Consider the following 72,089-nt stretch of genomic DNA (forward strand, 5'->3'; position numbering starts at 1 on the left):
CTCGGCGCGGCCCACGCTTGGATTGCGTCCTACCTGACAGGTCGCTCCTACCAGGTGGCGTGGCGAGAATCTGTCTCCTCGCCACGCGCTCTCACCACTGGCGTCCCCCAGGGCTCTGTTCTAGGCCCTCTCCTATTCTCGCTATACACCAAGTCACTTGGCTCTGTCATAACCTCACATGGTCTCTCCTATCATTGCTATGCAGACGACACACACAATTAATCTTCTCCTTTCCCCCTTCTGATGACCAGGTGGCGAATCGCATCTCTGCATGTCTGGCAGACATATCAGTGTGGATGACGGATCACCACCTCAAGCTGAACCTCGGCAAGACGGAGCTGCTCTTCCTCCCGGGAAGGACTGCCCGTTCCATGATCTCGCCATCACGGTTGACAACTCCATTGTGTCCTCCTCCCAGAGCGCTAAGAACCTTGGCGTGATCCTGGACAACACCCTGTCGTTCTCAACCAACATCATGGCGGTGGCCCGAAGGTTCATGTAGGTTCATGCTCTACAACATCCGCAGAGTACGACCCTGCCTCACACAGGAAGCGGCGCAGGTCCTAATCCAGGCACTTGTCATCTCCCGTCTGGATTACTGCAACTCGCTGTTGGCTGGGCTCCCTGCCTGTGCCATTAAACCCCTACAACTCATCCAGAACGCCGCAGCCCGTCTGGTGTTCAACCTTCCCAAGTTCTCTCACGTCACCCCGCTCCTCCGCTCTCTCCACTGGCTTCCAGTTGAAGCTCGCATCCGCTACAAGACCATGGTGCTTGCCTACGGAGCTGTGAGGGGAACGGCACCGCAGTACCTCCAGGCTCTGATCAGGCCCTACACCCAAGCAAGGGCACTGCGTTCATCCACCTCTGGCCTGCTCGCCTCCCTACCATTGAGGAAGTACAGTTCCCGCTCAGCCCAGTCAAAACTGTTCGCTGCTCTGGCCCCCCAATGGTGGAACAAACTCCCTCACGACACCAGGACAGTGGAGTCAATCACCACCTTCCGGAGACACCTGAAACCCCACCTCTTCAAGGAATACCTAGGATAGGATAAAGTAATCCTTCTCACCCCCCTTAAATGATTTAGATGCACTATTGTAAAGTGGCTGTTCCACTGGATGTCAGAAGGTGAATTCACCAATTTGTAAGTCGCTCTGGATAAGATGACTTAAATGTGTAATGTGTAAATGAACACAGGATGGCCTAAATGACTTAAATGTAAATGTAAATGTAAACATATTCCAAATGGACTAGAGTCACCAGCAAATCACCGTCCATCAGTCAATTAGATATCATTCTGATACATTCAAACACCAAACTGATACAAACTGACACCAAACCCACTTTTCCCAACTCGTTTAGTAGCCAACTATCACATACTTCAGAGCTGGCCCAAAATTCACAACGCCTTCGGTTCAAACCGTAAAAAAAACATAAAACTCGTAGTTACGTTCTAGCTGCGGGTCCATTTCTTATGTTATGTGTAGGCCTAGCTGAGGCGACCCCGAATCCCAAGTTTCGGCTCGATAGGTCATTTGGTGTCCGAGCAAAACCCTAATTGGTGCTGAAAATCCACTTTTTTCCATGACTTGCTACGGGGTCCTTGAATGAGCTATCGGACAGAAACGTTGGGTTCTGTCTCTATGGGCCGAGACGGTCACAATGCACCTAGTCTTGTGACTCTGGGACATTTCTAAATGTCGACATTTTCGTGATGCAAAAATGAATTGAAGTCATTGCAAATGTACGAGGCTGTTTCTCGGTCCGAGAACCTTCTAGAGCGACGTAACCACGCACTATCGACCTGAGGTCTAGAACAGGATTCTAAAGTTTCGGAACTCTAGGTCTGACGGTTCTTTAAAAGTTCCAACAAGGTTAACTAATGCAGGGAGTGTATGTCTCTACGCACCCCAATGGGTCCCTCCATTAATTAAACCATAATAAAAGCATATAACACGTAGTTACTATCTAGCTGCGGGTCCAGTTCTGACATTATGTGTAGGCGACCTTGTATCCCAAGTTTCGGCTCAATAGGTCATTTGGAGCCCGAGCAGCGACCTTAACTTCTTGAAACTCCCCATACCGGATCCGGGATCGTGACTAAAGCCTCAGGCTCATTAGCATAACGCAACATTAACGATTTCTGAAAATCGCAAATAAAATGAAAATAATGCGTCTGCTCTCAAGCTTAGCCTTTTCTTAACAACACTGTCATCTCAGATTTTCAAAATATGCTTTTGAACCATAGAAATTGACTAATTTGTGTAAGAGTATGCAAAGCTAGCATAGCATTTTGAGTAGCATGTAGCACGCAACATTTTCACAAAAACCAGATAACCAAATAAATAAAATCATTTACCTTTGAAGAGCTTCTGATGTTTTCAATGAGGAGACTCTCAGTTACATACCAAATGCGCAGTGTTTCCTGAAAGCGTCTGTGTGTAGGAGAAATCGTTCCGTTTTCTACATTGCGTCTGGCTACCGAAACGAACCGAAATGCAGTCACCTACAACGTAAAACTTTTTTTCCGGATTAACTACATAATATCGACCGAAACATGGCAAACGTTGTTTGGAATCAGTCCTCAAGGTGTTTTTTCACATATCTCTTCATTGACATGCAGTTCGTGGAAGCTTGCTTTACTCTCTGTATCGCATGGAAAAATACTGGCAGGTGACTTTTGCGCACCAATTTCGGCGCAGGACACCGGCGGACACGTGGTAAATGTGGTCTCTTATGGTCAATCTTCCAATGATCTGCCCACAAATACGTCACAATGCTGCAGACACCTTGGGGAAACGACAGAAAGGGTTGACTCACTCCTCTTGCGTTCACAGCCATATAAGGAGACCATGGAAAACAGAGCCTCAAAAATCCTTGTCATTTCCTGGATGCCATCTCATCTTGGTTTTGCCTGAAGCTCACGTTATAGGGCACGCACAGAGAAGATCTTTGTATTTCTGGACACGTCAGAGTGTTTTCTTTTGAACGGTAGCAATTATATGCATAGTCGAGCATCTTTTTGTGACAAAATATCTTGTTTAAAACGGGAACGTTTTTCATCCAAAAATGAAATAGCGCCCCAGAGCATCAACAGGTTAATTGGTGCTGATAATCCACATTTTCTGGGAGTTGCTATGGGGTCCCTGAATGAGCTATCGGACGCAAACGTTGGGCTCCGTCTTTATGGGCCGAGGCGGTTTTAATGCACCTCGCCTTGTGACTCTGGGACTTTTCTAAATGTCGTCATTTTTTGTAATGGTCAAAATGAATTGAAGTTATTGCAAATGTACGAGGCTGTTTCTCAATCTGAGAACGTTCTAGAGCCACATAACTCATCATGCACTATCGACTTGAGCTCTATAACTGGTTTCTAAATTTTCAGAGCTCTAGGTGTGACTGTTCTTTGATAGTTTAAACAAAGGCAACTACTGCAGGCTTTGTGTGTATCAGAGCCCCACACTGTGTCACTCCATCCTTGCTGTGTGTGTGTGTGTGTGTGTGTGTGTGTGTGTGTGTGTGTGTGTGTGTGTGTGTGTGTGTGTGTGTGTGTGTGTGTGTGTGTGTGTGTGTGTGTGTGTGTGTGTGTGTGTGTGTGTGTGTGTGTGTGTGTGTGTGTGTGAGAGAGAGTTTTTCTTCGAAATCTGATGGGATGAATGACTGATTTACAGTTCATGATGGTTGCATAATCAGGATAAGACAGGTTCATAAGGCCACTTCCGGTTGCTTCAGGAAGCTTAGAATCAACACATAGTGGCCTGATGGATTTTCATTGAAGAAAGGTTCATAAAGCATTCATAACCCACATAGGCTTCAGGTTGAATTTAGAAGAAAAGGCAATGTATTCCTATGGGGATAGATGTCAATGTAAACTGGGAGATGAAAAAAAAAATGTTTTCACTGTTAAGGGTTAATGCCACATGGTCAAGGTTAGGCTTGCACATCTCGGCAATTGTGCTTCTAACACTAACGGTTCTCTCTCTACTTTTTTTTCACGGTTGCTGCGCTCAGACCGAGCGAGCTACGTTCTAGCGGGGCATCTCGTTGAACTCGGCACAGCCTAGAGATTATGGTAATGCCATTGCCGGCTCTGTGTGTCTTTATAGCACCGCACTGTGTCACTCCATCCTTGCTGTGTGTGTGTGTGTGTTTGGTAACCTGTATGAGAGCTTTTCTTTGACATCTGTTTGGAGAATGCGACCTCCCCGAATGCTACGGTACAAGTTCTAATATAACATTTACTCATGTAAAGATGAAGAGCATGTACTTTATTTTAAAGGATGATATAATGCATGAAGCAAACAAGGGAATGATTTAGTGAAATGTGATGATGTAGACTCAGTAAAGGGGTCTTTCGTCCCTCTGTGGTCTGGAACAATTCTTCATACTCAGAGTAGCATGGTTCTGATTCTGGACTCTGAACTCCTGTATATATTGGAATTACATTTTGATGTTTTTGGAGGACCACAGCTGCCATAATTAGAATTAAATTAGAAAAGATGAAGAGATGTCATGACAGAGGGACACAGGAAGAAGAGAGATCATGACACTGAAATCATTGGAGATTCTTGTAAAGAAAGCATAAAGAGTCCCATTTTAGGAAGCAAGAATAGTGATGTGTTGGAGTTTAAAGTGGTGATAGTGTTGGATGAGACCACAGGGCCTTATTTCCACTCTGGGTGGAACATATGACTGGACCAGTGCCTGGTGGAGTCTCAGTACCCGGGATCTTCTGTCCAGAACTATTCACACACCAACAGTAACCTACCAGAAAGACATGTTTAACCTGTTAAAATATAATATTTCACAGCTTTTTGTAACATATTGAATTGTCACGTCCTGCTACTCATGCCAATATAGTATATGCATATGATTAGTATGTGTGGATAAAAAACACTCTGAAGTTTCTAAAACTGGTTAAATCATGTCTGTGACTATAACAGAACGTCTGTTGCAGGCAAAACCCCAAGGTAACAAATAAAAAATATCACTCTGCCAGTCTCTGTATTTTTCAGAGCAGATAGGGTCCAGTTTACAGTTCCAATCTCACGATGTCGCCAGTGTTGGGAATTGAGCTGAAGTTAATCCTTGGTGGAAAGAAATAGGCACTTCCTGTTGTACACAATGAAAGTTACATAGTATCGTCCATGATTTGTTGACTTGCTGCTATTGAATACAGATCGCTGTGAATTTGATCGATTATTAACCTTTACATACCTAAAGTTGGATTACAAAATCTTGAAGTGTTTTGTCAAAGTTTATAGGCCTTTTGTTAATTTAAAAAAATGACCCTGTTCCGTTTTGAAACAGAGTTTTCCCTGTTCCTTCATAAATGGACATTTTGGGTATACCCGATTTAATCGGGGCCCAAATGTGATGTTTATGGGACATATAGGAGTGCCAACTTTGGGCTTGTCAGGTAATGAATGTTTTATATTTTATTTCTGCGTTTTGGACCCTGCTCCGCAAATTATTTTGACCCTGGTCAAGAGACTGCATGGCTATCGAGTGTAGCTTTAATTGGTCAGGACACTGCATCCTATATGGGACCCTGTTCCCCGAAGGGCCCTGGTCAGGAGAAGTGCCCTATACGGAATAGGAAGCCATTTCAGATGTACATTTCTGAAATATTCAGTTGTTGCTTCACTACTTCAGAGATCTTCACTGGGTCTCTCCCTCTGTCCTGCCTGAGAGTTAAATTCTCCCTCTCCTTTTTAAGGACCCGTCCAGTCAGAACCCTCCCTCTGGAACCCCGCACGGAGAGTTGGAGGTTCGAAATGGCGACGAGTAGTAAAGAAAAAAAATGCAGGAAATTCAGAAATAGTTGGTGAAGCAACATCTGTGCTGGAATGACAGCAATATGGCTGTCAATTCTGATGGTATGTAGTGGGTGGATGAGGGTTAATGACCTGTAAGGTCGGAAGTGAAAAAACACAGGAAGAAGAGAGATAATGACACAGGAAGAAGGGAGATAATAATACCGTAAGAAAAGAGAAAATGACACAGGAAGAAGAGAGATAATGACACTGGAAGAAGAGAGATCATGATACAGAAAGACAGGAAGAAGAGAGATCATGATACAGAAATCAGTTTAGCATCTTGTCAAGAAAGCATAAAGAGGTCCCATTTTAGGAAGCAAGAATAGTGATGTGTTGGAGTTTAAAGTGGTGATAGTGTTGGATGAGACCACAGGGCCTCACTTACTCTGGGTGGAACATATGACTGGACCAGTGCCTGGTGGAGTCTCAGTACCCGGGATCTTCTGTCCAGAACTGGTCACACACCAACAGTAACCTACCAGAAAGACATGTTTAGTTCAGGAGCGTGTGAATTTTCTCAGCTTTTTGTTAAAAATCTCGCAAAATTTCAACGTCCTGCTACTCATGCCAGGAATATAGTATATGCATATGATTAGTATGTGTGGATAAAAAACACTCTGAAGTTTCTAAAACTGGTTAAATCATGTCTGTGACTATAACAGAACGTCTGTTGCAGGCAAAACCCCAAGGTAACAAATAAAAAATATCACTCTGCCAGTCTCTGTATTGTCTATGGCAAGAGAAATTAGATAGGGTCCAGTTTACAGTTCCTACAGCTTCCGCACGATGTCGCCAGTGTTGGGAATTGAGCTGAAGTTAATCCTTGGTGGAATGAGAAATAGGCACTTCCTGTCATCGAGTACACAACAGAAAGTTATGGAAGAGAGAAAATCGTCCATGATTTGTTGACTTGCTGCTATTGAATACAGATCGCTCCGTGATCAATTTGATCGATTATTAACCTTTACTAATACCTAAAGTTGGATTACAAAAGTAGTTTGAAGTGTTTTGTCAAAGTTTATAGGCAACTTTTTTAATTTAAAAAAATGACGTTGCGTTTTGAAACAGAGTTTTTTCCTTGATCTGACGGTCTTCATAAATGGACATTTTGGGTATACATGGACCGATTTAATCGAAAAAAAAGACCCAAATGTGATGTTTATGGGACATATAGGAGTGCCAACAAAAAAGCTTGTCAAAGGTAATGAATGTTTTATATTTTATTTCTGCGTTTTGTGTAGCGCCGGCTACGCAAATTATTTTGTTTACGTCCCCTTCGTGTATTTCGAGGGTTTGCATGCTATCAGATAATAGCTTCTCATGCTTTCGCCGAAAAGCATTTTGAAAATCTGACATGTTGGCTAGATTCACAACGAGTGTAGCTTTAATTGAGTACCCTGCATGTGTGTTTTAATGAAAGTTTGAGTTTTATCGAGTACTATTACTTGTCACTCTGAAATTTACCCTGAGGTTGATCCCTGTACAAGGACTGCAGCCGTATTAATAACCTGTTAAATATATGATATTTACACATTTACTGTGACATATTGAACTGTCACGTTCAACAGAATTGGAGCATTTATTGTGTGTGTGTGTGTGTGTGTGTGTGTTTTTTTTAACCTGTAGAGCCCCAACATTGCTCAGGGGTGTATTGTCCAGCGGCGTCACACGTGGGGATGTAGGCTCCAATTATTCCATGTGGCACGGCATCTCTAGCATCCTCACATGGGGTCTTGGGTCGTATCGCACCATCTGGACACACATGCAACATACATTGTAATGTGGACATAACATAACAATGATGGATATAAAAATGACTTAAATGTAAATATGTAAATGGATATACATTCTGGAATCATGGACTGTGTTCTGTGTCCCATTTGGGCCCTGGTCAGGACACTGCATCCTATATGGGACCCTGTTCCCCGTTGGGCCCTGGTCATAAGACTGCATCCTATATAGGACCCTGATTCCTATATTGGCCCTGGTAAAGAGCCTGCATCCTATATGGGACCCTGTTCCCTTTGGGCCCTGGTCAGGAGACTGCATCCTATATGGGACCCTGTTCCCTTATTGGCCCTGGTCAGGAGACAACATCCTATATGGGACCCTGTTCCCGAAGGGCCCTGGTCAAATTCTGCTACTTGTTTAAAACGCCTGTGGAGTCAAATTCCAGTTTCGTAGAAGAGCTGATGAAACTAAGACTGGAAATTTAATCTGTGTTATTTCCAATCATACATCCAGTTGAATGATCAAACCATTCATATCAGAATACCTTAGTACAGCATCTAGACACCACTATACATCTCTCGTACTAGAGGAGTGGCAGGTAGCCTGCAGTTAGAGAGTTGGGCCAGTAGTTCAAATCAATGAGCTGACAAGTTGATATATCCATCTATGTGCCCTTAAGCAAGGCACAACCTTCATTTCTCCAGTGTCAAGGTTGATAATGGCAGACCTCTCAGAGGGTGTCCCATAGAGAACTGGTAATGAATAGAAACACATTTCCAAATCACACCTGCGTATTAACACCTACGAGTGTGTGTGAAGTAGGTGTGTTATGTTTAATTGAGATGTTTGTGAGTAGGTGTGAGGTATGTCCCGCTTACCTCCCATAGCAAAAGCTGTGCTGACAAGCATAATGATAGTCAATATCGCCATGGTGATAGTCTCCTGAGAGAGAGAGAAAGAGAGATTAGTTGAGCATTTTAAAGGGTCTGGAATGGCTGTGGGTACTAGAGGAGAGGTTAAGGAAACCCACTATTAGGTACAGAACTGAAATAACAGCCAAAGCAGCATTTTCTAAACCCAGTCCTGAGGACCCCAAGAAGAAGTATGGGCAACACGGTGCTACTCGTCTTCTGATGGAACTCAGGTATCACTTCTTCAACCACATACAATAGATTAGCCTGGCACAGAGGAATATGTATCCTTCCCAAATGGCTCCTCACTCCTTGTGTAGTGAACTACCTTTGACAAGGGCCTACAATGCACTACATAGGGAATGGGAAGCATTATAGATAGTCAGAGACTACCCATTTACTGCAAAGGTAACTATTAGTCTACGCTCTTAACCTCTTACATCTATGGGGGCGCTATTTCATTTTTGGATGAAAAACGTTCCCGTTTTAAACAAGATATTTTGTCACAAAAAGATGCTCGACTATGCATATAATTGCTACCAGTCGAAAGAAAACACTCTGACGTGTCCAGAAATACAAAGATATTTTCTGTGCGTGCCCTAGAATGTGAGCTTCAGGCAAAACCAAGATGCGACGGCATCCAGGAAATGAACAGGATTTTTGAGGCTCTGTTTTCCATTATCTCCTTATATGGCTGTGAATGCGAGAGGAGTGAGTCAACCCTTTCTGTCATTTCCCCAAGGTGTCTGCAGCATTGTGACGTATTTGTGGGCAGATCATTGGAAGATTGACCGTAAGAGACCACATTTACCAGGTGTCCGCCCGGTGTCCTGCGCCGAAATTGGTGCGCAAAAGTCACCTGCCAGTATTTTTCCATGCGATACAGAGAGGACAGCAAGCTTCCACGAACTGCATGTCAATGAAGAGATATGTGAAAAAACACCTTGAGGATTGATTCCAAACAACGTTTGCCATGTTTCGGTCGATATTATGTAGTTAATCCGGAAAAAGTTTTACGTTGTAGGTGACTGAATTTTCGGTTCGTTTCGGTAGCCAGACGCAATGTAGAAAACGGAACGATTTCTCCTACACACAGACGCTTTCAGGAAACACTGCGCATTTGGTATGTAACTGAGAGTCTCCTCATTGAAAACATCAGAAGCTCTTCAAAGGTAAATGATTTTATTTATTTGGTTTTATCTGGTTTTTGTGAAAATGTTGCGTGCTACATGCTACTCAAAATGCTATGCTAGCTTTGCATACTCTTACACAAATTAGTCAATTTCTATGGTTCAAAAGCATATTTTGAAAATCTGAGATGACAGTGTTGTTAAGAAAAGGCTAAGCTTGAGAGCAGACGTATTATTTTCATTTTATTTGCGATTTTCAGAAATCGTTAACGTTGCGTTATGCTAATGAGCCTGAGGCTTTAGTCATAAACCTGGATCCGGTATGGGGAGTTTCAAGAAGTTAAAATCAGGGGGCCACTTCACAAAAATGGTACTGGGAGACAGTTCCAGATATCTATATTTGTGTCTAGATGCTGGACTGAGATATTCTGATATGAATGGTTTGATCATTCAACTGGATGTATGATTGGATTGTCTAGCAACTATTAGGAAATAACAATGATACAATTTCCAGTCTTAGTTTCATCAGCTCTTCTACAAAACACAGAACCAGAATTGACTGCAGAAGGCTTTTAAACAACTTCAATATTTAGCTAGGAAGCTCTAATTTGAACAACTAGCCCAACTCTCAAACAACGTCCTGAAATGTTATGTCCACAATACAATGCATGTTACCTGTGTCCAGATACTATGATACGACCGAAGACCCCATGTGAGGATGCTAGAGATGCCACTTTAAATGACTCAATTGGAGCCTACATCCCCCACGTGTGACGACAATGGACAATACACCCCTGAGCAATGTTCGGGCTCTACAGGTTAACACGGACGCACATGCAGACACTAAATCCTCCAATTCAGTTGAATGTGACAATTCAATGTGTATATGCAAAATGTCTATTTCTGGTAGGTTACTGTTGGTGTGTGACCACTACTGGACAGAAGATCCAGGGTACTGAGACTCCACCAGGCACTGCTATCACCTGCTAGCTACTGTTCCACCAAGGTGTGTGTGTACATACTCATTCACTAAATGTTATTTCTTTGCAGCTGATTCTTGATGTGTATTTTTCTTGTTTTCTAATTGTAGATGAAAGGTGTTGGAAGTAAGATGTAGAAGACTGACAGTTGTCTTTACTGTACTACACGAACTGACTCACATTACATACAAATAAATACGTGAAGGAATCCAGAGATTAAACCGTTGATTTACTTACTTTATTGTTGGTGTGATTTTTCTGAACCAGTCCAATTCTGGGAAATGGAGGAAGGACGAGGACCTTTATGGTGACTGTATTACCACACCCACCGGAAGTTACAGAACATGAAGGCAGTCAAATGCCACGTGACCATGTAGTAGTTCGGCTTCTCCAAGCTCTGATGCTGGTGATGGTCATTAGTAGCCTACCACACCTGCTAACTGCCTGGTATTCAGCACTCTATTGTCCCTCTAATTACTCTGACATTAACTCTGACGTCATCTTAAATAAACATAACACACCTACTTCACACACACGTATATTTCTATTAAATTTCCAATGGCAAAGACAATATAGGGAAGAGAGATGGGAAAAAAAAAATTCTGAACAGTTAGTCCTTAGGGTTTTGCCTGCTACATAAGTTCTGTTATACTCACAGACATAATTCAAACAGTTCTAGAAACTTCAGAGGGTTTTCTATCCAAATCTATGAATAATATGCATATCTTATATTCTTGGCATGAGTAGCAGGAAGTTGAAATTGGGCACGCTATTTATCCAAAAGTGAAAATGCTGCCCCCTAGCTTTAAGAGGTTGTTAATATGCAGGTGTGATTTGGAAATGTGTTTTTATTCATAACCTGTTCTCCATGGGACACCCTCTGAGAGGTCAGCCATTATCAACATTGACACTGGAGAAATTAAGGTTGTGCCTTGCTTAAGGGCAAATAGATGGATATATCAACTTGTCATCTCACTGATTTGAACTACTGGCCCAACTCTCTAACCGCAGGCTACCTGCCACTCCTCTAGTTCCAGAGATGTAAATCTAGATGCTGGACTGAGGTATTCTGATATGAATGGTTTGATCATTCAACTGGATGTATGATTGGATTGTCTAGCAACTATCAGGAAATAACACTGATTAAATTTACCCTCACTTTCAGTCTTAGTTTCATCAGCTTTTATAAAAAAGACAACTGTATTTTGACTACACAGGGCTTTTAATCAAGCAGCGGCATTTCAATATTTATCCATGATGTACCTAGGTTACATCTGAAATGGAACCCTATTCCGTATAAACTACTTATGAATAGGGCCCATATGGGACGCACCCAAAGATTCCAGAATGTATGTCCAGAAATGTATATTGTCCTGCAATATTATGTCCACATTACAGTAAATGTTACCTGTTTCCAGATACTATGATACGACCCAAGACCCCATGTGAGGATGCTAGAGACACCACTATAAATGGCTCAATTAGAGCCTACATCCCCCACGGTGATGACAATGGACAATACACCCCCGAGCAATGTTGGGGCTCTACAGATTAACACTGACACACAAAATTCTCAATTCAGTTGAATTTGATAGTTCAATGTGTATTGATTGTACATGCAACATGTCTATTTCTCGAAGGTTACTTTTGGTGTGTGAACAGTTCTGGACAGAAGATCCAGGGTACTGAGACTCCACCAGGCACTGCTAGCAACTGTTCCATCAAGGTGTGTGTATATACATACTCATTCACTAAATGTTACTACTTTTCAGCTGATTCTTGATGTGTATATTTTGCTGTTGTCTGTAATTGTATATGAAAGGCGTTGGAAGTAAGATGTAGTAGACTGACAGTTGTCTTTACTGTACTACAGTAAGGGAATACCCCCCTGAAATGGACAAAAATGAATGGGAAGTCATTGGCATTGGACAAACTATATACACGGTGTCCAATTCGTGTAAAGTTGATTGCATATGGCAAATGCCAGGTGTAACACTTTGAAAATCCAACAGCGAGCGTGCTCCACCGTTTGATTTCATATTGTAAATGCAACCCAAGTCAATATCCAAAAGCAAAATCCTAAGGCATATGTTTTGGCATATGTTTTGTCCATTTGCAATATGATTTCATAGGAAGTCAAAAGTCAAAGTCAAAAGTCACTCTTTTTGGGGCCAAATGCCATAAGAAATTTGATATGCTCAAAAATACCTGCCTGGCCTGATGAACACAGGATGGCCATGCAGTGATAGTTGTTCCTTTCCATCACTCGTTGTGTTGATTTCATCATGTCCATTTGGTGATGTTTTTTCACTATAGATTCATATTGCAAATGCATGTGCATTTGCAATATGTTTCAATGGGAATTTACCATCACGAATTTGGCATGCTCAAAAATCATGCAGAATTGCAAAATTGACTTACCTGATGAACACAGGATGGCCGGGCAGTGATAGTTGCTCCTTTCCATCTCTCGGTGTGTTGATTTCATCATGTCCATTTGGTGATGTTTTTTTCACTATAGAATAATATAGCAAATGCACGTGCATTTGCAATATATTTCAATGGGATTTTACAATCACGAATTTGGCATGCTCAAAAATCATGCAGAATTGCAAAATTGACATACCTGATGAACACAGGATGGCCGGGCAGTGATAGTTGCTCCTTTCCATCTCTCGGTGTGTTGATTTCATCATGTCCATTTGGTGATGTTTTTTTCACTATAGAATAATATTGCAAATGCACATGCATTTGCAATATGTATCAATGGGATTTTACCATCCCGAATTTGGCATGCTCAAAAGTCAAACTATACTTTGCTCAAACTATACTTTTGTCAACTTTTATTATATATTTTTTTTGTACTTGTGCATAAGGCATATGTTTTGTCCATTTGCAATATGATTTCATAGGAAGTCAAAGCCAAAAGTCACTTTTTTGGGTGCCAAATGCCATAAGAAATTTGACATGCTCAAAAATACTGCAGAAATGCAACATTGACTGGCCTGATGAACACAGGATGGCCGGGCATTGATAGTGGGTCTTCTCCATCGCTCGTTGTGTTGATTTCATTATGTCCATTTGTTAATGTTTTCTCACTTTTGCAAAGTCACTGTTCATTTGCAATATGGTTCAATGGGCATTTACCATCACAAATTTGTCATGCGATAAAAATTGTGCAGGAATGCGAAATTGACTGGCCCGATGAACTTGGGATGGCTGGGCAGTGATTCTGGTACCTCTCCATCGCTCATTAGGGTTGATTTCAGAATGTCACTTTGGTGATGGTACCTCACTGTTTAAACATATTGCAAATGGACAAGAGTCACCAGCAAGTCACCATCCATCAGTTAATTAGATATCATTCTGACACCAAACTGATACAAACTGACACCAAAACCACTTTTTCCAACTCGTTTAGTAGCCAACTATCACATACTACAGAGATGGCCCAAAATTTACATCAAACCATAATAAAACGTAAAACACGTAGTTACGTTCCAGCTGCGGGTCCAGTTCAGATGTCATGTGTAGGGCTTGCTCGATAGGTCATTTGGTGTCCGAGCAAAACCCTTGACAATGCAGGCAATGTATTCCTACGGGGAGAGATGTCATTGTAATCTGTGAGATCAAAAAAAACTGTGTTACTGTTAAGGGTTAGTGCTACACGGTCAAGGTCAGGCTTGCACAGATCGGGAGGACCTTAGGAACGTACATGAGGTCGAATTGTGCTTCTCATCCTAACGGTTCTCTCACTGTCACCCAAAAGCAAATGACATTGTGGGGTAGGCTTCATTTTGGGCCTACTTTTCTAATGGTCGCTGCGCTTAGACCGAGCGAGCTACGGTCAAGCGCGATATCTTGTTGAACTCGGCACGGCCTAGGGATTATGGAAAATGCCATTCCCTGCTCTCTGTGTCTTTAAGCACTGCACTTTGTCACTCCATCCTTGCTGTGTGTGTGTGTGTGCGTGTGAGTGAGAGAGAGCTTTTCTTTGACATCTGTTGGGAGAAATGACTGACTTACAGTTTATGGGGGTTGCCTAATCACACACAAAGTTTTGAAAAGATCTGACCTTTTTAACCCTTGGAAACAGCCACTATGACACCATTTAAGTCACTTCTGGTTGGCGCAGGAAGCTATAAATAACCTCATATCCTGATTGGGGTATGCCTTTACATACTCCTGAGTTTTAAGTCTTTACGTTAAGAACTGAGTTATTTACGGCGGGTTTAGTGAGTGTGTGTTATTTCAGAAAATCTTAGAAAATCACAGAAATCTCGCAGAGCTCCGCAGCACACTTTAAAAAGATTCGTATGAACACCCTGAAACTGGATCTGTAACTGTTTTAAAAAAAACTATTTTTGAACATCACCAATTTGACATTGTACGATTTCTCTTAAATGACGATAGATAAATGGCTGGTTCTTTTTTTATTGACACCAGAGGCTCCTTGACTTTGACGTCAAGTGGATAAATTATTTCTCTATTTTCATTTTGGACCTTTTAATCCCAGAGAAATGGCCATAACTCAAAAACCGTTGAGGCCTAGACGCCATCTTGTTCGGGGCCAACTGCCCATCATGCCAAACCTATGCTCACCAAGTTTTGGCTTCGAAATATTTTCCATTTTGGAGATAAGGTCCCGTCGTGATTCGGGATGTTTTGTACAATTGCAATATGATTGCTTATGTCCTCTTGTGGGATTTTCCGGGATAGCGGAAAAATGACCAAAATTTGATTATTTTATAAAACGGAAACCGAATGTCCGAGAAAGTTTGTTTGATGACTCCCCGGTAGGTCCGGCCCTGCCGCACGGCCCGACGCCGTCCCCGAATTTAACAAATGTTTTATGACTTCTAGTAAGGGACGGTACATTTGCAATATGGACTTTATCACTAACCATACAGCAAATGTCAAAATGTTCCCTTAAGGTATGTAGTGTCAACAACGCAGCCACTGCCAGCTAGCCTACTCCAGCAGTACTGTATCATTTCAATCATTTTAGTCAATAGTCATTTTAGTCATTTTAGTCAATAAGATTCTTGCTACGTAAGCTTAACTTTCTGAACATTCGAGACGTGTAGTCCACTTGTCATTCCAATCTTGTCATTCCAGCCACTGCCAGCTAGCCTACTCCAGCAGTACTGTATCATTTCAATCATTTTAGTCAATAAGATTCTTGCTACGTAAGCTTAACTTTCTGAACATTCGAGACGTGTAGTCCACTTGTCATTCCAATCTCCTTTGCATTAGCGTAGCCTCTTCTGCGTAGCCTCTTCTGTAGCCTGTCAACTATGTGTCTATCTATCCCTGTTCTCTCCTCTCTGCACAGACCATACAAACGCTCCACACCGCGTGGCCGCGGCCACCCTAATCTGGTGGTCCCAGCGCGCACGACCCACGTGGAGTTCCAGGTCTCCGGTAGCCTCTGGAACTGCCGATCTGCGGCCAACAAGGCAGAGTTCATCTCAGCCTATGCCTCCCTCCAGTCCCTCGACTTCCTGGCACTGACGGAAACATGGATCACCACAGACAACACTGCTACTCCTACTGCTCTCTCTTCGTCCGCCCACGTGTTCTCGCACACCCGAGAGCTTCTGGTCAGCGGGGTGGTGGCACCGGGATCCTCATCTCTCCCAAGTGGTCATTCTCTCTTTCTCCCCTTACCCATCTGTCTATCGCCTCCTTTGAATTCCATGTTGTCACAGTTACCAGCCCTTTCAAGCTTAACATCCTTATCATTTATCGCCCTCCAGGTTCCCTCGGAGAGTTCATCAATGAGCTTGATGCCTTGATAAGCTCCTTTCCTGAGGACGGCTCACCTCTCACAGTCCTGGGCGACTTTAACCTCCCCACGTCTACCTTTGACTCATTCCTCTCTGCCTCCTTCTTTCCACTCCTCTCCTCTTTCGACCTCACCCTCTCACCTTCCCCCCCCTACTCACAAGGCAGGCAATACGCTCGACCTCATCTTTACTAGATGCTTTTCTTCCACTAACCTCATTGCAACTCCCCTCCAAGTCTCCGACCACTACCTTGTATCCTTTTCCCTCTCGCTCTCATACAACACTTCCCACACTGCCCCTACTCGGATGGTATCGCGCCGTCCCAACCTTCGCTCTCTCTTCCCCGCTACTCTCTCCTCTTCCATCCTATCATCTCTTCCCTCTGCTCATACCTTCTCCAACCTATCTCCTGATTCTGCCTCCTCAACCCTCCTCTTTTCCCTTTCTGCATCCTTTGACTCTCTATGTCCCCTATCCTCCAGGTCGGCTCGGTCCTCCCCTCCCGCTCCGTGGCTCGACGACTCATTGCGAGCTCACAGAACAGGGCTCCGGGCAGCCGAGTGGAAATGGAGGAAAACTCGCCTCCCTGCGGACCTGGCATCCTTTCACTCCCTCCTCTCTACATTTTCCTCCTCTGTCTCTGCTGCTAAAGCCACTTTCTACCACTCTAAATTCCAAGCATCTGCCTCTAACCCTAGGAAGCTCTTTGCCACCTTCTCCTCCCTCCTGAATCCTCCTCCCCCTCCCCCCCTCCTCCCTCTCTGCAGATGACTTCGTCAACCATTTTGAAAAGAAGGTCGACGACATCCGATCCTCGTTTGCTAAGTCAAACAACACCGCTGGTTCTGCTCACACTGCCCTACCCTGTGCTCTGACCTCTTTCTCCCCTCTCTCTCCAGATGAAATTTCGCTTCTTGTGACGGCCGGCCGCCCAACAACCTGCCCGCTTGACCCTATCCCCCCCTCTCTTCTCCAGACCATTTCCGGAGACCTTCTCCCTTACCTCACCTCGCTCATCAACTCATCCCTGACTGCTGGCTACGTCCCTTCCGTCTTCAAGAGAGCGAGAGTTGCACCCCTTCTGAAAAAACCTACACTCGATCCCTCCGATGTCAACAACTACAGACCAGTATCCCTTCTTTCTTTTCTCTCCAAAACTCTTGAACGTGCCGTCTTTGGCCAGCTCTCCCGCTATCTCTCTCAGAATGACCTTCTTGATCCAAATCAGTCAGGTTTCAAGACTAGTCATTCAACTGAGACTGCTCTTCTCTGTATCACGGAGGCGCTCCGCACTGCTAAAGCTAACTCTCTCTCCTCTGCTCTCATCCTTCTAGACCTATCGGCTGCCTTTGATACTGTGAACCATCAGATCCTCCTCTCCACCCTCTCCGAGTTGGGCATCTCCGGCGCGGCCCACGCTTGGATTGCGTCCTACCTGACAGGTCGCTCCTACCAGGTGGCGTGGCGAGAATCTGTCTCCTCGCCACGCGCTCTCACCACTGGTGTCCCCCAGGGCTCTGTTCTAGGCCCTCTCCTATTCTCGCTATACACCAAGTCACTTGGCTCTGTCATAACCTCACATGGTCTCTCCTATCATTGCTATGCAGACGACACACAATTAATCTTCTCCTTTCCCCCTTCTGATGACCAGGTGGCGAATCGCATCTCTGCATGTCTGGCAGACATATCAGTGTGGATGACGGATCACCACCTCAAGCTGAACCTCGGCAAGACGGAGCTGCTCTTCCTCCCGGGAAGGACTGCCCGTTCCATGATCTCGCCATCACGGTTGACAACTCCATTGTGTCCTCCTCCCAGAGCGCTAAGAACCTTGGCGTGATCCTGGACAACACCCTGTCGTTCTCAACTAACATCATGGCGGTGGCCCGTTCCTGTAGGTTCATGCTCTACAACATCCGCAGAGTACGACCCTGCCTCACACAGGAAGCGGCGCAGGTCCTAATCCAGGCACTTGTCATCTCCCGTCTGGATTACTGCAACTCGCTGTTGGCTGGGCTCCCTGCCTGTGCCATTAAACCCCTACAACTCATCCAGAACGCCGCAGCCCGTCTGGTGTTCAACCTTCCCAAGTTCTCTCACGTCACCCCGCTCCTCCGCTCTCTCCACTGGCTTCCAGTTGAAGCTCGCATCCGCTACAAGACCATGGTGCTTGCCTATGGAGCTGTGAGGGGAACGGCACCGCAGTACCTCCAGGCTCTGATCAGGCCCTACACCCAAACAAGGGCACTGCGTTCATCCACCTCTGGCCTGCTCGCCTCCCTACCACTGAGGAAGTACAGTTCCCGCTCAGCCCAGTCAAAACTGTTTGCTGCTCTGGCCCCCAATGGTGGAACAAACTCCCTCACGACGCCAGGACAGCGGAGTCAATCACCACCTTCCGGAGACACCTGAAACCCCACCTCTTCAAGGAATACCTAGGATAGGATAAGTAATCCTTCTCACCCCCCTTAAATGATTTAGATGCACTATTGTAAAGTGGCTGTTCCACTGGATGTCAGAAGGTGAATTCACCAATTTGTAAGTCGCTCTGGATAAGAGCGTCTGCTAAATGACTTAAATGTAAATGTATATGACCCCACCATCAATACACACTGATATGACCCCACCATCAATACACACTGATATGACCCCACCATCAATACACACTGATATGACCCCACCATCAATACACACTGATATGACCCCACCATCAATACACACTGATATGACCCCACCATCAATACACACTGATATGACCCCACCATCAATACACACTGATATGACCCCACCATCAATACACACTGATATGACCCCACCATCAATACACACTGATATGACCCCACCATCAATACACACTGATATGACCCCACCATCAATACACACTGATATGACCCCACCATCAATACACACTGATATGACCCCACCATCAATACACACTGATATGACCCCACCATCAATACACACTGATATAACCCCACCATCAATACACACTGATATAACCCCACTATCAATACACACTGATATGACCCCACCATCAATACACACTAATATGACCCCACCATCAATACACACTGATATGACCCCACCATCAATACACACTGATGTGACCCCACCATCAATACACACTGATGTGACCCCACTATCAATACACACTGATATGACCCCACCATCAATATACACTGATATGACCCCACTATCAATACACACTGACATGACCCCACCATCAATAGACTGTACGGCTATATTGCTTTTCACACAAGACTCGTCTGATGTTAGACCAGTTTGAAAAATGAATAGATGTATACAGTTGATTAGATACACCCATCTAGTTCTGTGTTGGACCCTCCCATTGCCTCCAGAAAAGCCTGACTTCTTCAGGGCTTGGAAACATTGCTCAATTGGTATCAAGGGACTTAACGTGTTCCTGGGAAGCATCATTACACCTCCTCCACCAGCCTGTACCGTTGACACCAGGCAGGATGTGGACTGATGCAGCTTCCACCAAATCCTGACTCTGCCATCAGCATGATGCAACAGGAACCGGGATTCATGGGACCAGGCAATGTTTTCCATTCAATTGTCCAGCTTGCATGATACCTGCCATTCTCTTTCATCAACGAGCTGTTTTCGCCCTAAAGACCTGCCACTGACTGGAAGATTTTTGCTTGTCGCACCATTCCCCTTGCTGACAGGTGTATAAAATCGAGCACACAGCCATGCAATCTCCATAGAAAAACATTGGCCGTAGAATTGCCTTACACAAGAGCTCAGTGACCTTCAATGTGGCACAGTCATAGGAAACCACCTTTTCAACAAGTCAGTTTGTAAAAAGTCTTCCAGGAGAACGTTAACTGCCCGAATGCATCGTGCCAACTAAAGTTTGGTGGAGGAATAATGGTCTGGGACTGTTCATAGTTCGGGCCCTTAGTTTCAGTGAAGGAAAATCTTAATGCTACTGCGTACAATGACATTGTAGACAATTCTGTGCTTCCAACTTTGTGGAATCAGTTTGGGGAGGGCCCTTTCCAGTTTCAGCATGACAATTCCCCCGTGCAGGTTTATACAGAAATGGTTTGAGATTGGTGTTGAAGAACTTTTCTGGCCTGCACAGAGCCTTGACCTCAACTCCATCGAATACTTTGGATTAATTGAAACACCAACTACGAACCAGGCCTAATCGCCTTAAATCAGTGCCAGACGTCACTAATGCTGTTGTGGCTGAATTGAAGCACGTCCCCTGCAGCAATGTTCCAACATCTAGTGTAAAGCCTTCCCAGAAGAGTAGAGGCTGTTATAGCAAAGGGGGGGGGACCAACGCCATGATTTTGGAATGAGATGTTTGACAAGCAGGTGTTCACATACTTTGTCATGTGGTGTGTGTTTTAGTTATAAAATTAATTGGTTAGCAAATTTTGGGCTGAACATTTACTTACCCTCTTAAAGTTATTAATTTCACTTCTTTGATGTCCTGTTCACAGAGGGCAATGATGTGAATCACCCACACATTCTAGCTCGCTAATACTGTACTGACCATGTTCATTTTCTGGCAAGCTTCCTCCAAACATTGGCATGAACATGAAGTTCCCTAATCAGTCTGGCCCTAAAAGATCAGATGGCATCAGCATGTAACCAAACCAGGAGATGTACCATCTTTCATCCTACAAGTTCTAATACAACATTTACTCATGTAAAGATGAAGAGCATGTACTTTATTTTACAGGATGATATAAAGCAAACAAGGGAATGATTTAGTGAAATGTGAAGATGTAGACTCAGTAAAGGGGTCTTTCATCCCTCTGTGGTCTGGAACAATTCTTCAGACTCAGAGTAGCATGGTTCTGATTCTGGACTCTGCTGAACTCCTGTATATATTGAAATGACATGTCGATGTCTATGTGTTGAAATTATTATGGATAAATGAATTAACAATATCCCCATTTTAAATAGAATTGTAACTAAGTAAACGTATACACTGTTTTATAAGTGATTAACAATATGAGTTCATAAGAAGGGATTGTGTGACACGGACAAGGAGTAATAAAAAGTTAATGAACACCATTCCAACTTGGCAGAAACAAATGGGTTGTGGACTGTGTAAACACATAAGGTCGTTAGCCTATGGTTAACCCTACTGAAACTTAGCTCTGGGGTTTTTAGATTAAATTAAATTAAAACTGTCAGTTCAGTGGTGATCGATAATGTTGAGGGGTCCAAAGTTTTCTGGGAGTGTGTTAGTAAGTTAGAATGAACTTTTCACCTTACTTTGTCCCGGTCGAGAGGAGGGGATTCTGTTAAAGCAGTGAAATGATGTCATGATCTGTATATAAACTGCTGCACGTGATTAAGTGGCAGCGCGCTCCGAGAATAAATTCTATTACCTATTATTGAAAGACTGGTCTGCGTCTATTTTATGCAAACAAGAAATGCCTTCCTCTTGCAGGAACTGCTGACACACGCCAGCCACATGAGGTCTAGCATTGTCTTGCATTAGGAGGAACCCAGGGCCAACCGCACCAGCATATGGTCTCACAAGGGGTCTGAGGATCTCATCTCGGTACCTAATGGCAGTCAGACTACCTCTGGCGAGCACATGGAGGGCTGTGTTGCCCCCCAAAGAAATGCCACCCCACACCATGACTGACACACCGCCAAACCGGTCATGCTGGAGGATGTTGCAGGCAGCAGAACGTTCTCCACGGCGTCTCCAGACTGTCACGTCTGTCACATGTGCTCAGTGTGTACTTGCTTTCATCTGTGAAGAGCACAAGGCGCCAGTGGCCAATCTGGGTGTTCTCTGGCAAATGTCAAACGTCCTGCACGGTGTTGGGCTGTAAGCACAACCGCCACCTGTGGACGTCGGGCCCTCATACCACCCTCATGGAGTCTGTTTCTGACTGCTTGAGCAGACACGTGCACATTTGTGGTCTTTTTGCAGGGCTCTGGCAGTGCTCCACCTGCTCCTCCTTGCACAAAGGCGGAGGTAGCGGTCCTGCTGCTGGGTTGTTGCCCTCCTATGGCCTCCTCCACGTCTCCTGATGTACTGGCCTCTCTCCTGGTAGTGCCTCCATGTTCTGGAAACTACGCTGACAGACACAGCAAACCTTCTTGCCACAGCAAACCTTCTTGCCACAGCTCGCATTGATGTGCCATCCTGGATGAGCTGCACTACCTGAGCCACTTGTGTGGGTTGTAGACTCTGTCTCATGCTACCACTAGAGTGAAAGCACCGCCAATATTCAAAAGTGACCAAAATATCAGCCAGGAAGCAAAGGAACTGAGAAGTGGTCTGTGGTCACCACCTGCAGAACCACTCCTTAATTGGAGGTGTCTTGCTAATTGCCTATCATTTCCAACTGTTGTCTATTCCATTTGCACAACAGCATGTGAAATGTATTGTCAATCAGTGTTGCTTCCTAAGTGGACAGTTTGATTTCACAGAAGTGTGATTGATTGGAGTTACATTGTGCTGTTTAAGTGTTCTCTTTATTTTTTTGACTCGTGTGTGTGTATATATATATATACTCACTCACCTTGGTGGAACAGTTGATAGCAGTGCCTGTTGGAGTCTCAGTACCCTGGATCTTCTGTCCAGAACTGTTCACATACCAACAGTAACCTACCAGAAAGAGACATGTTAATAACAACCTGATAAATATATATTTACACATTTTATTGTAACATATTGAATTGTCACTTTCAACTCAATTGGAGCATTTATGGTGTGTGTGGTAGTATCTCTAGCAGTATCTCTAGCAATCTCACAAGGGGTCTTGGGTGGTATCATACCATCTAAACACAGATAACATTCTTTATAACGATGACATTACCTACCAAAAGGATATGTTGCATATACAATATATACACTGTTAAATTTTCACATTCAAATGAATTGAGAATGCTGTGCATGTATGTGCATCTGTGTTAACCTGTAGAGCCCCTACATTGCTCCGGGGTCTATTGTCCATTGTCGTCACACGTGGGAATGTAGGCTCCAATTGAGCCATTTAAAGTGGCATCTCTAGCATCCTCACATGGGGTCTTCGGTCGAATCATAGTATCTGGAGACAGGTAACATGCATTGTAATGTGGACATAACATTTCAGGACAATATACATTTCTGGACGCTGTTTGAGAGTTGGGTCCGTAGTTCAAATCAGAGCTTCCTGGCTAAATATTGAAGTTGTTTAAAAGCCTTGTGCAGTCAATTCTGGTTCTGTGTTTTGTAGAAGAGCTGATGAAACTAAGACAAAAGGTGAGGGTAAATTGTATCAGTGTTATTTCCTGATAGTTGCTAGACAACCCAATCATACATCCAGTTGAATGATCAAACAATTCATATCAGAATATCAGAGTCCAGCATCTAGATATACATCTCTGGAACTAGAGGAGTGGCAGGAAGCCTGCTGATTGAGAGTTGGACCAGTAGCTCAAATCAGTGAGCTTACAAGTTAAAATATCCATCTATCAACCAGTGTCAAGGTTGATAATGGCTGACCTCGCAGAGGGTGTCCCATGGAGAACCGGTTGTGAATAGAAACACATTTCCAAATCACACCTGCGTATTAATTATTATTATTAAAACTCAGTTCACTTCACAGGAATATGTATGAATGGCTCCTCATTCTTTATGTAGTGAACTACCTTTGACGAGGGCCAACAATGCACTACATAGGGAATGGGAAGCATTATAGATAGTCAGAGACTACCCATTTACTGCAAAGGTAACTATTAGTCTACACTCTTAAATTCAGGGGGCCACTCCACAAAAATGGCACAACTATATAGTGCACTACGTTTGTGTGCCAGGCTAATCTATTGTATGTGGTTGAAGAAGTGATACCTGAGTTCCATCAGAAGACGAGTAGCACCGTGTTGCCCATACTTCTTCTTGGGGTCCTCAGGACTGGGTTTAGAAAATGCTGCTTTGGCTGTTATTTCAGTTCTGTACCTAATAGTGGGTTTCCTTAACCTCTCCTCTAGTACCCACAGCCATTCCAGACCCTTTAAAATGCTCAACTAATCTTTCTCTCTCTCAGGAGACTATCACCATGGCGATATTGACCATCATTCTGCTTGTCAGCACTGCTTTTGCTCTAGGAGGTAAGCGTGACATACCTCACAACTACTCACCAACATCTTAATTAAACATAACACACCTACTTCACACACACTCGTAGGTGTTAATAATATTAATTATTAATACGCAGGTGTGATTTGGAAATGTGTTTCTATTCATTACCAGTTCTCATTGGGACACACTCTGAGAGGTCTGCCATTATCAACATTGACACTGGAGAAATGAAGGTTGTGCCTTGCTGATGGGCACATAGATGGATATATCAACTTGTCAGCTCACTGATTTGAACTACTGGCCCAACTCTCTAACCGCAGGCTACCTGCCACTCCTCTAGTACGAGAGATGTATATCTAGATGCTGGACTGAGGTATTCTGATATGAATGGTTTGATCATTCAACTGGATGTATTTTTTATTTTTTTTATTTTACTAGGCAAGTCAGTTAAGAACAAATTCTTATTTTCAATGACGGCCTAGGAACAGTGGGTTAACTGCCTGTTCAGGGGCAGAATGACAGATTTGCACCTTGTCAGCTCGAGGATTCGAACTTGCAACATTTTGGTTACTAGTCCAAAACTCTAACCACTAGGCTACCCTTGTCTAGCAACTATCAGGAAATAACACTGATACAATTTACCCTCACTTTGTCTTAGTTTCATCAGCTCTACTACGAAACTGGAATTTGACTCCACAGGCATTTTAAACAAGTAGCAGAATTAATATTTAGACAGGAAGTACCTAGGTATCATCTGAAATGGAACCCTATTACGTATAAACTACTTCTGAATAGGGCCCATATGGGACGCACCCCAAAATGTTCCACCCAGAGTAAGTGAGGCCCTGTGGTCTCATCCAACACCATCACCACTTTAAACTCCAACACATCACTACACTTGCTTCCTACCTTGGATCTCTTTATGCTTTCTTTACAAGATGCTCCACTGATTTCAGAATCATGATCTCTCTGCTTCCTGTGTCTTTCCACTTCTGACCTTACAGGTCATTAACCCTCATCCTCCCGCTACATACCATCAGAACTGACAGCCATATTGTTCTCATTCCAGCACAGCTGCTGCTTCACCAACTATTTCTGAATTTCCTGCATTTTTTCTGCACTACTCGCCTCCATTTCGGACCTCCAACTCTCCACGCGTGGTTCCAGAGGGAGGGTTCTGACTGGACGGGTCCTTAAAAAGGAGAGGGAGAATATAACTCACAGGCAGGACAGAGAGAGAGACCCTGTGAAGATCTCTGAAGGAGTGAAGCAACAACTGAATATTGCAGAAAATGTACATCTGAAATGGCTTACATATTCCGTATAGGGCACTTCTCATGACCAGGGTCCTTCGGGGAACAAGGTCCCATATAGGTTGCAGTCTCCTGACCAGGGCCCTTCGGGGAACAGGGTCCCATATAGGATGCAGTCTCCTGACCAGGGCCCTTCGGGGAACAGGGTCCCATATAGGATGCAGTCTCCTGACCAGGGCCCTTCGGGGAACAGGGTCCCATATAGGATGCAGTCTCCTGACCAGGGCCCTTCGGGGAACAGGGTCCCATATAGGATGCAGTCTCCTGACCAGGGCCCTTCGGGGAACATGGTCCCATATAGGATGCAGTCTCCTGACCAGGGCCCAAAGTGGAAAAGGGTCCCATATAGGATGCAGTCTCCTGACCAGGGCCCAAAGTGGAACAGGGTCCCATATAGGATGCAGTCTCCTGACCAGGGCCCAAAGTGGAACAGGGTCCCATATAGGATGCAGTCTCCTGACCAGGGCCCTTCGGGGAACAGGGTCCCATATAGGATGCAGTCTCCTGACTAAGGCCCTTCGGGGAAAAGGGTCCCATATAGGTTGCAGTCTCATGACCATGGCCCAAAGTGGAACAGGGTCCCATATAGGATGCAGTCTCCTGACCAGGGCCCAAAGTGGAACAGGGTCCCATATAGGATGCAGTCTCCTGACCAGGGCCCTTCGGGGAACAGGGTCCCATATAGGATGCAGTCTCCTGACTAAGGCCCTTCGGGGAAAAGGGTCCCATATAGGTTGCAGTCTACTGACCAGGGCCCTTCGGGGAACAGGGTCCCATATAGGATGCAGTCTTCTGACCAGGACCCAACGGGGAACAGGGTCCCATGTAGGATGCAGTGTCCTGACCAGGGTCCCATAGAGGAACATGGTCCCATAGGGGAACAGGGTCCCATAGGTGAACAGGGCCCTATAGGGGACGCAACCCAAGATTCCAGATCCAGCCAGAGCTTCCAGGATGTTTGTCCAGCAATGTATGTTCTACTATGTAATGTCATCGTTATAAAGAATGTTTTCTGTGTTTAGATGGTATGGTACGACCCAAGACCCCCTGTGAGATTGCTAGAGATACCGCAATGAAAAAAGTCAGGCCTTGACTCTACGTTCCCACGTGTGACAACGATGGACAATACAAACCTGAGCAATGTTCAGGCTCTACAGGTTACCGTACCCACCATAAATGCTCCAATTGAGTTGAACGTGACAATTCAATATGTTACAGTAAAATGTGTAAATATGATATATTTATCAGGTTATTATTAACATGTCTCTTTCTGGTAGGTTACTGTTGGTATGTGAACAGTTCTGGACAGAAGATCCAGGGTACTGAGACTCCAACAGGCACTGCTATCAACTGTTCCACCAAGGTGTGTGTATATACATATTCATTCACTAAATGTTACTACTTTGCAGCTAGTTATTGATGTGTATTTCTGTCTAATTGTAGATGAAAGGCGTTGGAAGTAAGATGTAGAAGACGGCCAGTTGTCTTTACTGTACTACAGGAATGGATTCACATCCCATACAAATAAATACATGAAGGAATCCAGAGATTAAAGTGTTGAGTTACTTACGTTATTGTTGGTGTGATATGTTGAACAATGTATCTGAACCGGTTCATTTCTGGGAAATGGAGGAAGGAGTAGGACTGTTATGGTGACTGTTACAGGAAATGAAGGCAGTCAAATGCCATGTGACCATGTTAGGCTTCTCCAAGCTCTGGTGATGGTCATTAGTAGTCTACCACACTTGGTAGACTGCCTGGTACTGAGCACTATTGTCCCTCTAATCACGCTGACATCAACTCCGATTGGTGGAAATCAGAAAGATGGACAGCTGAGAAGGGAGTTGCGAGGTTTAGTCACGTGCACAGGCAAGGCCTTAATGTCTATGGATTTGGGTCCACTTCATGTTCATACCAATATTTGGAGGCGGGGAGGAAACTTGCCAGAAAACGAACGTCGTCAGTACAGTATTAGCTAGCTAGAATGTGTGGGTGATACACATCATTGCTCTGTGTGAACAGGACATCCAAGAAGTTAAATTAATGACTTTAGTGGGGTAAGTAAATGTTCAGCCTGTAATTGTATAACTAAAACACACCATGACAAAGTATGTGGTCACCTGCTCATCAAAAATACCTTCTTTCCTTTTGTAAAACTGGTTTACCTTCAGACGAGTCTTGTGAGGCCTGTTGGTGTAGCAAAACAACCGCCATATTGTCTGATGGTGGGGTCATATCAGTGTGATTTGATGGTGGGGTCATATCAGTGTGATTTGATGGTGGGGTCATATCAGTGTGTATTGATGGTGGGATCATATCAGTGTGTATTGAATGCTCTGGGATTTTCATCCTCATTATTCCCAAAAGGTCTTAATGATGTGTAAGAACTCTATGAGTGTACTTTTGTCCAATTTCATTATGTTTTTGAAATGTACTTGCGCATAAGGCATGTTTTGTCCATTTGCAATATGATTTCATAGGAAGTCAAGTCACTTTTTTTGGCCAAATGCAATATAAAAGATTTGAAAATGCCAAATCAGGATGTTATGTCCATTTACCATCACGAATTTGGCATGCTCAAAAATACTGCAGGAAAGCGAAATTGACTGGCCCAATGAAATCGGGATGGCTGGGCAGTGATAGTTGTTCCTTTCCATCGCTCGTTACGTTTGATTTCAGAATGTCACTTTGGTGATGGTACCTCTGTTTAAATATATTGTAAATGGACAATAGTCACCAGCAAGTCACCGTCCATCAGTCAATTAGATATCATTCTGACACCAAACCCACTCTTTCCAACTCATTTAGTAGCCAACTATCACATACCTCAGAGCTGGGCCGAAATTCACGACGCCTTCTGTTCAAACCATAACAAAAACATAAAACACGTAGTTACAGTCTAGCTGCAGGTCCAGTTCTGATATGTGTAGGCCTAGCTGAGGCGACCCCCGAATTCCAAGTTTCGGCTCGATAGGTCATTTGGTGCCCGAGCAAGACCCTAATTGGTGCTGAAAATCCACTTTTTTCCATGACTTGCTACGGGGTCCTTGAATGAGCTATCGGACAAACGTTGGTCCGTCTATATGGGCCGAGGAGGTCGCAATGCACCTAGTCTTGCGACTCTGGGACATTTCTAAATGTCGTCATTTTCGTGATGCAAAAATGAATTGAAGTTATTGCAAATGTGCGAGGCTGTTTCTCGGTCCGAGAACCTTCTAGTGCGTGGTGAGTTACATGGCTCTATCGACCTGAGGTCTAGAACAGGTTTCAGAACTCTAGGTCTGACGATTCTTTTTTAGCTCTCACAAAGCTAACTATTGCAGGCACTGTTTGTCTCTAAGCACCCCAATACGTCCCTCCTTCCAAGCTGTGTGTGATTTAGTTTTTCTTTGAAATTTTATGGGAAAAATGACTGATTTACAGTTCATGGGGTTGCCTAATCACACACATGAAATTTTGGAAAGATCTGACTTTTTTTAACCCTTCGAAACAGCCCCTGTGACACCAATTATGGCACTTCCGGTTGGCACAGGAAGTTATAGGTAAACACATATCCTCATTGGGGTATGCATTTACAGAATCCTGAGTTTTAAGTGTTTACGTTAAGAACTGACCGATTTACACAGGGTTGAATGCACTATTTATCACAAACTGCTGGTTGGGTATGGAAAAACACGTTTAGGGTGATTTTTAACCACTTCCGGTTGCTTCAGGAAGCTTAGAATCGACACAGGTAGACCTCAATGTCCTGCTGGACTGTTATTGAAGACAGGTTCATAAGGCATTCATAACCCACATTGGCTTCAGGTTGACTTAAGAGGAGCAGGTAATGTATTCCTATGGGGAGAGATCAAAAAACCCTGTTTTACTGTTAATAAAGGGTTAATGCAACACGGTCAAGGTTTGCATAGATCGGGAGGACCTCAGGAACGTACCTGATTTGGAATTGTGCTTCTCACCCTAACGGTTCTCTCACTGTCACCCAAAAGTAAATGACATTTAGGGCCAGGCTCACAGTCGCTGCATTCAGAGCGAGCTACGGTCAACTGGATCTGGATCTGGATCTTCAACTGGATCTGTAACTGTTAAAAAAAAAACTATTTTTGAACATGACCAATTTGACATTGTACGATTTCTCTTAAATGGCTGGGTCTTTTTTAATTGACACCGGAGGCTCCTTGAAGCGGAAAAATTATTGCTCTATTTTCATTTTGGATCTTTTAATCGCAGAAAAACTCAACCGTTAAGGCCTAGACGCCAACTTGTTCGGGGCCAACTGTCCATTATGCCAAACCTACGCTCACCAAGTTGTCTTCAAAGTCTTTTACGTTTTGGAGATAAAGCCACTTCATGATTCGTGATGTTTTGTACATTTGCAATATGATTCCATTCGCCCTCTTGTGGGATTTATCGGGACAGCGGAAAAAGACAAATTTGCTGATTTTATAAAACGGAAACCGAATGTCCGAGAGAGTTTGATGCCTTCCCGGTAGATACGGCCCGACGCCGTCCGCAAATTTTACAAATGTTTTCGGACGTCTAGTAAGGGACCGTACATTTCCAATATGGACTTTCTCACTAACCATATGGCGAATGTCAAAATGTTCCCTTAAGGTAGGAAATGCCTATTTATGTTGTAAATGTGAACATGAATTAACGCTGCCACTTTAGACTCCTTGTTTTATTCTTGTACGGAAAACAATGATTTGAGAACTTACTTGATAGGTTGATGTCCTCTGTGTGATTTGTGTCTTGTTTGACACATCACCAACACACTTTATTAGAATACTTATGAAATGCAGTTATTTTGGTAACACTTTCTCTCATACTCCAACCCCATTGGATGCATTGAACGGATGTGGGTGGAGCAATGTCTACATAGAGGTGCAGGTTGTGAACACTGAAAGCTCTGACGAAGGCTTTGAGGCTGACACGTACAGCTTTAGAGCAGTGAGACTAGCAAGAACAGTGTTCTTCATCTTACTCAACTGTAACCATGCAACTGCAACAAAGATAGCTCAGAAGTGAGAGTGCCTCTTGAATCCTAGTCCAAGTACGTTCTAAAAATGTTGGGTTCAACTGGAGTTCTAAAGTTCTGTTCTTTATAACCATGCAGTTCTTTGAACTGAAAATGGCCCTCAAAAGGTTCCTCTAAGAACCCCGTAGAAGGTGGGGGTCATCAAGGAACCTCCTTAGCTGGTGGGGGTTCTTGCAGGAACCTACCTGCCCAACAAACATTTAGATTTGAAAGGACAGTAGCAGGTGCTTAAAAACCACCTCTTTTTAGAGTGGTGACAAAAGACTGACATAATGACCTCAGTTCTTTAAAACTGAACTTAAAAACAAACATTTGTAAACAAAATAACTTCATGACAGGTTCAACATGTCTTTTGAACCTTCAGTATCCTAAACATACTGCGTCGCGTCACAGGTCTACATTTGCATAAAGTAAAGCACAACGACAGTTATGTCCTGGTGGCACTTGCAACTTTAGGTTTGTGGGTTTGAGTCCCACAGAGGACCAGTAAGAGTACTAACTACAACGCATCATTCTTGTTCAATAACTCATGAGACAAAGTAGTGTCTACATTTTAATGGCTGCAAACAATTCCTCAACATTTGTGTAGTAACTGAGACTTCATTTAACAGCAACAAAGTATTTTGACGTTACCATGAAGTATTAAGGGCGCAGACACTACGGAATAGCATTGCTGCTTCTAATGTATAGTCTGGCGGAGAGGCAGGAGTCTCAAGGAACACACCGAGGGCAAGCTCCTTTCACATAAAGCATTGTTCCAGCACTTCTGACCTGAAGATGAAACACACAGATATACTCAGCTGTACAGACAGTAGGAAAGTCCACAGGAGACCATAATTAGTTAAATTAACGAGTAGTAAGTTTAATTTCATGACTGGATCAGTGAATGATACTGGGTTTACTGTAACTCCAAAGTTGATGTGAATACAAGTCTCTCTGGCACCAGCACCAGGCCGTCCTTTAGCCCAGTTCTGGTGATCAAAGTCGGAGCCATCACTCCAGAACCACCGCCTGTCCTGAAGGGGGGAGTGTCAGAATATACTCAATGTATAGTCTTTCCTCTAACACCTTAAACAGTTAAAGCTACTCCAAAACCCACCTATTGGGACTATTGCTTGTGTATAGAACGTGAAGCCTACTCCTCATATTTGCAATCATCCAATACATGTCAAAGACCATAACTAGTCCACAACTTGAAGCTCGAAACCCATACACATGTTTACAAGCAGACTGTCTGGAATAGATTACATCAATACTTAACTAGAACCATTTTACATATGTATGAAAGCATCCTACGGAGGTTGACAATTAAATACATTGACGTTATTTAGTAGATTAATCTAGCAAGACCTACGGGATCAATTAGGTTAAGGGCGTTGCTCAAGGGCACGTCAAATTTCTCTCAGTGAGCTCTGGGATTCAAACTAGCAGCCTTGACTTTATTGGGGTCCACACAAAATAGACAACTCAGACAGAACTACATTAATAACAGGTAGCCTAAATGCCACAACACACTATTTTTTTAATCAGGTTTGCTGTTCACTTGAGCAAGATGAGATGGAACGGAGTTCCTTGCAATAATGGCTCTATATAACACTGTAGGGTTAATGGTCCCACCTTAACAGAATAAAATCCGCCAATCCAAGTAGGAGGGAAACCAACAGTCTTGACCAAGACCAACGCCTGTAGAAACTGGTCCTCCTCGGAGCTGTGCACAGATGCCAGGTTTGCGCCAAGGTACTTCACAACGTTGGGTACAGACACCAGTTGATCACCAAGGGACACACAGTACCGCTAGAGAAGAAAGTATTTATTTAACAAGGCAAGTCAGTTAAGAAAATTGTTATCTACAATAACAACCAAGCAGTAGATGGGAACAAAGACATTTCATGTATTAGTCAGTCGGCCTTGCTGAGAATTTGTCTTCTGGACTCTCACCCAAATTGACCGTCACAACTAATTCCTTTTTAAAACATTATCTTAAAGATACTAGTTTCTCAGTCTTAAGCCATGTCCTGTGGGTTCCAGTATACAGGAGGCACAACACATTCAAAATGATTAGAAAATTCCCATCTTAAAGGGAAGTTCAGTATTTCACATCAGTCATGTGTTGCAGTTTAAGAAAGTATCATCTTTAAGGTAATGTCAAAGAGCTAATTTCAACTACACTTCCCCTTCAAATTCACAGTAGATGGTAAGGGTGATACCTCTGCTTCAGGCCAGCTCCTTGTAGTCGTTACAAACATTAAACAGCGTGATCCATATTTGGTCCAACCGGAAGGACACAAGTCTTCTTCTACAAGTGAATCTGTAAGGAGAAGTTATATGTGGCTTTAAAGGCTAGTGGATGGAGATCTACAAATCACAGCTACAATATTATTTGTAGGTCAATCAGTCATGTCTGCTACGAGAAAAATACAGAACGAATCAAGAAAAGTGGACTCTTACGTGCATCTCCCAGAGCAAAGGCAGCACTGAGTTGCAGAAGACTGGTCAACATGGTCATGGAGTCTCCTGAGAGAAACAAAGAGTGAAGCCATCCAAACCAGATTCAGTGAGAACCTCAGTGTGTAGGGGAGTGCAAATACAATCGAGTTTAGACACTACCCAGCTAAATATGGCTGCCAATGTTAAGACACTACCCAGCTAAATATGGCTGCCAATGTTTAGACAATACCCAGCTAAATATGGCTGCCAATGTTAAGACACTACCCAGCTAAATATGGCTGCCAATGTTTAGACAATACCCAGCTAAATATGGCTGCCAATGTTTAAACACTACCCAGCTGAATATGGCTGCCAATGTTTAGACACTACCCAGCTAAATATGGCTGCCAATGTTTAAACACTACCCAGCTGAATATGGCTGCCAATGTTTAGACACTACCCAGCTAAATATGGCTGCCAACGTTTAGACACTACCCAGCTGGATATGGCTGCCAATGTTTAAACACTACCCAGCTGAATATGGCTGCCAATGTTTAGACACTACCCAGCTGAATATGGCTGCCAATGTTTAGACACTACGCAGCTGAATATGGCTGCCAATGTTTAAACACTACCCAGCTGGATATGGCTGCCAATGTTTAGACACTACCCAGCTAAATATGGCTGCCAATGTTTAGACACTACCCAGCTAAATATGGCTGCCAATGTTTAGACACTACGCAGCTGGATATGGCTGCCAATGTTTAGACACTACCCAGCTAAATATGGCTGCCAATGTTTAGACACTACCCAGCTGAATATGGCTGCCAATGTTTAGACACTACCCAGCTGGATATGGCTGCCAATGTTTAGACACTACCCAGCTAAATATGGCTGCCAATGTTTAGACACTACCCAGCTGAATATGGCTGCCAATGTTTAGACACTACCCAGCTGGATATGGCTGCCAATGTTTAGACACTACCCAGCTAAATATGGCTGCCAATGTTTAGACACTACCCAGCTAAATATGGCTGCCAATGTTTAGACACTACCCAGCTGAATATGGCTGCCAATGTTTAAACACTACCCAGCTGGATATGGCTGCCAATGTTTAGACACTACCCAGCTAAATATGGCTGCCAATGTTTAGACACTACCCAGCTAAATATGGCTGCCAATGTTTAGACACTACGCAGCTGGATATGGCTGCCAATGTTTAGACACTACCCAGCTAAATATGGCTGCCAATGTTTAGACACTACCCAGCTGAATATGGCTGCCAATGTTTAGACACTACCCAGCTGGATATGGCAGCCAATGTTTAGACACTACCCAGCTAAATATGGCTGCCAATGTTTAGACACTACCCAGCTGAATATGGCTGCCAATGTTTAGACACTACCCAGCTGAATATGGCTGCCAATGTTTAGACACTACCCAGCTGAATATGGCTGCCAATGTTTAGACACTCCCAGCTGAATATGGCTGCCAATGTTTAGACACTACCCAGCTGGATATGGCTGCCAATGTTTAGACACTACCCAGCTAAATATGGCTGCCAATGTTTAGACACTACCCAGCTGGATATGGCTGCCAATGTTTAGACACTACCCAGCTAAATATGGCTGCCAATGTTTAGACACTACCCAGCTGGATATGGCTGCCAATGTTTAGACACTACCCAGCTAAATATGGCTGCCAATGTTTAGACACTACCCAGCTGAATATGGCTGCCAATGTTTAGACACTACCCAGCTAAATATGGCTGCCAATGTTTAGACACTACCCAGCTGAATATGGCTGCCAATGTTTAGACACTACCCAGCTAAATATGGCTGCCAATGTTTAGACACTACCCAGCTGGATATGGCTGCCAATGTTTAGACACTACCCAGCTGAATATGGCTGCCAATGTTTAGACACTACCCAGCTGGATATGGCTGCCAATGTTTAGACACTACCCAGCTGAATATGGCTGCCAATGTTTAGACACTACCCAGCTGAATATGGCTGCCAATGTTTAGACACTACACAGCTGGATATGGCTGCCAATGTTTAGACACTACCCAGCTAAATATGGCTGCCAATGTTTAGACACTACCCAGCTGAATATGGCTGCCAATGTTTAGACACTACCCAGCTGAATATGGCTGCCAATGTTTAGACACTACCCAGCTGAATATGGCTGCCAATGTTTAGACACTACCCAGCTAAATATGGCTGCCAATGTGTAGACACTACCCAGCTGAATATGGCTGCCAATGTTTAGACACTACCGAGCTAAATATGGCTGCCAATGTTTAGACACTACCCAGCTGAATATGGCTGCCAATGTTTAGACACTACCCAGCTAAATATGGCTGCCAATGTTTAGACACTACCAGCTAAATATGGCTGCCAATGTTTAGACACTACCCAGCTGAATATGGCTGCCAATGTTTAGACACTACCCAGCTGAATATGGCTGCCAATGTTTAGACACTACCCAGCTGAATATGGCTGCCAATGTTTAGACACTACCCAGCTAAATATGGCTGCCAATGTTTAGACACTACCCAGCTGGATATGGCTGCCAATGTTTAGACACTACCCAGCTGGATATGGCTGCCAATGTTTAGACACTACCCAGCTAAATATGGCTGCCAATGTTTAGACACTACCCAGCTGAATATGGCTGCCAATGTTTAGACACTACCCAGCTGAATATGGCTGCCAATGTTTAGACACTACCCAGCTGGATATGGCTGCCAATGTTTAGACACTACCCAGCTGAATATGGCTGCCAATGTTTAGACACTACCCAGCTGAATATGGCTGCCAATGTTTAGACACTACCCAGCTGGATATGGCTGCCAATGTTTAGACACTACCCAGCTGGATATGGCTGCCAATGTTTAGACACTACCCAGCTGAATATGGCTGCCAATGTTTTGTTCTGGCTTTGCACATCCATGTTTCCTCTATTTCATAGTTTCTTGTTCACTGTGACGCAGTGCAACAGGCAACCAATCAGAACAGTCTACAGGATTATAGATGTAAGACACATTCTGCAGGCAAGAGCCATCATTATACCGTGTCTCATCTCACAAGCTGTAACACTTGCCTTACAGTTAAATTAAAGGTCTAATACTGGGCCAGCTGCACCATAACAATACACATGATGAACAGGATATTACATCCCAATGCAGGAAGTTAAAACCCTAGAAAAGTTACAATAGCAGGACCTCACTTTAGCCAATTAACATCAGGAACAATACAGGAACTGGGACACCACAAATGCTGAACAACCCAAGTAGAACAAGCTGCTTATACACCAGAAGAATGGAAGTGGAATTGGTGATTAGCAGAGTGAGTTCAGGTGTGGTGAGTTAGCAGGAAAGGGGCATGTCCAGAGGGGAACTGGGAGTTTGTGGAAATAGCAGTATCCTTCAAAACAATTGCACTACATTTGTCCAGAGCAAACCAACATATTCACTATGGACTCTGGTCAAAAGTAGTGCACTTCATAGGGAATAGAGGGCTATTTGGGATACATTCACATACAGTATTAGATGAACAGATGTTGAAATGTCACTTTCTGAAATCCTTCTGTGAGTTGAGTTCTAACTCTCTCGATGGGTGAGATTGAGTTCTACGTCTCCATCTTCTCCTTTTTATGGACAGATCCAGTCAGACCCTTCACTCTCAAGTTTTGTGAGCAGGTTGGTGGAGATGGCAGAAGCAAAAGTGTCATTTGAAGTTGAAAGCTGGTCGATTACAGTTAGCGAGAAAGATGAGTGGAGAACAGAGAAGTCCAAGAATGGAACAAAAAAAGGGTTAAAATTGTTGTGGAAAATTAGTCTGATTAATCACTGTTAGTTGGGGTACGAGATGTCACGTAACTATAAATCTTCGATCCTTTAATTATAAAAGCAAAGTGATTTATTTAGACTTTTATTATGCCCACTGCAAGCAATTTTTAAAAATCAAATATAAACAGTTTTTTGCATGACAGGGATTCTCATGACTTTCAAGAATGCCGGAATTGCTTCACCCTACTCTCCTGGTAGGCTCGATGCAAGTTTCACCATCCAATTATTTCAGACACACAATGCAGTTCCACCATGGCACAGACCGTGATGATACCTTGGTGCCGACCATGATGATACCTTGGTGCAGACCATCATGATACCTTGGTGCAGACCATGATGATACCTTGGTGCAGACCATGATGATACCTTGGTGCAGACCATGATGATACCTTGGTGCAGACCATGATGATACTAAGGTGCAGACCATGATGATACCTTGGTGCAGACCATAATGATACCTTGGTGCAGACCATAATGATACATTGGTGCAGACCATAATGATACCTTGGTGCAGACCATGATGATACCTTGGTGCAGACCATAATGATACCTTGGTGCAGACCATGATGATACCTTGGTGCAGACCATAATGATACCTTGGTGCAGACCATGATGATACCTTGGTGCAGACCATGATGATACCTTGGCGCAGACCATGATGATACCTTGGCACAGACCATGATGATACCTTGGTGCAGACCATGGTGATACCTTGGTGCAGACCATGGTGATACCTTGGTGCAGACCATGATGATACCTTGGTGCAGACCATTATTATACATTGGCGCAGACAATTATAATAACTTGGTGCAGACCATGATGATACCTTGGTGCAGACCATGATGATACCTTGGTGCAGACCCTGATGATACCTTGGTGCAGACCATGGTAATACCTTGGTGCAGACCATGGTGATACCTTGGTGCATACCATGATGATACCTTGGTGCAGACCATGATGATACCTTGGTGCAGACCATGATGATACCTTGGTGCAGACCATGGTAATACCTTGGTGCAGACCATGATGATACCTTGGTTCAGACCATGGTGATACCTTGGTGCAGACCATTATAATACCTTGGTGCAGACCATGATGATACCTTGGTAAAGACCATGATGATACCTTGGTGCAGACCATTATAATACCTTGGTGTTGACCATTATAATACATTGGTGCAGACCATGATGATACCTTGGTGCAGACCATGATGATACCTTGGTGCAGACCATGATGGTACCTTGGTGCAGAAAATGGTGATACCTTGGTGCAGACCATGGTAATACCTTGGTGCAGACCATGATGATACCTTGGTGCACACCATTATAATACTTTGGTGCAGACCATTATAATACCTTGGTGCAGACCATTATAAAACCTTGGTGCAGACCATGATGATACCTTGGTGCATACCATTATAATACCTTGGTGCAGACCATTATGATACCTTGGTGCAGACCATTATAATACCTTGGTGCAGACCATGATGATACCTTGGTGCAGACCATTATAATACCTTGGTGCAGACCATGACGATACCTTGGTGCAGACCATTATAATACCTTGGTGCAGACCATTATAATACCTTGGTGCAGACCATTATAATACCTTGGTGTAGACCATTATAATACCTTGGTGCAGACCATTATAATACCTTGGTGCAGACCATTATAATACCTTGGTGCAGACCATTATAATACATTGGTGCAGACCATTATAATACCTTGGTGCAGACCATTATAATACCTTGGTGCAGACCATTATAATACCTTGGTGCAGACCATTATAATACCTTGGTGCAGATCATGGTGATACCTTGGTGCAGACCATGGTGATACCTTGGTGCAGACCACTATAATACCTTGGTGCAGACCATTATAATACCTTGGTGCAGACCATTATAATACCTTGGTGCAGACCATTATAATACCTTGGTGCAGACCATTATAATACCTTGGTGCAGACCATTATAATACCTTGGTGCAGACCACTATAATACCTTGGTGCAGACCATTATAATACCTTGGGTCAGACCATTATAATACCTTGGTGCAGACCATTATAATACCTTGGTGCAGACCATTATAATACCTTGATGCAGACCATTATAATAACTTGGTGCAGACCATTATAATACCTTGGTGCAGACCATTATAATAACTTGGTGCAGACCATTATAATACCTTGGTGCAGACCATTATAATACCTTGGTGCAGACCATGATGATACCTTGGTGCAGACCATTATAATACCCTTGTGCAGACCATGATGATACCTTGGTGCAGACCATTATAATACCTTGGTGCAGACCATTATAATACCTTGGTGCAGACCATGGCAGTACGGTAGTTTTTTTTTGAGGGGTAAAGTTTTTTACGTCCAGTTGTTTTTAACCGACACACGACAGTTCAATGGAATCTCACTGGAGCAGACAATTGTTACATCTATTTCCTATGCAGACTTTCTAAATGGCGACAACAACAAAAAAATAAAGTTAATGGGTACATAGTTACTGTATTAAAGCTGACAAGAGAAGGAGAGAGAGGTATGGGAGAAATGAGAGGAGGGGAGAGGTTAGGGGATGAGAGGAGGAGGGGAGAGTTGAGATGTTAGGGGAGGAGAGGAGGAGGGGAGAGTCGAGAGGTTAGGGGAGGAGAGGAGGAGGGGAGAGGTTAGGGGAGGAGAGGAGGAGGGGAGAGTTGAGATGTTAGGGGAGGAGAGGGGTAGGGAAGAGGGGTATAGGAGGGAGGAGTGGAGGAGGGGAGAGAGGAGAGGTATAGGAGAGAGTAGAGGTATAGGAGAGAGGAGAGGTATAGGAGAGAGGAGAGGAGGAGGGGAGGAGAGGAGGAGGGGAGAGAGGTATAGGAGAGAGGAGAGGTATAGGAGAGAGGAGAGGTATAGGAGAGAGGAGAGGAGGAGGGGAGAGAGGAGAGGTATGGGATAGAGGAGAGGTATGCGAGAGAGGAGAGGTATGGTAGAGAGGAGAGGTATAGGAGAGAGGAGAGGTATAGGAGAGAGGGGGGGATATAGGAGAGAGGAGAGGTATAGGAGAGAGGAGAGGTATAGGAGAGAGGAGAGGTATAGAGGAGAGGAGGAGGGGAGAGGAGAGGTATAGGAGAGAGGAGAGGAGGAGGGGAGAGGAGAGGTGTAGGAGAGAGGAGAGGTGTAGGAGAGAGGAGAGGTATAGGAGAGAGGAGAGGTATAGGAGAGAGGAGAGGAGGAGGGGAGAGTTGAGATGTTAGGGGAGGAGAGGAGGAGGGGAGAGTCGAGAGGTTAGGGGAGGAGAGGAGGAGGGGAGAGGTTGGGGAGGAGAGGAGGAGGGGAGAGTTGAGATGTTAGGGGAGGAGAGGGGTAGGGAAGAGGGGTATAGGAGGGAGGAGTGGAGGAGGGGGAGAGAGGAGAGGTATAGGAGAGAGTAGAGGTATAGGAGAGAGGAGAGGTATAGGAGAGAGGAGAGGAGGAGGGGAGGAGAGGAGGAGGGGAGAGAGGTATAGGAGAGAGGAGAGGTATAGGAGAGAGGAGAGGTATAGGGAGAGAGAGAGAGAGGAGGAGGGGGAGAGAGGAGAGGTATGGGATAGAGGAGAGGTATGCGAGAGAGGAGAGGTATGGTAGAGAGGAGAGGTATAGGAGAGAGGAGAGGTATAGGAGAGAGGGGGGGATATAGGAGAGAGGAGAGGTATAGAGAGAGGAGAGGTATAGGAGAGAGGAGAGGTATAGAGGAGAGGAGGAGGGGAGAGGAGAGGTATAGGAGAGAGGAGAGGAGGAGGGGAGAGGAGAGGTGTAGGAGAGAGGAGAGGTGTAGGAGAGAGGAGAGGTATAGGAGAGAGGAGAGGTATAGGAGAGAGGAGAGGAGGAGGGGAGAGGAGAGGTGTAGGAGAGAGGAGAGGTATAGGAGAGAGGAGAGGTATAGGAGAGAGGACAGGTTAGGGGAGGAGACTTATAGGAGAGAGGAGAGGTATAGGCGAGAGGAGAGGAGGAGGGGAGAGAGGAGAGGTATGGGAGGGGGCGAGGTATGGGAGAGAGGAGAGGTTGGGGAGGAGAGGTATAGGAGAGAGGAGAAGCATAGGAGAGAGGAGAGGCATAGGGGAGAGGTTATCGGAGTAGGGGTATTGGCGAGAGGAGAGGTATTGGAGAGAGGAGAGGTATAGGAGAAAGGAGAGGAGGAGGGGATAGAGGTATAGGAGATAGGAGAGGTGGAGGGAAGAGAGGAGAGTTATGGGAAAGAGGAGATGTATAGGAGAGAGGAGAGGTATAGGAGAGAGGTGAGGAGGAGGGGAGAGAGGTATAGGCGAGAGGAGAGGAGGAGGGGAGAGAGGTATAGGAGAGAGGAGAGGAGGAGGGGAGAGGGGTATAGGCGAGAGGAGAGGAGGAGTGGAGAGAGGTATAGGAGAGAGGAGAGGAGGAGGGGAGAGAGGTATAGGAGAGAGGAGAGGAGGAGGGGAGAGATGTATAGGAGCGAGGAGAGCTGGAGGGGAGAGAGGTATAGGAGAGAGGAGAGGTATATGAGAAAGGAGAGGTATATGAGAGAGGAGAGGTATAGGGTATGAGAGGAGGAGGGGAGAGAGGTATGGTAGAGGGGAGAGCTTAGGGTATGAGAGGAGGAGGGGAGAGAGGTATGGGAGAAGGGAGAGGTTAGGGTATGAGAGGAGGAGGGGAGAGGTTAGAGGAAGAGGGGAGAGGTAAGGTGACAAGAGGGATAGGAGAGAGGAGAGGTTAGTGGAGGAGAGGTGTAGGGGAGAGAGGTATAGGAGAGAGTAGAGGTATAGGAGAGAGGAGAGGTATAGGGTATGAGAGGAGGGGGGGAGAGAGGTATGGGAGAGGGGAGAGGTTAGGGTATGAGAGGAGGAGTGGAATAACTGAATGGAATAACTGATTTTTTTTGTCAATGATCTTTTTGTCAATGATGATAATATGTCATCTTAAAGTGGAAGAACAGGGAAGATATCCTCCTCCCTCATGTAGTACCCTTCCTGCAGGCTCATCCTAACTACCCTCCAGCTTGACAAAGCCACCTGCCATACTGCACAGAACGAGTGTGATTTCCTGCAATACAGGAATGTCAGTATTCTGCCATGGCCAACGAGGAGCCCGGATCTCAATCCCATTGAGCACACCTGGGACCCGTTGGATCGGAGGGTAAGGGCTAGAGCCATTCCTCCCAGAAATTTCTGGGATCTTGCAGGTGCCTTGGTGGAAGAGTGGAGTAACATCTCACAGCAAGAACGGGCAAATCTGGTGCAGTCCATGAGGAGGAGATGCACTGCAGTACTTAATGCAGCTGGTGGCCACACCAGATACTGACTGTTACTTTTGACTTTGACCCCCCCCCCCCCCTTTGTTCAGGTACACATTATTCCATTTCTGTTAGTTACATGTCTGTGGAACTTGTTCAGTTTGTGTCTCTGTGCAGCGGCTGGCTGGGACGCTCTGACCCGCAGAGCACAACAAGAACACTTGGCTGCTCTCTAGCACACAGCGAGGCACGTCCGGACCTGTGCAGCGTCTGGCTGAGGTGCTCTGACCCAAGAGCGCAGAGCTGCGAGCCCAGAGCGCAGAGCGGGGAGCCGGGCACAGCCTCGCCACACTCGCCACACTTGCAGACTCTCTACTACGCTCCGCGGCACACGCCTCGCCATTGGCTGACAGGGTCGCTCTGAGCGCAGAGCGAAGAGAGCAGAGCGCAGAGCGGGGAGCCGGGCACACGCCTCGCCACACTCGCAGACTCTCTACTACGCTCAAAGGCACACACCTCGCCAGTGGCTGGCACGGTCACTCTGACCCCACCAGAGCAGAGCGGGAGCCCTGGAAACACAGGGCCCGGGTCGCTCTGACCAGCGAGCGCAGAGCACAGAAAGGGGAGCCCTCCACACACAGGACCTGGGTCACCCTGACATCAGGACCACGGGAGGGTGAAATGAAGTTTTTAAGACAACATATTTTGCTACAGGGGTACCATAAGAACCATCTTACACAATAAAACTATTTCAAGACATTCCCAACATAGTACACTGCTTTTGACCAGGGCCTATAGGGTCACAACTAGTCCACTATGTAAGGAATAGGGTTCTATTTGGGACATACTTCATCCATCTATTCCATTGTCCTTTTCTTCCAGAAATACAGAAAGTCACCTTGATGACAAGGTTTGGTGAAAGAGAGGCTTGACCCTCGCAAAGAAAAGGCACGCTAGCTATTTACCCTCTCCCACCTTCTCTCCTCCTCACAAAGGAACGGCACCGCAGTACCTCCAGGCTCTGATCAGGCCCTACACCCAAACAAGGGCACTGCGTTCATCCACCTCTGGCCTGCTCGCCTCCCTACCACTGAGGAAGTACAGTTCCCGCTCAGCCCAGTCAAAACTCTTCGCTGCTCTGGCCCCCCAATGGTGGAACAAACTCCCTCACGACGCCAGGACAGCGGAGTCAATCACCACCTTCCGGAGACACCTGAAACCCCACCTCTTCAAGGAATACCTAGGATAGGATAAAGCAATCCTTCTCACCCCCCCTTATGATTTAGATGCACTATTGTAAAGTGGCTGTTCCACTGATGTCAGGTGAATTCACCAATTTGTAAGTCGCTCTGGATAAGAGCGTCTGCTAAATGACTTAAATGTAAATGTAAATGGAATGCTGCTGGTCTTACGGCATATCTCTCCCAATACTTTAGCCTTAAGACAGTGATCTATCACCTCTCCTCTCATCTTGCAGACTGTTTTAATTTAAATCACACTGAGATTGTGGTTTATGGTATTTTTTGTGCAATACTTTTGCACTACGATTATGTAAAAACCCACTACAAACTTCTGCTAACATTGGCCTCCGCTAGCTGAGAATCATTGGTAGCGGTGCGGCAGGCTGTGCCTGTCCTCCTCTCTTTTTTTTGCATTTTCAATGGTCTGAAAGATGCTGGAAATGAATATCTTGTTAATGGAAAGACCAGGAAACTCTGGAAAAAAATACAAGTCGATTATTTAAATGAATGGCTCTGAATGCACTGTCGTCATGCAGCCAAACGTTACCAACCACTTTTGGAGCTAACTAGCTGGTGCTCATAACATGGCTAACATACCAAGCTAACATTACCTAGCTAACTAGCTGGTGCTCATAAAATGGCTAACATTACCTAGCTAACTAGCTGGTGCTCATAACATGGCTAACATACCAAGCTAACATTACCTAGATAACTAGATGGTGCTCATAACATGGCTAACATTACCTAGCTTACGAGCTGGTGCTCATAACATGGCTAACAATACCTAGCTAACTAGCTGGTGCTCATGACATGGCTAACATTACCTCGCTAACTAGCTGGTGCTCATAACATGGCTAACATTACCTAGCTAACATTACCTAGGTAACTAGCTGGTGCTCATAACATGGCTAACATTGCCTAGCTAACTAGCTGATGCTCATAACATGGCTAAGCAAACAATATAATAAAATAATAATTTTGTATTTGAAAAAAACTCCAGGAAGGAATCACAGGAATCACAGTAGCAAGTATCCCTGGTGCACTGTTAAAATATTTTGCAATTTAAACTATTAGTTTTTCAATGAAAACTCTACCTTTTATGTAATCCTCTCAATGGATTTAATGTTTCATGAGCTTGTCCAAGGTGTTGGACTTGACGACAGCTGCTACGTCAGTTGCTATGAAAAGTTGCCCAACATTCTGGGGCAAAAGATCAATGAGACAGACAGCAGTTAATTCAAATGAATGGAACATTCCAGAACTTATAGTTAAATTGATGCTGCATCTAAAGTCTATCTGGTGACATCACAATGAGGACAAAAGGTTTTGCTGCTAATTATTTATCTCCTTCTGAAATAGCATTGTGTTTCCAAGACATTGTAATGCACTTCAGACTACATCTTCATCAGCTTCAATTAGGTAGAATTAAGTCTCTTCATATCAACATTGTGACCCAATATGTAACACATGAATGTGTTACAAAAGTTGAATAACTTTGAATTGACCCCAACCCTGTCAAACAGGTAGATGTCAGACAGGTCCAGCAGGGTTTGGGCTGGACAGAAAGTATGGAGAATTGAAGGATGAGAGCGAGAGAGAGAGAGAGTGAGAGAGAGAGAGAGGTAGAGAGAGAGCGAGAGAGAGAGGTAGAGAGAGAGCGAGAGAGAGAGAGAGGTAGAGAGAGAGAGAGAGGTAGAGAGAGAGCAAGAGGGAGAGAGAGGTAGAGAGAGAGCGAGAGAGAGAGAGGTAGAGAGAGAGCGAGAGAGCGAGCGAGAGAGCGAGAGAGAGCGAGAGAGAGAGGTAGAGAGAGAGCGAGAGAGAGGTAGAGAGAGAGCAAGAGAGCGAGAGGTAGAGAGAGAGCGAGAGAGAGAGGTAGAGAGAGAGCAAGAGAGCGAGAGGTAGAGAGAGAGCGAGAGAGAGAGAGGTAGAGAGAGAGCAAGAGAGCGAGAGAGCGAGAGAGAGCGAGAGAGCGAGAGGTAGAGAGAGAGCGAGAGGTAGAGAGAGAGCGAGAGAGAGAGAGAGAGCGGTAGAGAGAGAGCGAGAGAGAGAGAGAGAGAGAGGTAGAGAGAGGTAGAGAGAGAGCGAGAGAGAGAGGTAGAGAGAGAGCGAGAGAGAGAGAGGTAGAGAGAGAGAGAGAGGTAGAGAGAGAGCAAGAGGGAGAGAGAGGTAGAGAGAGAGCGAGAGAGAGAGAGGTAGAGAGAGAGCGAGAGAGAGAGGTAGAGAGAGAGCAAGAGAGCGAGAGGTAGAGAGAGAGCGAGAGAGAGAGAGGTAGAGAGAGAGCGAGAGAGAGAGAGGTAGAGAGAGAGCGAGAGAGCGAGAGGTAGCGAGAGAGCGAGAGGTAGAGAGAGAGCGAGAGAGAGAGGTAGAGAGAGAGCGAGAGAGAGAGGTAGAGAGAGAGCAAGAGAGCGAGAGGTAGAGAGAGAGCGAGAGAGAGAGAGAGGTAGAGAGAGAGCAAGAGAGCGAGAGAGCGAGAGAGAGCGAGAGAGTGAGAGAGAGAGAGGTAGAGAGAGAGAGAGAGAGAGCGAGAGGTAGAGAGAGAGTGAGAGAGAGAGAGGTAGAGAGAAAGAGAGAGAGAGAGAGAGAGAGAGAGAGAGGGAGAGAAATTTTGACAAAATAGAGGGAGGGGTCTGACTGGACGGGTCCTTAAAAAGGAGTTGAGAGAGAGGTAGAACTCAACTCACAGGCAGGACAGAGAGAGAGAGAGACCCAGTGAAAACCTTTAAAGAAGTGAAGCTACAACTGAAGACTTCAGAAGGTGAGATTTCAACATCTGTTCATCTAATACCTGTCTATGTCCAAACTGACCTCCAATTCCCTACGTAGTGACCTACTTTAGACAAGGGTCCATATTACCTTTGTGGCCATGAGCTATTCTCTATTTAGTTCACTGTGGGCCCTGGTCCAAAGTAGTGCACTACATAGGGGATAAGAAGCCAATTGGGAAGCATCCATGTTCCAATGTCCGTTGGTCGTGTGAGTACCTGTGCCTTGTTGTTTTGGCTTTCGTGCCACTTGTATTGTGCATAGATGATTAGGGGTCTCGTCCCGTGTTGTATCATTGTGTGCTTGTGCTTTCGGGTCTCCTCCTGTGTATTTATTCGAGGTACTCCTCGCTCTTTTGAATGGGTTTCAGCCCTGTGTTTTGTATATGTGTTTGCTTGGTCTTCGTCCCCGTGCCTTTACATGGCACACTGTAATTTGGGAAAATAAAAAACCCTATTACGCATTCCTGTCTCCTTTATAACAATGTGACACTCTCCTCCAGTACCCCCAGTTATACAGTAGGTTATGTACTTAACACAGGGTCTCCTCTCCTCCAGTACCCCCAGCTATACAGTAGGTTATGTACTTAAAGGGATATTGCAATATTTTGGCAAAATAAAACCCTTTTCTTCTTACACAGAGTCAGATTTTGTCACTGCATGCCATTTGAAGGACTTTGAAGTAGTTATTCCAGTGATCTCAAACTAGCGTCAGCGCAATGACTGGAAGGCTTTGGCATCTGCTCTCATAGTTAGCAATTGTGCTGAAGCTATAGTAGTTCATTTCAAAACTTCCTTCAAAACTAATGAAAGAGGGCTAAATTGCCAAAATCGCACAACATCCCTTTAACACCTTGATCGATCATCTTTCCTCTTCTCTTCTCCTCACCTAACCTCTCCTCTCTCATATACCTCTCTCCCCTCCTCCTTTCCTCACCTCTCCCATATTCCTCTCTCCCCTCATCCCCTCCTCACCTCTCCTCTCCTATATACCTCTCTCCCCTCATCCTCTCCTCTCTCATATTCCTCTCTCCCCTCATCCTGTCTTCACCTAACCTCTCCTCTCTCCCTTCCTCCTCTCTCCCTTCCTCATCTCCTCACCAAACCTTTCCCTCTCCCATACCTCTCTCCCGACAACAATCACTGGTTCTACTTTCACTCTCTCTCCTCCAGACCTTCAGCTTTTTTTTTGTCGACATTTAGAAAGTTTGCATAGAAAATAGATGTAAAAATTGCTTGCTACAGTGAGATTCCGTTGAACTGCTGTGTTGATAAAAACAACTGGACGTAATAACTTCACCCCCCCAACAAAAACAAAATGTACCTAGAGTGTAGAATAAACAAATTGTCCATGCCAAGGTATCATCATGGTCTGCGCCAAGGTATCACCATGGTCTGCGCCAAGGTATCATCATGGTCTGCGCCAAGGTATCATCATGGTCTGCGCCAAGGTATCATCATGGTCTGCGCCAAGGTATCACCATGGTCTGCGCCAAGGTATCACCATGGTCTGCGCCAAGGTATCATCATGGTCTGCGCCAAGGTATCATCATGGTCTGCGCCAAGGTATCACCATGGTCTGCACCAAGGTATCACCATGGTCTGCACCAAGGTATCATCATGGTCTGCACCAAGGTATCATCATGGTCTGCGCCAAGGTATCATCATGGTCTGCACCAAGGTATCATCATGGTCTGCGCCAAGGTATCATCATGGTCTGCACCAAGGTATTATAATGGTCTGCACCAAGGTATCATCATGGTCTGCACCAAGATATCATCATTGTCCGTGCCATGGTGGAACTGCATTGTATGTCTGAAATAATTGGATGGTGAAACTTGCATCGAGCCTACCAGGAGAGCAAGGTGAAGCAATTCCGGCATTCTTGAAAGTCACAATAAACCTTTGTCCTGCAAAACAACTTTTTGTATATGATCATTAAAAAATGCATTCAGTGGGCATAATTGAACTCCCAGTTCCCCTCTGGACACGCCCCTTTCCTGCTAACTCACCACACCTGAACTCACTCTGCTAATCACCAATTCCTCTTCCATTCTTCTGGTGTATAAGCAGCTTGTTCTACTTGGGTTGTTCAGCATTTGTGGTGTCCCAGTTCCTTTATTGTTCATGTTGTTAATTGGCTAAAGTGAGGTCCTGCTATTGTAACTTTTCTAGGGTTTTAACTTCCTGCATTGGGGTGTAATATCCTGTTCATCATGTGTATTGTTATTGTGCAGCTGGCCCAGTATTCGACCTTTAATTTAACTGTAAGGGAAGTTTTACAGCTGGTGAGATGAGACATGGTATAATGATGGTTCCTGCTAGCAGAATGTGTCTTACATCTATAATCCTGTAGACTGTTCTGATTGGTTGCACTGTGTCTCAGTGAACAAACTATGAAATGCTGTTTTTACTTTATTCCCCCCCCCCCCCAACAACTTTAAATGGATTCCATGTTGTGCTCAGCTGTTTAGCTAATCACACTCACAATATGGGCACCATGCTGGGCCAGACTGGAAGTAGCGGAAACATGGACATGCAAAGCCAGAACAAAACATTGGCCGCCATATTTGAATGGGCCTTGTCTAATCTAGATTTAGTTATTGATCACTGCTCAGTGCTGTAAATGGTGCTTTATCAGAACCATCTAGTGTATTATGTCTGTATCTTCAGAGGTGGGACCCCATACTGCTAGCAGGTACCTTATTGAACCATGTCATCTACCAGCAAGCTTTTGCAGTGGAATGTCTTTAGACCTTGCTTCATTAATTAGTAGGTCTAATATTGGGCTGTGGTGTATTCCCTCCAGCACGACAACATCTTATCACAGCCTTTCCACGTGGCCATTCTAAATTACCTACTGGTGTTACAAGCCACTAAGCCCTGCCTGCTGGTGTTACAAGCCACTAAGCCCTGCCTGCTGGTGTTACAAGCCACTAAGCCCTGCCTGCTGGTGTTACAAGCCACTAAGCCTTGCCTGCTGGCGTTACAAGCCACTAAGCCTTACCTGCTGGTGTTACAAGCCACTAAGCCTTACCTGCTGGTGTTACAAGCCACTAAGCCTTACCTGCTGGTGTTACAAGCCACTAAGCCTTAACTGCTGGTGTTACAAGCCACTAAGCCTTACCTGCTGGTGTTACAAGCCACTACGCCTTACCTGTCAGCATTTTATACTTTGCTTTTTATTTTTGTTGGAAAGTAAAAGAAGCAGAATTGAACTTTGTGTTCAATCATAATGCCTGTTTTCTGACAGATTTGGCCATAACCAAACATGAGTGACATTTCTACATTTGGGAATTGTAATGTTATTACATCTGAGTGGAGAGAAATACCTGCCCAGAAATTCTCCTCAGCCCTGTTTAGGGAATATGTTGGCATTTAGGAAAGCAGACACATTCCTGTTCTAATCTACTGTATGTTGAATTGACTCTGTGGTTTTGATGGCTTCACTCTGTTTCTCTCAGGAGACTCCATGACCATGTTGACCAGTCTTCTGCTTCTCAGTGCTGCCTTTGCTCTGGGAGATGCAAGTAAGAGTCCACTTTTCTTGACTCGTTCTGTATTTTTCTCGTAGCAGACATGACTGACTGACCTACAAATAATATTGTAGCTGTGATTTGTAGATCTCCATCCACTAGCCTTTAAAGCCACATGTAACTTCTCCTTACAGATGCACTTGTAGAAGAAGACTTGTGTCCTTCCGGTTGGACCAAATATGGATCACGCTGTTTAATGTTTGTAAAGACTACAAGGAGCTGGCCTGAAGCAGAGGTATCACCCTTACCATCTACTGTGAATTTGAAGGGGAAGTGTAGTTGAAATGAGCTCTTTGACATTACCTTAAAGGTGATACTTTCTTAAACTGCAACACATGACTGATGTGAAATACTGAGCTTCCCTTTAAGATGGGAATTTTCTAATCATTTTGAATGTGTTGTGCCTCCTGTATACTGGAACCCACAGGACATGGCTTAAGATGGAGATAAACTAGTATCTTTAAGAGTTTAAAAAAGGAATTATTTGCGATGGTCAATATTTGGTTGAGAGTCCAGAAGACAAATTCTCAGCAAGGCTGACTGACTAATACATGAAATGTCTTTGTTCCCATCTACTGCTTGGCTGTTACTGTAGATAATAATTTTCTTAATTGACTTGCCTAGTTCAATAAATACTTTCTTCTCTAGCGGTACTGTGTGTCCCTTGGTGATCAACTGGTGTCTGTACCCAACGTTGTGAACTACCTTGGCGCAAACCTGGCATCTGTGCACAGCTCCGAGGAGGACCAGTTTCTACAGGAGTTGGTCTTGGTCAAGACTGTTGGTTTCCCTCCTACCTGGATTGGTGGATTTTATTCTGTTAAGGTGGGACCATGAACCCTACAGTGTTATATAAGGCCATTATTGCAAGGAACTCCGTTCCATCTCATCTTGCTCAAGTGAACAGCAAACCTCGTTAAAAAAATAGTGTGTTGTGGCATTTAGGCTACCTGTTATTAATGTAGTTCTGTCTATTTTGTGTGGACCCCAATAAAGTCAAGGCTGCTAGTTTGAATCCCAGAGCTCACTGAGAAATCTGACGTGCCCTTGAGCGAAACCCTTAACCTAATTGATCCTGTAGGTCATGCTAGATGAATCTACTAAATAACGTCAATGTTTTTAATTGTCAACTTCCGTAGGATGCTTTTATACATATGTAAAATGGTTCTAGTTAAGTATAGATGTAATCTATTCCACACAGTCTGCTTGTAAACATGTGCATGGGGTTTCGAGCATCAAGTTGTCAACTAGTTATGGTCTTTGACATGTATGGGATTGCAAATGTGAGGAGTAGGCATCACGGTCTTTACACAAGCAATAGTCCCAGTAGGAGGGGTTTTGGAGTAGCTTTAACTGTTTCAGGTGTTAGAGGAAAGACTATACATTGAGTTTATTCTGACCCCCCCCCTTCAGGACAGGCGGTGGTTCTGGAGTGATGGCTCCGACTTTGATCACCAGAACTGGGCTAAAGGAAGGCCTGGTGCTGGTGCCAGAGAGACTTGTATTCGTATCAACTTTGGAGGTACAGTAAACCCAGTATCATTCACTGATCCAGTCATCAAATTAAATTTATTCCTAGTTAATTTAACTAATGAATGTCTCCTGTGGACTTTCCTACTGTCTGTACAGCTGAGTATATGTGTTCTGTGTTTTGTCTTCAGGTCAGAAGCGCTGGAACAATGCTTTATGTGGAAGGAGCTTGCCCTCTGTGTGCTCCCTGAGACTCCTGCCTCTCCGCCAGACTATACATTAGAAGCAGCAATGTTATTCCGTAGTTGCTGCGCCCTTAATACTTCATGGTAACGTCAAATTACTTAGTTGCTGTTAAATAAGTCTGTTACTACACAAATGTTGAGGAATTGTTTGCAGCCAATAAAATGTGGACTATTTTTTGTCTCATGAGTTATTGACTATGAATCATACTGCTGAAATTGTCCCATGTTTTGAGAGCTTTCTAAAACGTACATTCGCATCCCAAAATGTATTTGTCAAACAGATATTAAGTCCAAAACCTGAGTCAAATTGGCACTAAGTACAACCTGTAACACTTCACCTGAAACTCTGCATCATAACACATGTTGTAGTTGGTACTCTTTCTTCCTGTCCCCTGTTGGACTCAAACCCACAACTGTTATGTTGCAAGTGCCATGCGTGACTGTGCCACCAGGACATAACTGTCATTGTGCCTAACTTTGTAAATGTAGACCTGTGAAATGACAGTATGTTTAGGATACTGAAGGTGCAAAAGACATGTTTAACTACTTATGGCTGCAGGGGGCAGTATTGAGTAGCTTGGATGAAAAGGTGCCCATTGTAAACGGCCATCTTCTCAGTTGCTAATATATGCATATTAGTATTGGATAGAAAACATTCAAGTTTCCAAAACTGTCGACATACTGTCTGTGTATAACACAACCGATATTGCAGGTGAAACCCTGAGTAAAATCAAACCAGGAAGTGGCTTCTATTTTGACTCCATGTTCCATAGCCTCCCTTTGTGCCATTTAAAGGGATATACACCAGCTTCCTTTTCCTATCACTTCCTCAAGTTGTCAACAGTCTTCAGCCAGTTTCAGGGTTTTATTTTGAAAAGTGAGCCAGAACAATAACATCCGTCAAGTGTTCGCATGAGTTCTGCTCGCGCAACAGAGTTTGGGGAACCATTGCCGTTCCCTCTCCTACTGAACAAGACCGTTGCGGTTGATATTATCGATTATATATTTTATCCTGAGGATTGATAATAAAAAAAGTTGGCCATGTTTCTGTGGACATTACGGAAACTATTTGGAATTTGTCGTGCCTCTTTCCTGTGGATTTCTGAACATAATGTGCCAAACAAATAGGGCAACATTTATTGTGTAACTGGGAGTCTCGTGAGTGAACATCCGATCGAAGGTAAACGATTATTTTGACAGGTTCATATAAATTGTTCAGCATATCACACCAACAAGAAAAATCAACAGTTGTATCTCTGGATTTATTTTATTTGTATGGAAAGTGAATTAGTTCCTGTAGTACAGCAAAGACAACTGTCAAGTCTTCAACGTCTTCGTTCCAACGCTTTTCATCTACGTCCACATCTACAATTCCAGACAAAACAACAAACATGAACAACATCCAGAACCAGCTGCAAAGAAATAAGATTTAGTAAGTGTGTGTTTTTGTGTGTGTACCTTGGTGGAACAGTTGATAGCAGTGCCTGGTGGAGTCTCAGTGCCCGGAATCTTCTGTCCAGAACTGTTCACACACCAACAGTAACCTACCAGAAAGACATGTTAATAACCTGCTAAATATATTTACACATTTTACTGTAACACATTGAATTTGTCACGTTCAACTCAATTGGAGAATTTACTGTGTGCTTCTGTGCGTGTGTGTGTGCATGTTAACCTGTAGAGCCCCAACATTGCTCAGGGGTGTATTGTCCATTGTAGTCACAAGTGGGGATGAAGCCTCCTATTGGGCCATGTGTCGCGGCATCTCTTTCACGCTCACAGCGGGTCTTGAGGTGTGAGATGCCATCTTGATAGACTGGTAACATACATTGTAATGTGGACATGACATAACATTGCTGGACAATGTATGGACATATGATACATTTCTGGACATACATTCTGGAAGCTTGGGCTGTCAATCTCAATCTTATACATCAACATACATCTCTGGAACAAGAGGAGTCTCAGGTAGCCTAGCGGTTAGAGAGTTGTGCCAGTAACACAAAGGTTGCTAGTTTGAATCCCTGAGATGAGAAGTTGAAATATCTGTCTATGCCCTTGAGCCCTTGGGCACAACCTTAATTTATCTGGTGTCACGGCTGATCTTTTGAACCTGTCTCTTCTCTCTAGGGAGGTTCCCATTGCCTGGAAGACATCCACGGTTCGTCCTTTATTTAAAGGGGGAGATCAAGCTGATCCTAACTGTTATAGGCCTATTTCTATTTTGCCCTGTTTATCAAACGTTTTGAAAAACGTGTCAATAATCAACTGACTGGCTCTCTTGATGTCTATAGTGTTCTCTCTGGTATGCAGTCTGGCTTCCGTTCAGGTTATGCATGTGTCACTGCAACCTTAAAGGTCCTCAATGATGTCACCCATTGCCTTTGATTCTAAGCAATACTGTGCTGATATTTTTATTGACCTGGCCAAAGCTTTTGATACGGTACACCATTCCATTCTTGTGGGCCGGTGAAGGAGTATTGGTGTCTCTGAGGTGTCGTTGGCCTGGTTTGCTAACTACCTCTCTCAAAGAATGCAGTGTATAATGTCAGAACATCTGCTGTCTCAGCTGCTGCCTGTCACCAAGGGTGTACCCCAAGGCTCAATCCTAGGCTCCACGCTCTTCTCAATTTACCTCAACGACATAGCTCAGGCAGTAGGAAGCTCTCATCCATTGATATGCAGATGATACAGTCTTATACTCAGCTGGCACCTCCCTGGATTTTGTGTTAAATGCTCTACAACAAAGCTTTCAGTGTCCAACAAGCTTTCTCTGCCCTTAACCTTGTTCTGAACACCTCCAAAACAAAGGTCATGTGGTTTGGTAAGAAGAATGCCCCTCTCCCCACAGGTGTGATTACTACCTCTGAGAGTTTAGAGCTTGAGGTAGTCAACTCATACAAGTACTTGGGAGTTTGGCTAGACTATACACTGTCCTTCTCTCAGCACATATCAAAGCTGTAGGCTTAAGTTAATTCTGGACTTGGTTTGCTATATTGTAATCGCTCCTCTTTCACCCCAGCTGCAAAACTAACCCTGATTCAGATGACCCTCCTACCCATGCTAGATTACGGAGACATAATTTATAGATCGGCAGGTAAGGGTGCTCTCGAGCGGCAAGATGTTCTTTACCAATTGGCCATCAGATTTGCTACCAATGCTCCGTATAGGACACATCACTGCACTCTATACTCCTCTGCAAACTGGTCATCTCTGTATACCCGTCGCAAGACCCACTGGTTGATGCTTATTTATTTACCCTCTTAGGCCTCACTCCCACTATCTGAGATATCAACTGCAGCCCTCATCCACCACATACAACACCTGTTCTTGCAAGTCACATTCTGTTAAAGGTCCCCAAAGCACACATATCCCTGGGTCGCTCATCTTTTCAGTTTGCTGCAGCTAGTGACTGGAACGAGCTGCAACAAAACTGTCCAGTTTGAGTATTTATCTCAATCTTTTCATTCAAATACTCAATCATGGACACTCTTACTGACAGTTGTGGCTGCTTCGCCTGATGTATTGTTGTCTCTACCTTCTTGCCCTTTGTGCTGTTGTCTGTGCCCAATAATGCTTGTACCATGTGTTGTGCTGCTGCCTAGTTGTGCTGCTACCATGTTGTTGTCATGATGTTCTGCTACCATGTTGTACTGCTGCCATGTTGTTTTCATGATGTGTTGCTACCATGGTGTGTTGTCATGTGTTGCAGCCATGCTGTTGCCATGTTGTTTTGTTGCCATGCTGTGTTGTCATGTGTTGCTGCCATGCTGTGTTGTCATGTGTTGCTGCCTTGATGTGTTGTTGTTTTAGAGCTCTCTTTATGTAGTGTAGCGTTGTCTCTCTTGTGTGTTTTGTCCTATATTGTTTATTTTTAATCCCTTTTGGTAGGCCATCATTGTAAATAAGAATTTGTTCTTAACTAAAGGTTAAATAGAGGCTGTCCTCTCTGAGGGTGTCCCAAGGAGAATGAGATGTACAAACAAACATTTTTCCTAATCACACCTGGGTATTAATTCTTGTACTTGTGGGACAGATAAACACCCAGTAATGTTTATATTTATAAAATTGTTGACTTAGCACAGTTGAAGTGGGAAGTTCACATACACCTTAGACAAATACATTTACACTCAGTTTTTCACAATTCCTGACATTTAATCCTAGTAAACATTCCCTGTTTTAGGTCAGTTAGGATCACCACTTTATTTTAAGAATGTGAAATGTCAGCATAATAGTAGAGAATGATTTATTTCAGCTTTTATTTATTTCATCACATTCCCAGTGGGTCAGAAGTTTACATACACTCAATTAATATTTGGTAGCATTGCCTTTACATTGTTTAACTTGGGTCAAACGTTTCGGGTCGCCTTCTACAAGCTTCACACAATAATTTGGGTGAATTTTGGCCCATTCCTCCTGACAGAGTGGGGGTAACTGAGTCAGGTTTGTAGGCCTCCTTGCTCGAACATGCTTTTTCAGTTCTGCCCACAACTTTTCTATAGGATTGAGGTCAGGGCTTTGTGATGGCCACTCCAATACCTTGTCATTGTTGTCCTTAAGCCATTTTGACACAACATTGGAAGTCTGCTTGGGGTCAATGTCCATTTGGAAGACCCATTTTCGACCAAGCTTTAAGTTCCTGAATGATGTCTTGAGATGTTACTTCAATATATGCACATCATTTTCCAACCTCATGCCATCTATTTTGTGAAGTACACCAGTCCTTCCTGCAGCAAAGCACCCCCACAACATGATGCTGCCACCCCCGTGCTTCACGGTCGGGATGGTGTTCTCGGCTTGCAAGCCTCCCCCTTTTTCCTCCAAACATAACGATGGTCATTATGGCCAAACAGTTTTGTTTATGTTTCATCAGACCAGAGGACATTTCTCCAAAAAGTACAGTATTTGTCCCCATGTGCAGTTGCAAACCGTAGTCTGGCATTTTTATGGCCGTTTTTGAGCAGTGGCTTCTTCCTTGCTGAGCGGCCTTTCAGGTTATGTCTATATAGGACTCGTTTTACTGTGGATATAGATACTTTTGTACCCGTTTCCTCCAGCATCTTCACAAGGTCCTTTGCTGTTGTTCTGGGATTAATTTGCACTTTTCGCACCAAAGTACGTTCATCTCTAGGAGACAGAACGCGTCTCCTTCCTGAGCGTTATGATGGCTGCGTGGTCCCATGGTGTTTATACTTGCGTACTATTGTTTGTACAGATGAACATGGTACCTTCAGGCATTTTGAAATTGCACCCAAGGATGAACCAGACTTGTCTTGGCTGATTCATTTTGATTTTCCCATGATGTCAAGCAAAGAGGCACTGAGTTTGAAGGTAGGCCTTGAAATACATCCACAGGTACACCTCCAATTGACTCAAATGATGCCAATGAGCCCATCAGAAGCTTCTAAAGCCATGACATCATTTTCTGGAATTTTCCAAGCTGTTTAAAGGCACAGTCAATGTAGTGTATGTAAACTTCAGACCCACTGGAATTGTGATACAGTGGATTATAAGTGAAATAATCTGTCTGTTAACAATTGTTGGAAAAATGACCTGTGTCATGCACGAAGTAGATGTCCTAACTGACTTGCCAAAATGATATTTTGTTAACAATACATTTGTGGAGTGGTTGAAAAACGTATGTAACTGTATGTAAACTTCAGACTTCAACTGTCAGTGTGAGGTGTCTCACTCTTACCATGGGGAACAAAGGTGTCTCCCAGAGCAAAAGCTGTGCTGACAAGCAGAATGATGGTCAATGTCACCATGGTGATAGCCTGGAGAGACAGATGAGCATTTTAATCAGCTGTGATTGTACTGGATTACTCCAAATCACTGGGATGGCTGGGGGTACTAGAGGAGAGGATAGGAGACCCTGTGTTAAGTACATAACCTACTGTATAGCTGGGGGTACTAGAGGAGAAGATAGGAGACCCTGTGTTAAGTACATAACCTACTGTATAACTGGGGGTACTAGAGGAGAGGATAGGAGACCCTGTGTTTAGTACATAACCTACTGTATAGCTGGGGGTACTAGAGGAGAGGATAGGAGACCCTGTGTTAAGTACATAACCTACTGTATAGCTGGGGGTACTAGAGGAGAGGAGACCCTGTGTTTAGTACATAACCTACTGTATAACTGGGGGTACTAGAGGAGAGGAGACCCTGTGTTAAGTACATAACCTACTGTATAACTGGGGGTACTGGAGGAGAGTGTCACATTGTTATAAAGGAGACAGGAATGCGTAATAGGGTTTTTTATTTTCCCAAATTACAGTGTGCCATGTAAAGGCACGGGGACGAAGACCAAGCAAACACATATACAAAACACAGGGCTGAAACCCATTCAAAAGAGCGAGGAGTACCTCGAATAAATACACAGGAGGAGACCCGAAAGCACAAGCACACAATGATACAACACGGGACGAGACCCCTAATCATCTATGCACAATACAAGTGGCACAAAAGCCAAAACAACAAGACACAGGTACTCACACGACCAACGGACATTGGAACATGGATGCTTCCCAAATGGTTTCTTATCCCCTATGTAGTGCACTACTTTGGACCAGGACCCACAGTGAACTAAATAGAGAATAGCTCATGGCCACAAAGGTAATATGGACCCTTGTCTAAAGTAGGTCACTACGTAGGGAATTGTAGGTCAGTTGGGACATAGACAGGTATTAGATGATCAGATGTTGAAATCTCACCTTCTGAAGTCTTCAGTTGTAGCTTCACTTCTTTAAAGGTCTTCACTGGGTCTCTCTCTCTCTGTCCTGCCTGTGAGTTGAGTTCTACCTCTCTCTCAACTCCTTTTAAGGACCCGTCCAGTCAGACCCCTCCCTCTATTTTGTCTAAATTTCTCTCCCTCGCTCTCTCTCTCTCTCTCTCTTTCTCTCTACCTCTCTCTCTCCCTCTCTCTCGCTCTCTCTCTACCTCTCTCTCGCTCTCTCGCTCTCTCGCTCTCTACCTCTCTCTCTCTCTCTCTCACTCAATTCAATTCAATTCAAGGGGCTTTATTGGCATGGGAAACATGTGTTAACATTGCCAAAGCAAGTAAGGTAAACAATAAAAATTAACAGTAGACATCACACATACAGAAGTTTCAAAACAATAAAGACATTGAAAATGTCATATTATATATATATATACAGTGTTTTTACAAGGTACGAATTTGAAAGGACACAAGATAAAATAAATAAGCATAGATATGGGTTGTATTTACAATGGTGCTAGTTCCTCACTGGTTGCCCTTTTCTCGTGGCAACAGGTCACAAATCTTGCTGCTCTGATGGCACACTGTGGAATTTCACCCAGTAGATATGGGAGTTTTTCAAAATTGGATTTGTTTTCGAATTCTTTGTGGATCTGTGTAATCTGAGGGAAATATGTCTCTCTAATATGGTCATACATTGGGCAGGAGGTTAGGAAGTGCAGCTCAGTTTCCACCTCATTTTGTGGGCAGTGAGCACATAGCCTGTCTTCTCTTGAGAGCCATGTCTGCCTACGGCGGCCTTTCTCAATAGCAAGGCTATGCTCGCTGAGTCTGTACATAGTCAAAGCTTTCCTTAATTTTGGGTCAGTCACAGTGGTCAGGTATTCTGCCGCTGTGTACTCTCTGTGTAGGGCCAAATAGCATTCTAGTTTGCTCTGTTTATTTGTTAATTCTTTCCAATGTGTCAAGTAATTATCTTTTTGTTTTCTCATGATTTGGTTGGGTCTAATTGTGCTGCTGTCATGGGGCTCTGTAGGGTGTGTTTGTGTTTGTGAACTCTCTCTCTACCTCTCTCTCGCTCTCTCTCTACCTCTCTCTCGCTCTCTCTCTACCTCTCTCTCGCTCTCTCGCTCTCTCTCTACCTCTCTCTCCCTCTTGCTCTCTCTCTACCTCTCTCTCGCTCTCTCTCTACCTCTCTCTCTCGCTCTCTCTCTACCTCTCTCAACCTCTCTCTCTCTCTCTCTACCTCTCTCTCCCTCTTGCTCTCTCTCTACCTCTCTCTCGCTCTCTCTCTACCTCTCTCTCTCGCTCTCTCTCTACCTCTCTCAACCTCTCTCTCTCTCTCTCTCTCTCGCTCTCTCTCTCTCTCTCTCTACTCTCTCTCTCTCTCTCTCTCTCTCTACCTCTCTCTCTCTCTCTCTCTCTCTCTCTAGTCTGAAGTGCATTACAATGTCTTGGAAACACAATGCTATTTCAGAAGGAGATAAATAATTAGCAGCAAAACCTTTTGTCCTCGTTGTGATGTCACCAGATAGACTTTAGATGCAGCATCAATTTAACTATAAGTTCTGGAATGTTCCATTCATTTGAATTAACTGCTGTCTGTCTCATTGATCTTTTGCCCCTGAATGTTGGGCAACTGATCATAGCAACTGACGTAGCAGCTGTCGTCAAGTCCAACATCTTGGACAAGGTCATGAAACATGAAATCCATTGAGGGGAAACTAATAGTTTAAATTGCTAAATATTGTAATGACCTGACTAGATCATAAATGAACAATTGTCCAGACAGAGGCTTGAGTTTGCGAATTGACGGTTTATTAAACCAACTTTACACAGGCTACTGTTTGGGCCGTAGCACACGCCAAAAAGATGACAGATAACCCACAAGCCAATCGTGACCTTCTCTTGGGAAGCCCAGACGTAAGAGAGAGAGAATAAAGGCTGAACCTGGTCTTAACTTCCAATGCTCCACCCCCCTGCCCAACCCCCCTCCACGCCATTCCGCCAACCACCAGGATGCCCGGCATCAGAACATTCCAGGCATTCCCGTGATTGGCAGATAGCAGGTTGATTGACATGTCGGACCCCGCGAACACCGGGTACTGGTCAGTACAACACAACCACCTCCTAGCCTAACACATAACACACAGCTGTCTGTGCGGGTCGCTACAATATTTTAACAGTGCACCAGGGATACTTGCTACTGTGATTCCTGTGATTCCTTCCTGGAGTTTTTTCAAATACAAAATTATTATTTTGTTATATTGTTTGCTGGCCCCGCTGGTTAGCGAGCTCTGTCTCATTGACAACCCAATGTTGCTAATGGCCAGCTATCTATCCTGTTTAATATAAGTTGTTTTGTAAGCTAGGTAATGTTAGCTAGGTAATGTTAGCCATGTTATGAGCACCAGCGAGTTAGCTAGGTAATGTTAGCCATGTTATGAGCACCGGCTAGTTAGCTAGGTAATGTTAGCCATGTTATGAGCACCAGCTAGTTAGCTAGGTAATGTTAGCCATGTTATGAGCCCCAGCTAGTTAGCTAGGTAATGTTAGCCATGTTATGAGCACCAGCTAGTTAGCTAGGTAATGTTAGCCATGTTATGAGCACCAGGTAGTTAGCTAGGTAATGTTAGCCATGTTATGAGCACCAGCTAGTTAGCTAGGTAATGTTAGCCATGTTATGAGCACCAGCTAGTTAGCTAGGTAATGTTAGCTTGGTATGTTAGCCATGTTATGAGCACCAGCTAGTTAGCTAGGCAATGTTAGCCATGTTATGAGCACCAGGTAGTTAGCTAGGTAATGTTAGCCATGTTATGAGCACCAGCGAGTTAGCTAGATAATGTTAGCTAGGTAATGTTAGCCATGTTATGAGCACCAGCTAGTTAGCTCGGTAATGTTAGCCATGTTATGAGCACCAGCTAGTTAGCTAGGTAATGTTAGCCATGTTATGAGCACCAGCTAGTTAGCTAGGTAATGTTAGCTTGGTATGTTAGCCATGTTATGAGCACCAGCTAGTTAGCTAGGCAATGTTAGCCATGTTATGAGCACCAGGTAGTTAGCTAGATAATGTTAGCTAGGTAATGTTAGCTTGGTATGTTAGCCATGTTATGAGCACCAGGTAGTTAGCTAGGTAATGTTAGCCATGTTATGAGCACCAGCGAGTTAGCTAGATAATGTTAGCTAGGTAATGTTAGCCATGTTATGAGCACCAGCTAGTTAGCTCGGTAATGTTAGCCATGTTATGAGCACCAGCTAGTTAGCTAGGTAATGTTAGCCATGTTATGAGCACCAGCTAGTTAGCTAGGTAATGTTAGCTTGGTATGTTAGCCATGTTATGAGCACCAGCTAGTTAGCTCCAAAAGTGGTTAGTAACGTTCGGCTGCATGCCGACAGTGCATTTTTTTCCAGTTTCCTGGTCTTTCCATTAACAAGATATTCATTTCCAGCATCTTTCAGACCATTGAAAATGCAAAAAAAAGAGAGGAGGACAGGCACAGCCTGCCTCACCGCTACCATGATTCTCAGCTAGCGGTGGCCAATGTTAGCAGAAGTTTGTAGTGGGTTTTTATATTATCGTAGTGCAAAAGTATTGCACAAAAAATACCATAAACCACATAATCTCTGTGTGATTTAATTTAAAACAGTCTGCAAGATGAGAGGAGAGGTGATAGATCAATGTCTTAAGGCTAAAGTATTGGAAGAGAGATATGCCGTAGGACCAGCAGCATTCCTTTGTGAGGAGGAGAGAAGGTGGGAGAGGGTAAATAGCTAGCGTGCCTTTTCTTTGCGAGGGTCAAGCCTCTCTTTCACCAAACCTTGTCATCAAGGTGACTTTCTGTATTTCTGGAAGAAAAGGACAATGGAATAGATGGATGAAGTATGTCCCAAATAGAACCCTATTCCTTACATAGTGGACTAGTTGTGACCCTATAGGCCCTGGTCAAAAGCAGTGTACTATGTTGGGAATGTCTTGAAATAGTTTTATTGTGTAAGATGGTTCTTATGGTACCCCTGTAGCAAAATATGTTGTCTTAAAAACTTCATTTCACCCTCCCGTGGTCCTGATGTCAGGGTGACCCAGGTCCTGTGTGTGGAGGGCTCCCCTTTCTGTGCTCGGCGCTCGCGGGTCAGAGCGACCCGGGCCCTGTGTTTCCAGGGCTCCCGCTCTGCTCTGGTGGGGTCAGAGTGACCGTGCCAGCCACTGGCGAGGTGTGTGCCTTTGAGCGTAGTAGAGAGTCTGCGAGTGTGGCGAGGCGTGTGCCCGGCTCCTCGCTCTGCGCTCTGCTCTCTTCGCTCTGGGCTCAGAGCGACCCTGTCAGCCAATGGCGAGGCGTGTGCCGCGGAGCGTAGTAGAGAGTCTGCGAGTGTGGCGAGTGTGGCAAGGCTGTGCCCGGCTCCCCGCTCTGCGCTCTGGGCTCGCAGCTCTGCGCTCTTGGGTCAGAGCACCTCAGCCAGACGCTTCACAGGTCCGGACGTGCCTCGCTGTGTGCTAGAGAGCAGCCGAGTGTTAGAGTCGCGCTCTGCGGGTCAGAGCGACCCTGTCAGCCACTGGCGAGGCGTGTGCCGCGGAGCGCAGTAGAGAGTCTGCGAGTGTGGCGAGTGTGGCGAGTGTGGCGACGCTGTGCCCGGCTCCCCGCTCTGCGCTCGTGGGTCAGAGCGACCCTGCCAGCCGCTACACAGGCCCGGACGTGCCCCGCTGTGTGCTAGAGAGCAGCCAAGTGTTCTTGTTGTGCTCTGCGCTCTGCGGGTCAGAGCGACCCAGCTGAACAACTGAACAACTGAACAAGTTCCACAGACATGTAACTAACAGAAATGGAATAATGTGTACCTGAACAAGGGGGGGGGGTCCCCACCTCTCTCCCCTCCTCCTCTCCTCTCTCCTATACCTCTCTCCCCTCCTCCTCTCCTCTCGCCTATACCTCTCTCCCCTCCTCCTCTCCTCTCTCCTATACATCTCCTCTTTCCCATAACTCTCCTCTCTCCCCTCCTCCTCTCCTCTCTCCTATACCTCTCCTCTCTCCTATACCTATCCTCTCTCCTATACATCTCTCCCCTCCTCCTCTCCTCTCTCCTATACCTCTCCTCTCTCCTATACCTATCCTCTCTCCTATACCTCTCTCCCCTCCTCTTCTCCTCTCGCCTATACCTCTCCTCTCTCCCATACCTCTCCTCTCTCCCATACCTCTCCTCTCTCCCCTCCTCCTCTCCTCTCTCCTATACCTCTCCTCTTTCCTATACCTCTCCTCTCTCCTATACCTCTCCTCTCTCCTATACCTCTCCTCTCTCCCATACCTCTCCTCTCTCCTATACCTCTCCTCTCTCCTACACCTCTCCTCTCTCCTATACCTCTCCTCTCACCTCCTCCTCTCCTCTCTCCTATACCTCTCCTCTCTCCCCTCCTCCTCTCCTCTCGCCTATACCTCTCCTCTCTCCTATACCTCTCCTCTCTCCCATACCTCTCCTCTCTCCTATACCTCTCTCCTCTCCTCCTCTCCTCACTCCCATACCTCTCCTCTCTCCCATACCTCTCCTCTCCCCCCTCCTCTCCTCTCTCCTATTCCTCTCCTCTCTCCTATTCCTCTCCTCCCTCCTATACCTCTCCTCCCTCCTATACCTCTCCTCTCTCCTATACCTCTCATCTCTCCTATACCTCTCCTCTCGCCGATACCCCTACTCCCATAACCTCTCCCCTATACCTCTCCTCTCTCCTATACCTCTCTCCCATACCTCTCCTCTCCCCCCTCCTCTCCTCTCTCCTATTCCTCTCCTCTCTCCTATTCCTCTCCTCCCTCCTATACCTCTCCTCCCTCCTATACCTCTCCTCTTTCCTATACCTCTCCTCTTTCCTATACCTCTCCTCTCTCCTATACCTCTCCTCTCTCCCATACCTCTCCTCTCTCCTATACCTCTCCTCTTTCCTATACCTCTCCTCTCTCCTATACCTCTCCTCTCTCCCATACCTCTCCTCTCTCCTATACCTCTCCTCTTTCCTATACCTCTCCTCTCTCCTATACCTCTACTCTCTCCTATACCTCTCCTCTTTCCTATACCTCTCCTCTCTCCCATACCTCTCCTCTCTCCTATACCTCTCCTCTCTCCTACACCTCTCCTCTCTCCTATACCTCTCCTCTCCCCTCCTCCTCTCCTCTCTCCTATACCTCTCCTCTCTCCCCTCCTCCTCTCCACTCTCCTATACCTCTCCTCTCTCCTATACCTCTCCTCTCTCCCATACCTCTCCTCTCTCCCATGCCTCTCCTCTCTCCCCTCCTCCTCTCCTCTCTCCTATACCTCTCCTCTCTCCTATACCTCTCTCCCCTCCTCCTCTCCTCTCGCCTATACCTCTCCTCTTTCCTATACCTCTCCTCTCTCCTATACCTCTCCTCTCTCCTATACCTCTCCTCTCTCCCATACCTCTCCTCTCTCCCATACCTCTCCTCTCTCCCCTCCTCCTCTCCTCTCGCCTATACCTCTCCTCTTTCCTATACCTCTCCTCTCTCCTATACCTCTCCTCTCTCCCATACCTCTCCTATACCTCTCCTCTTTCCTATACCTCACCTCTCCCCTCCTCCTCTCCTCTCTCCTATACCCTCCCTCCCCCTCCCTCCTCCTCCTCTCTCCTATACCTCTCCTCTCTCCTATACCTCTCTCCCCTCCTCCTCTCCTCACTCCCATACCTCTCCTCTCTCCCATACCTCTCCTCTCCCCCCTCCTCTCCTCTCTCCTATTCCTCTCCTCTCTCCTATTCCTCTCCTCCCTCCTATACCTCTCCTCCCTCCTATACCTCTCCTCTCTCCTATACCTCTCATCTCTCCTATACCTCTCCTCTCGCCAATACCCCTACTCCCATAACCTCTCCCCTATACCTCTCCTCTCTCCTATACCTCTCTCCCCTCCTCCTCTCCTCTCGCCTATACCTCTCCTCTTTCCTATACCTCTCCTCTTTCCTATACCTCTCCTCTCTCCTATACCTCTCCTCTCTCCCATACCTCTCCTCTCTCCTATACCTCTCCTCTTTCCTATACCTCTCCTCTCTCCTATACCTCTCCTCTCTCCCATACCTCTCCTCTCTCCTATACCTCTCCTCTCTCCTATACCTCTCCTCTCTCCCATACCTCTCCTCTCTCCTATACCTCTCCTCTCTCCTACACCTCTCCGCTCTCCTATACCTCTCCTCTCCCTCCTCCTCTCCTCTCTCCTATACCTCTCCTCTCTCCCCTCCTCCTCTCCTCTCTCCTATACCTCTCCTCTCTCCTATACCTCTCCTCACTACCATACCTCTCCTCTCTCCCCTCCTCCTCTCCTCTCTCCTATACCTCTCCTCTCTCCTATACCTCTCCTCTCTACCATACCTCTCCTCTCTCCCCTCCTCCTCTCCTCTCTCCTATACCTCTCCTCTCTCCTATACCTCTACTCTCTACCATACCTCTCCTCTCTCGCATACCTCTCCTCTCTCGCATACCTCTCCTATCTCCCCTCCACCTCTCCTCTCTCCCGTCCTCCTCTCCTCTCTCCTATACCTCTCCTCTCTCGTATACCTCTCCTCTCTACCATACCTCTCCTCTCTCCCCTCCTCCTCTCCTCTCTCCTATACCTCTCCTCTTTCCTATACCTCTCCTCTCTACCCTCCTCCTCTCCTCTCTCCTATACATCTCCTCTCTCCTATACCTCTCCTCTCTCCTATACCTCTCCTCTCTCCTATACCTCTCCTCTCTCCTATACCTCTCTCCCCTAAACTCTCCTCTCTCCACTCCTCCCTCCTATACCCCTCTTCCCTACCCCTCTCCTCCCCTCCCTAACCTCTCGACTCTCCCCTCCTCCTCTCGTCCCCTAACCTCACCCCTCCTCTCATTTCTCCCATACCTCTCTCTCCTCCTCTTGTCCTAACACAAACCCTCTCCTCTCTCCCATACCTCTCCTCTCTCCTATACCTCTCCTCTCTACCATACCTCTCCTCTCTACCATACCTCTCCTCTCTCGCAAACCTCTCCTCTATCCCATACCTCTCCTCTATCCTCCCCTCCTCTCTCCTATACCTCTCCTCTCTCCTATACATCTCTCCCCTCCTCCTCTCCTCCCCTCCTCCTCTCCTCTCTCGCATACCTCTCCTCTCTCCTATACCTCTCCTCTCTCCTATACCTCTCCTCTCTCCTATACCTCTACTCTCTCCCCTCCTCCACTCCTCCCTCCTATACCCCTCTTCCCTACCCCTCTCCTCCCCTAACCTCTCGACTCTCCCCTCCTCCTCTCCTCCCCTAACCTCTCCCTCCTCCTCTCATCCCCTAACCTCTCCCCTCCTCTCATTTCTCCCATACCTCTCTCTCCTTCTCTTGTCAGCTTTAATACAGTAACTATGTACCCATTAACTTTATTTTTTTGTTGTTGTCGCCATTTAGAAAGTCTGCATAGGAAATAGATGTAACAATTGTCTGCTCCAGTGAGATTCCGTTGAACTGTCGTGTGTCTGTTAAAAACAACTGGACGTAAAAAACTTTACCCCTCAAAAAAAAACTACCGTACTGCCATGGTCTGCACCAAGGTATTATAATGGTCTGCACCAAGGTATCATCATGGTCTGCACCAAGGTATCATCATGGTCTGCACCAAGGTATTATAATGGTCTACACCAAGGTATCATCATGGTCTGCACCAAGGCATCATCATGGTCTGCACCAAGGTATTATAATGGTCTGCACCAAGGTATCACCATGGTCTGCAGCAAGGTATTATAATGGTATGCACAAAAGTATCATCATGGTCTGCACAAAGGTAATATAATGGTCTGCACCAAGGTATCATCATGGTCTGCACCAAGGTATTATAATGGTCTGCACCAAGGTATTATAATGGGCTGCACCAAGGTATTATAAAGGTCTGCACCAAGGTATTATAATGGTCTGCACCAAGGTATTATAATGGTCTGCACCAAGGTATTATAATGGTCTGCACCAATGTATTATAATGGTCTGCAGCAAGGTATTATAATGGTCTGCACCAAAGTATTATAATGGTCTGCACCAAAGTATTATAATGGTCTGCACCAAGGTATCATCATGGTCTGCACCAAGGTATTATAATGGTCTGCACCAAGGTATCACCATGGTCTGCACCAAGGTATCATCATGGTCTGCACCAAGGTATTACCATGGTCTGCACCAAGGTATCACCATGGTCTGCACCAAGGTATCATCATGGTCTGCACCAAGGTATTACCATGGTCTGCACCAAGGTATCACCATGGTCTGCGCAAAGTTATCATCATGGTCTGCACGAAGGTATCACCATGGTCTGCACCAAGGTATCATCAGGGTCTGCACCAAGGTATCATCATGGTCTGCACCAAGGTATCATCATGGTCTGCACCAAGGTATTATAATGGTCTGCACGAAGGTATTATAATGGTCTGCACCAAGGTATTATAATGGTCTGCACCAAGGTATCATCATGGTCTGCACCAAGGTATCATCATGGTCTGCACCAAGGTATTATAATGGTCTGCACCAAGGTATCACCATGGTCTGAACCAAGGTATCATCATGGTCTGCACCAAGGTATTACCATGGTCTGCACCAAGGTATCATCATGGTCTGCACCAAGGTATCATCACGGTCCGTGCCATGGTGGAACTGCATTGTATGTCTGAAATAATTGGATGGTGAAACTTGCATCGAGCCTACCAGGAGAGCAAGGTGAAGCAATTCCGGCATTCTTGAAAGTCACAATAAACCTTGTCCTGCAAAACAACTTTTTGAATATGATCATTAAAAAAATGCATTCAGTGGGCATAATTGACCTCCCAGTTCCCCTCTGGACACGCCCCTTTCCTGCTAACTCATCACACCTGAACTCACTCTGCTAATCACCAATTCCTCTTCCTTTCTTCTGGTATATAAGCAGCTTGTTCTACTTGGGTTGTTCAGCATTTGTGGTTTCCCAGTTCCTTTATTGTTCCTGTTGTTAATTGGCTATCACAGCCTTTCCAGGTGGCCATTTCACCTTACCTGCTGGTGTTACAAGCCACTAAGCCTTGCCTGCTGGTGTTACAAGCCACTAAGCCTTGCCTGCTGGTGTTACAAGCCACTAAGCCTTGCCTGCCGGTGTTACAAGCCACTAAGCCTTACCTGCCGGTGTTACAAGCCACTAAGCCTTGCCTGCCGGTGTTACAAGCCACTAAGCCTTACCTGCCGGTGTTACAAGCCACTAAGCCTTGCCTGCTGGTGTTACAAGCCTTGCCTGCTGGTGTTACAAGCCACTAAGCCTTGCCTGCCGGTGTTACAAGCCACTAAGCCTTGACGGCCGGTGTTACAAGCCACTAAGCCTTACCTGCCGGTGTTACAAGCCACTACGCCTTACCTGTCAGCATTTTATACTTTGCTTTTATTTTTGTTGGAAAGTAAAAGAAGCAGAATTGAACTTTGTGTTCAATCATAATGCCTGTTTTCTGACAGATTTGGCCATAACCAATCCTGAATGACATTTCTACATTTGGGAACTTGAACTCTATTACTTCTGTCTGACTGGAGAGAAATACCTGCCCAGACATTCTCCTCAGCCCTGTTTAGGGAATAGTTTGGCATTTAGGAAAGCAGACACATTCCTGTTCTAATGTATGTGGAGTTGAATCTGTGGTTTGGATGGCTTCACTCTGTTTCTCTCAGGAGACTCCATGACCATGTTGACCAGTCTTCTGCTTCTCAGTGCTGCCTTTGCTCTGGGAGATGCAAGTAAGAGTCCACTTTTCTTGACTCGTTCTGTATTTTTCTCGTAGCAGACATGACTGATTGACCTACAAATAATATTGTAGATGTGATTTGTAGATCTCCATCCACTAGCCTTTAAAGCCACATGTAACTTCTCCTTACAGATTCACTTGTAGAAGAAGACTTGTGTCCTTCCGGTTGGACCAAATATGGATCACGCTGTTTAATGTTTGTAAAGACTACAAGGAGCTGGCCAGAAGCAGAGGTATCACCCTTACCATCTACTGTGAATTTGAAGGGGGAAGTGTAGTTGGAATGAGCTCTTAGACATTACCTTAAAAGTGATACTTTCTTAAACTGCAACACATGACTGATGTGAAATACTGAACTTCCCTTTAAGATGGGAATTTTCTAAACATTTTGAATGTGTTGTGCCTCCTGTATACTGGAACCCACAGGACATGGCTTAAGATGGAGATAAACTAGTATCTTTAAGAGTTTAAAAAAGGAATTATTTGCGATGGTCAATATTTGGTTGAGAGTCCAGAAGACAAATTCTCAGCAAGGCTGACTGACTAATACATGAAATGTCTTTGTTCCCATCTACTGCTTGGCTGTTACTGTAGATAATAATTTTCTTAATTGACTTGCCTAGTTCAATAAATACTTTCTTCTCTAGCGGTACTGTGTGTCCCTTGGTGATCAACTGGTGTCTGTACCCAACGTTGTGAACTACCTTGGCGCAAACCTGGCATCTGTGCACAGCTCCGAGGAGGACCAGTTTCTACAGGAGTTGGTCTTGGTCAAGACTGTTGGTTTCCCTCCTACCTGGATTGGTGGATTTTATTCTGTTAAGGTGGGACCATGAACCCTACAGTGTTATATAAGGCCATTATTGCAAGGAACTCCGTTCCATCTCATCTTGCTCAAGTGAACAGCAAACCTCGTTAAAAAAATAGTGTGTTGTGGCATTTAGGCTACCTGTTATTAATGTAGTTCTGTCTATTTTGTGTGGACCCCAATAAAGTCAAGGCTGCTAGTTTGAATCCCAGAGCTCACTGAGAAATCTGACGTGCCCTTGAGCGAAACCCTTAACCTAATTGATCCTGTAGGTCATGCTAGATGAATCTACTAAATAACGTCAATGTTTTTAATTGTCAACTTCCGTAGGATGCTTTTATACATATGTAAAATGGTTCTAGTTAAGTATAGATGTAATCTATTCCACACAGTCTGCTTGTAAACATGTGCATGGGGTTTCGAGCATCAAGTTGTCAACTAGTTATGGTCTTTGACATGTATGGGATTGCAAATGTGAGGAGTAGGCATCACGGTCTTTACACAAGCAATAGTCCCAGTAGGAGGGGTTTTGGAGTAGCTTTAACTGTTTCAGGTGTTAGAGGAAAGACTATACATTGAGTTTATTCTGACCCCCCCCCCCCTTCAGGACAGGCGGTGGTTCTGGAGTGATGGCTCCGACTTTGATCACCAGAACTGGGCTAAAGGAAGGCCTGGTGCTGGTGCCAGAGAGACTTGTATTCACATCAACTTTGGAGTTACAGTAAACCCAGTATCATTCACTGATCCAGTCATGAAATTAAACTTACTCCTCGTTAATTTAACTAATGATTGTCTCCTGTGGACTCTCCTACTGTCTGTACAGCTGAGTATATCTGTGTGTTTCATCTTCAGGTCAGAAGCGCTGGAATAATGCTTTATGTGGAAGGAGCTTGCCCTCGGTGTGCTCCTTGAGACTCCTGCCTCTCCGCCAGACTATACATTAGAAGCAGCAATGCTATTCCGTAGTGGCTGCGCCCTTAATACTTCATGGTAACGTCAAAATACTTAGTTGCTGTTAAATAAGTCTGTTACTACACAAATGTTGAGGAATTGTTTGCAGCCAATAAAATGTGGACTATTTTTTTGTCTCATGAGTTATTGACTATGAATCATACTGCTGAAATTGTCCCATGTTTTGAGAGCTTTCTAAAACGTACATTCGCATCCCAAAATGTATTTGTCAAACAGATATTAAGTCCAAAACCTGTGTCAAATTGGCACTAAGTACAACCTGTAACACTTCACCTGAAACTCTGCATCATAACACATGTTGTAGTTGGTACTCTTTCTTCCTGTCCCCTGCGGGACTCAAACCCACAACTGTTATGTTGCAAGTGCCATGCGTGACTGTGCCACCAGGACATAACTGTCATTGTGCCTAACTTTGTAAATGTAGACCTGTGAAATGACAGTATGTTTAGGATACTGAAGGTGCAAAAGACATGTTTAACTACTTATGGCTGCAGGGGGCAGTATTGAGTAGCTTGGATGAAAAGGTGCCCATTGTAAACGGCCATCTTCTCAGTTGCTAATATATGCATATTAGTATTGGATAGAAAACATTCAAGTTTCCAAAACTGTCGACATACTGTCTGTGTATAACACAACCGATATTGCAGGTGAAACCCTGAGTAATATCAAACCAGGAAGTGGCTTCTATTTTGACTCCATGTTCCATAGCCTCCTTTGTGCCATTTAAAGGGATATACACCAGCTTCCTTTTCCTATCACTTCCTCAAGTTGTCAACAGTCTTCAGCCAGTTTCAGGGTTTTATTTTGAAAAGTGAGCCAGAACAATAACATCCGTCAAGTGTTCGCATGAGTTCTGCTCGCGCAACAGAGTTTGGGGAACCATTGCCGTTCCCTCTCCTACTGAACAAGACCGTTGCGGTTGATATTATCGATTATATATTTTATCCTGAGGATTGATAATAAAAAAAGTTGGCCATGTTTCTGTGGACATTACGGAAACTATTTGGAATTTGTCGTGCCTCTTTCCTGTGGATTTCTGAACATAATGTGCCAAACAAATAGGGCAACATTTATTGTGTAACTGGGAGTCTCGTGAGTGAACATCCGATCGAAGGTAAACGATTTTTGACAGGTTCATATAAATTGTTCAGCATATCACACCAACAAGAAAAATCAACAGTTGTATCTCTGGATTTATTTTATTTGTATGGAAAGTGAATTAGTTCCTGTAGTACAGCAAAGACAACTGTCAAGTCTTCAACGTCTTCGTTCCAACGCTTTTCATCTACGTCCACATCTACAATTCCAG

At 44.8% G+C, this 72,089-nt stretch overlaps 2 protein-coding genes and 2 pseudogenes across 2 annotated transcripts; 2 read left to right on the forward strand and 2 right to left on the reverse strand.

The window, feature by feature from the left end:
- Window positions 1–6,196: 6,196 nt before the first annotated feature.
- On the reverse strand, window positions 6,197–33,288 carry LOC135511233 (saxiphilin-like; annotated as a pseudogene).
- Window positions 8,269–12,413, forward strand: LOC135511204 (saxiphilin-like; annotated as a pseudogene).
- A 16,479-nt stretch (window positions 33,289–49,767) lies between the features above and the next one.
- LOC135509889 (ladderlectin-like) lies at window positions 49,768–51,724 on the forward strand. Its single transcript, XM_064930716.1, has 5 exons — window positions 49,768–49,829; window positions 49,970–50,070; window positions 50,484–50,660; window positions 51,249–51,357; window positions 51,497–51,724. Exons 1-5 carry the CDS (start codon window positions 49,772–49,774, stop codon window positions 51,586–51,588), a joined length of 537 nt encoding a protein of 178 aa, XP_064786788.1. The 5' UTR covers window positions 49,768–49,771; the 3' UTR covers window positions 51,589–51,724.
- Window positions 51,725–52,798: 1,074 nt separating this feature from the next.
- On the reverse strand, window positions 52,799–58,351 carry LOC135509890 (equistatin-like). The gene is made up of 5 exons (XM_064930717.1): window positions 58,264–58,351; window positions 57,249–57,327; window positions 53,226–53,366; window positions 53,009–53,094; window positions 52,799–52,915 (listed from the first exon to the last, which is right to left on the reverse strand). Exons 2-5 carry the CDS (start codon window positions 57,316–57,318, stop codon window positions 52,904–52,906), a joined length of 309 nt encoding a protein of 102 aa, XP_064786789.1. The 5' UTR covers window positions 57,319–57,327; window positions 58,264–58,351; the 3' UTR covers window positions 52,799–52,903.
- Window positions 58,352–72,089: the final 13,738 nt, after the last annotated feature.

Source organism: Oncorhynchus masou, chromosome 23 (assembly GCF_036934945.1).
Source record: "Oncorhynchus masou masou isolate Uvic2021 chromosome 23, UVic_Omas_1.1, whole genome shotgun sequence".
Lineage (NCBI taxonomy): Eukaryota > Metazoa > Chordata > Actinopteri > Salmoniformes > Salmonidae > Oncorhynchus > Oncorhynchus masou.

What these genes read in the sequence shown, in the direction of transcription:
- LOC135509889 (XM_064930716.1), top strand. Translation starts at nt 49,772, where the DNA reads ATGACCATGTTGACCAGTCTTCTGCTTCTCAGTGCTGCCTTTGCTCTG. An exon ending in GTGGATTTTATTCTGTTAAG is followed by an intron (nt 50,661 to 51,248) that starts GTGGGACCATGA and finishes CCCCCCCTTCAG; the next exon opens with GACAGGCGGTGGTTCTGGAG. An exon ending in TATTCGTATCAACTTTGGAG is followed by an intron (nt 51,358 to 51,496) that starts GTACAGTAAACC and finishes TTTTGTCTTCAG; the next exon opens with GTCAGAAGCGCTGGAACAAT.
- LOC135509890 (XM_064930717.1), bottom strand. Translation starts at nt 57,318, where the DNA reads ATGGTGACATTGACCATCATTCTGCTTGTCAGCACAGCTTTTGCTCTG. An exon ending in AGACACCTTTGTTCCCCATG is followed by an intron (nt 53,367 to 57,248) that starts GTAAGAGTGAGA and finishes GTATGTTACCAG; the next exon opens with TCTATCAAGATGGCATCTCA. An exon ending in GCAATGTTGGGGCTCTACAG is followed by an intron (nt 53,095 to 53,225) that starts GTTAACATGCAC and finishes TCTTTCTGGTAG; the next exon opens with GTTACTGTTGGTGTGTGAAC.